At 46.4% G+C, this 71,930-nt stretch overlaps 1 protein-coding gene across 4 annotated transcripts; it reads right to left on the bottom strand.

The window, feature by feature from the left end:
• Positions 1–11,937: 11,937 nt before the first annotated feature.
• On the bottom strand, positions 11,938–67,812 carry Ston1 (stonin 1). 4 transcript variants are annotated; one of them, XM_052186586.1, is made up of 5 exons: positions 67,727–67,808; positions 33,526–33,680; positions 19,053–20,990; positions 15,288–15,490; positions 11,938–14,585 (listed from the first exon to the last, which is right to left on the bottom strand). In XM_052186586.1, exons 3-5 carry the CDS (start codon positions 20,941–20,943, stop codon positions 14,511–14,513), a joined length of 2,169 nt encoding a protein of 722 aa, XP_052042546.1. In that variant the 5' UTR covers positions 20,944–20,990; positions 33,526–33,680; positions 67,727–67,808; the 3' UTR covers positions 11,938–14,510. The 4 variants fall into 4 exon arrangements, with proteins under 4 accessions (XP_052042546.1, XP_052042544.1, XP_052042545.1 ...); XM_052186584.1 differs by lacking the exon at positions 33,526–33,680 and having other exon boundaries at positions 67,727–67,812; XM_052186585.1 differs by lacking the exon at positions 67,727–67,808 and having other exon boundaries at positions 33,526–33,881.
• Positions 67,813–71,930: the final 4,118 nt, after the last annotated feature.

Raw genomic sequence — 71,930 nt, 5'->3', positions numbered from 1 at the left:
AACCCTGACACTATTACCGATGCTATGCTGTGCTTGAAGACAGGAGCCTTAGTATGGCTTCCTCTGAGAGGCTCTACCAGCAGCTGACTGAGACAAATGTAGATACTCACAGACAAGCATTGACTGAGGTCAGGATCCCAGTGGAAGAGTGAGGGGAAGGACTGAAGGAACTCACGGGGACGGCAACCCCACAGGAAAACCAACAGTGTCAACTCACCTTGACGCCTAGGAGCTCCCTGAGACTCAGCCACCAACCAGAGCGCATCCACAGGCTGGTCCGAGGCCCCTGGCCGTGTGTGGCAGACGGCTGCCATGTCTGGCTTCAGTGGGAGAGGATTCGCCTGGTCCTTCAGAGACTTGTTGCCGCAGGGGTGGGGGTACCCGGGGGTGGGAGAGCATCCTCTCACATGTGAAAGGGAGAGGCCAGGAGGAGGGCAACGTTTGGTATTGAATAAAATAAATAATAATAATAATAGTAATGATAATAATAATAATAATAAAATAAAAGAAGGGCTGCTTATGAAACTCACACAGCTGTCTATGCTGAAGAGTATATGAACTCAGATCCACTGTTGAAAAAGGAACTAAGACACAGCACCCTATGCATGCAGACAGCATTGACCCCTCTGTGCTGGCCATGCCTTCCCTTTGCTGAACTGAACTCTGACCTAAGTCAGCCAGTGCCCTTCACTCCTCCTGGGCCCTGTCTGCTCAGAGACCTAACCCTGTAAGCACTCTCTCTCTCTCTCTCTCTCTCTCTCTTTCTCTCTCTCTCTCTGTGTGTGTGTGTGTGTGTGTGTGTCTCTTCTCCTCTCCTCTCCTTTGCCCCATCAATTCTCCTTCACCACTAAGACACTGCCAATCTGTATAAACCCACCACCCAGTGGAGTACCAAGGATGGGAGTGTGGCCATTCAGCTCTGGCTTAGACAATCATGTGATGGATGGTCTGTCGAAGGTTTAAACATGATTAAAAAACAAATCAGAGTCAGTCCACATTTGATTATTTCCACATGCAAATGACTCTAAGCAGCACCCTCCATAAAATAGTCACGACCTAATGATTGCTGAACTTACTATGGAGTTTTAATAACTCACGTTAGACTCAAATAAGCACATGTTAACTTCTTAGCACCTAGTAAAGGTTGGGTTTGCATGGACATGGACATGGAGAAACCTCAGTCACCGAGCTAGACCCTGACACTCAAGGACTCAAGGACACAGGTTCATTCAGGGAGTCTGGGATGCTCTGGAGTGGCTCACAGTCTCTTTGCTGTTTTTCTGCTTCTCTTTGACACAACATGTTCTTGGGTTTAAACCATGGGTTTCTAATGAAGAGCCATTGTAAACAGGACTCGACGGAGCCTTTCTCTGTGACTTCGCGGGGTGCTTATTTGAAGTTTTTACATTTAAAAGAGTAAAATAGATTGTGAATTGCAAGATACATTTTTTGTTCATTAAGTCTTGTTTTGTCACTTTGTACATTACTGTATTATAGTGATAATATTTTTGCATGTGTGTGACATGTGTGTGCATTCCACATATTCCACATGGAGGATGAAGGTTGGTGTCATAGTATGTTCTGAGGCTCTGGGGAGCCTTTGTTTCTGCCCCTTGTGAGCTGGGATTGCAGGTATATGCTGAGATTACAGGTGTGTGCTGAGATTGCAGGTGTGTGCTGGGATTACAGGTGTGTGCTGGGATTACAGGTGTGTGCTGGGATTACAGGTGTGTGCTGAGAGTGTAGGTGTGTGCTGGGATTGTAGGTATATGCTGGTATTACAGGTGTGTGCTGGTATTACAGGTGTGTACTGGTATTACAGTTGTGTTGGGATTACAGGTGTGTACTGGTATTACAGGTGTGTGTTGGGATTACAGGTGTGTGCTGGGATCACAGGTGTGTGCTGGGATTACAGGTGTGAGCTGGGATTATAGGTGTGAGCTGGGATTGCAGGTATATGCTGGGATTACAGGTATGTGCTGGGATTACAGGTGTGTGCTGGGATTACAGGTGTGAGCTGGGATTGCAGGTATGTGTTGGGATTACAGGTGTGTACTGGGATTACAGGTGTGTGCTGGGATTACAGGTGTGTGCTGGGATTACAGGTGTGAGCTGGTATTGCAGGTATGTGCTGGGATTACAGGTATGTGCTGAGATTGCAGGTGTATGCTGAGACTGCAGGTGTGTGCTGGGATGTGTGCTGAGATTGCAGGTATGTGCTAGGATTACAGGTATGTGCTGGGATTACAAGTGTGTGCTGGGATTGCAGGCGTCTAGCACCTGGCTTTGTGGTCTAGTGTTGCAGGTGTGTGCTATGATTTCAGGTGGGCTACCACCTGTCTTTGTGTGCTGGGATTGCAGGTATATGCTGAGATTACAGGTATATGCTGAGATTGCAGGTGTGTGCTGAGATTGCAGGTGTGTGCTGGGATTACAGGTGTGTGCTGGGATTACAGGTGTGTGCTGAGATTACAGGTGTGTGCAGAGATTGCAGGTGTGTGCTGAGATTGCAGGTGTGTGCTGGGATTACAGGTGTGTGCTGGGATTACAGGTGTGTGCTGGGACTGCAGTTAGACTGCAGATGGGCTCCTGCACTGCTTTATGCATGAGTTCTAGGGGCCCAAATTCTAGTCTTCCCACATACAGAACAAAAATTTTAACCACTGGACCAACTCTCCAGCCACAATTACAATACTTTTAAATTACCTTTTGTTTTATTTCAATGGCAAATTGTTTTGCTATATAGCTTTGAAATTATTCTAAATACCTACATGAGTGATATCACCTACATGAGTGATAAGAGCCTGCAAGTGTAATGTCACACCTTATCAGACCCTACATGTAAGATGCTGACCTCAACTACAGTTGTATGTGTACATAATGGTACCTATGGACTACCGATGTATGTACCTAAGAACTGAGATCCACCAGCCTTTCTCTGCAGATGGGCATTGGAGAGTTACACGTGCAGCAGGGCCACCCTTGGCTCACATCTGTCTAACCCTGCGTTCTGTGGCAGAGGTGTCATCACAGACACCACACCGCACCGGATACCATCTGTCCTAGCTTATTTTCTATTACAGTGACCAACATCATGACCATCTCAGAGAGGAAGGGCTTTATTTCATCTTACACTTTCATGACTTAGACAGGGCAGGGCAGGATCTGAAGGCAGGAACCTGGACGCAGGGGCTGAGGCAGAGGCCATGGAGGAATGCTGCTTTCTTGTTTTCCCTCCAAGGCTGACTCAGTCTGCTTGCTTATGCCACACAAGACAACCTTGCTGAGGGGTAGCCCTACACCCAACAGACTGGGACCTCCCACGTCAACAATTAATAATGATAATAATAGTAATAGTAATAACAATAATAATAGCCCACAGGCATGCCCACTGGCTAGTCTGAGGGATGCTTTTCCTCACTTGAGGTTCTCTCTTCCAAAATAACACAGACAAATCAAGTTGTAGCTGACCTGATGTTTTCCTGTCTATCTTTCATATTACTGGTTTGATGATGCAAGTTACTATGGAAGAAAAATTATCAGTGATATTACTCAACAATGACTCGTGCATGCTATAATGCTGACTTGACAGTCAAGCCACGATGGCTGGTATGGTAGTGGTGTGAACATTATGGGATAACCAGCTGCTTTTGGCTTTAAGGACTTAACACAGGGGGAATCCATGTCCAGCACTGCGGATCTGTTCAAAAGACCGGGAGGTCCCTAGGGAGAATGCACTGCTGTTGTCTTACTTTGGCCAGAGAAACTTAACTGTACAGTGTCCAGCAGTTAATGCAGAGACTCACAACTGGTCTGGGTGTGTCCAGGGTAAGTGACTATTGAGTGCCCAGCCCTATTTGGGACATCTGTGTCTACATCTTCCCTCCAAAGTCTGAGGGAACACTGCAAAAAAGTGGGGAGGTTGTAAGAACAAGAGGGGAAGAGTGTTGTAAAATGTTGTGAACTGGACACTCACCAACTCCCCGCAGCTGAGGCGACCTGTACAAGGCCAAACCAAGCACATCAGCCAGCATTCGGCAGGCAGCCGGGAACTGGATTCAGTGGGTTAGAGACAGGCAGGGGTAAAGGGGGTGAAGGGGGTGAAGGGGCTGAAGGGGCTGAAGGGGGTGAAGGGGTGAAATTTATACATATGTGTGAAAGAAAACTAGTCTATTAATAAAGAAAAACTAGGAGCTCTAGAGATGGCTCAGCTGTTAAAAGCACTGGCTGCTCTTGTAGAGGTCCTGAGTCCAATTCCCAGCAACCACATGGTGTCTCACAACCACCTGTAACAGGATCCAATACCCTCTTCTGGTGTGTCTGAAGACAGCTACAGTGTGGTTGCATATATAAAATAAATAAATCTTTTTTAAAAGAAAAACTATGAATTAAGTGCTGTATTTTTTTATATTCAGAAAGAAATTGTATATATTCTGAAGGCTGAAATCCTCCAGCTACTTCATCATTCCTTTGAATTTAATAACAAAATTTAAAGTTTCTTTATAACATAACATGATGTGGACCCAGCCAAGATCAATCAAGAAAAAAAATTAAAAACAAAATGGAAAGTGATTGAAGCAATGACTAAACTGATTTTGAAATTGTAATGACTGTAGCATCATGTACAGAGTCAATCAAGTTCTGAAGAAATATGAGCTGGCACACCCAAAGTACCTAAATTACAAACAGTGCAAGGTGTGGGTGATGTGGGCTGAAAAATGACACAAAACTTCTCCAACTTAGCACTGAAAACAAATGAGAAAAGAACGTTTTAGCACACATTATCACAGTAAGATAAGATACGATGATAATGAACAAGTCAGGGCTGAGGAGAGGGGTCGGTAGATAAACATACTTGCTATGTGAGCCTGGTTACCTAAGTTTAGATCCTCAGAAACCAGGCTTAAAAAAAAAAGAAAACCCAGAGGAGCAATGCAAACGTGGTGCAACCATTTGAAATCTAAGGCAGAGACAGGAAACTCTAGACAAGTGATTCTCAACTTACGGGTTGAGAGAGACCCTTGAGGTTGAACAAGCCTTTCACACGGGTCGCATATCAAATATCCTGCATGTCAGATATTTACATTGTGATTCATAACAGTAGCAAAGTTACAATTATGATATAGCAATAAAAATAATTCATGGTTGGGGTCACTACAACACGAGGGACTGTATAAAAGGGTCGCAGCATTAGGAAGGTTAGGAACCACTGATCTAGATGAAGGCCAGCTATCTTGGTGTGTACTGTGGCAAACAAGACACTCTGCCTAAAACAGGGCCAAGAGCTGAAGACCACCATGAGGACCTTGTCCTCTGATCTCTGCATCACATTATGACCTCACATTATGACCTACACATGCTAACACCTGTGAGCACACACACACAGTAAGCATCAGTCAGGCAAGAGCAAGTCCATTAGCTTCGCACTGTCGGATTTGAAGACGCTGCTTATAGCCAGAACTACCCCTCCTCCCCTGTGCCCTGCCCCGTGATGTTAAAGTTCCTCCTTGTGGGTACCATCTTTGTCACATCCCTCTACTATACAGTTACCAGAATCAAAATGTCCGTGCAAGTTTTCCTCCATGCTTGTCAGAATGCTCTTTGGTGGGCATGTGTGGTCATTGAGACATGTGTCTTAATTTCTGACATGGTGGGGAGAACCAGCCTCAAGGACGTGGAGTCACAGAGGGTGGATCTTCACAGCCAGAATCCATGGCTCCCGAGATACAGCTGTGCTGCATAGGTTACATCCCGTCTACCTCCCTAGCCTTCTGAGCCAGGCCGTACCTGGATACTTCTCTAGCAAGCCTTCTCTCCCAAATCAGCATAAAAGACAGTTCCACTCTTTAGTTTTTCAGGAGAGTCGTTTGTTTCTTTTCCATCTTTCCTATCCCACATCCAACCCATCAACAAACGTTGTTCTTTCTATAGCTCAGATGTGTTTGTCTAAGCATTTTCCATCTCTGGTCCCCACTCCTAATCACATCACTCCAATCCTCCAGCTTTGAGCCAAATGTTCCCATTGTTCTGAAATTCACACGCTGAAATCCATCTCTAAAGCTAGTGGGATTAAAAGGCAGAGATGTTCACAGGAAGTGAGACCACCGGCCTCCATCTTTAGGAATGGGATTAGCGTCCCTGGTGTCTTTTTAAAGACACTTGAGGGGGGTCTTTCCCCCACCTCCACCGTGTAATTGCAGAGTAGGAGGCACTTCTGCATAGTATAGAGGCGCTGTGGGGGCAGAAAGGAACCTTACCAGACTCGCAATGCAGGGTCCTTGACCTCAGACTTCTCAACCTCCTGAACAATGAGAAATAAACTTTTGTTCTTTATCAATTACTCTAAGATGTATTGTTATAGCCACATGAACAAATTAATCCGGGTTATTTAAATAAACTCTAAACTGCTTTTTCTGTGTGTAAGATCTCTATATCACCACTGCAGCCTTTGCACAGATTTGTCTTAACACAAAGATCGGCACCTTTGGGCATCAAACAACACCTGAAGTTCTGACGACTCCCCTTAGCATATCTACATCCCAACCCACTCGTGGCCTCTCTGATCTGCTCCTCAACCCTCCACCAGCTGACTGGGAGTCCCACCCACCCTGGAATATCTTGCACCACTTGCTCTGATAGGCTCCTGTTCTAGTATCTGTGCTCCCGCAGCGCCCTCTGCTGGACTCCCTCTACCCTGCAGGATCGGGAGAGCCCCATTTCTCTAGTCTCTTCTAGACGTCATGGCGACCATCTTATACCACTCTCTGTTACCTTAGCCTGCTTTGGTTTTCTGCATAACAATAATCGCAAATTGCTATCTGTTGGTTGTCTGCCTCCTCCAGCGTTACATACCCTTTATATTAGTTCGCTGTTTTTCCCCCTTTGGCTTATTCCCAATACTAAGAAACTGTAGACACGAGATGGTAAGGCCAACAAGATGTCTAATTGTAATGACAGCATTTTGAGGCCAGTCAAAGCGGCACAGCACCCTTTGGCCCCACAGTGTGGGCGACACCTTTAGGACTGGCTCGACTACATTTACAGGCTTGTTTACGATGTGAAGAATTTTAGAAAGAAAGCATTCAAATGTGCTTTATGAAGGAATGATTAAATCCACACAGAAAGGTTCCTGGGAGAACACTTTCTAGCTAAGAGAACAAAAGCTTGCCCCGGGTCAAGGTAGCACGGAGTATTTGGCAAGCATGCATTTGCTTTCTCCGACCCTGAGATACATGAAAAAGAATTGATGGATTATTTTACAAGTATTTTTTTAAGTAAAAGGATTTAGCATATAAGTTATTGTAAAGCTTTTGTTTGAAGATGAAGAAAAAGGACACATTTTCCTGTCCCTTTAATAGTTAGAAATGCTTAGAAATAAATAAGCACAGTATTTAAATCTTTCGGATGTGTAAAATTGTATTCAACAGCAGTTTTAGACACTGCATTAGAAATACTTTAAAGAGACTGTCTACTGAATTAATTTTAATTATGCTCCACCGGACTCACAATGCTTTGAAATGCTTATAAAGTGTCCTCAAGATCTTCTGTTAATCAAAATTCAAGCACCAAACACACAGCTTCCGACTCCAGATAGCAGCGGCTTGCCTGAGAGCGCCATCTGCTGTTCAAGGGTGCACTAAAAATCTTTTTTTTTTTTTTTTTTTTTTTTTTTTTTTTTTTTTTTGGCTTTCCTAGCTACTGCGGCTAGAACAAAGACGGATTTTTAAACCTGTCAACACACGTCGTGTCCCTTAAAAAGCGGCATTTCCTCTTGATGTCTGAAAGACCACGCTGGTGCCGAGACCTGGAGGGAAGATGGCAAACTCCAAGTGGAAGGGCGTGTCTCATTCACTTCGGCTTTAATCCTGCAAATTATGAGCAACAATGATTTTTAAGGCACACTATAGCTAACAGAGTTTATTTTGGAACTCGAGTATTTGCTTCATAACCAGCAACTACCATTTTTTAAATTAATTATGGGTTATGAATGATGAATTTGAGGCAGAGTGCTACGAAATGTGTGTAAAATCCTGGGTTCAACCCCAATATTCTGAAAATTCATTATAGATAAATTCATATTTAAATACCAGGGTTTTACTAATTTACTTATAATGAGAAAAAGAAGTCCTCATTTCCTGTAACCGAGGGAAATATTCCGGTAATCAGGTTGAATTCATGGTGTTCTTGCCACGTGACCCCACACCAGAGGCCAGGGTTAAGGTTAATAGGAGGGGGCCTTGGGAAGGAATGGCCACGCCCATGGAAAAAGGGGGGCGTAGAAAGGTTGACATAGAAATGACCTACTCTCCACAAAGCAGACAGGACAGACTTGGTGAAGGTGAAGCTGGAGAGAGCTGATTGAGTGGGGGGAAGGGCACGGAAGAATTGATCGGCAGAGATCAATAGTAACCCAGTTGATGCCACTCAGTCCTCTGCTCCTCAACAATTCAAGGGAAGCTCTGTGATTGCCAGGAGGGTCTGAGACTGCTCTACATCCTGATCCCAGAAGGGCTGGCGCAATCCTGTTGTCTTGTGGGGTTTTCACATTTGTTTTACTCACTGAACCATCTTACCATCTTTCATATGCTGTTTTGAGATATCATCTGTAACAGCTAAATAAAAGCTGAATGCATCAAACACCCACTTTCTTACAATATGAGGGCTAAAGAGGACTTTTTAAATATACATTGTTTACATATTACAGCAGTGTATGATTCCATTTTGTGAACAAAGTTTGTCCTATTGTCAAGAAAAATTGTAGGACTAGAGAGATGGCCCAGCAGGTAAAAAACCCTGCCACCATGACTGACAACTTGAGTTTAACCTCTAGGACACACATACAGAGACAGACAGACAGACAGACAAAGAGACACAGAGACACAGAGACCGAAACAGGGGCAAAGAGATAGAGAGACAGAAACAGGAACAAAGAGACAAACAGAGAGACAGACAGACAGAGGCAGGGACAGAGAGACAGAGAGATAGAAACAAAAAAAAAAGACAGAGAAAAATACCTAAGTAAAATATAATTTTTAATTCTTAGAAAAATGACAAAAGGACGTTAGAGCTCATTCAGCGAAACCATCAACGCTTTTCCTTGGTTGGTTTCCTTGCTGTGACAAAGATAAAGACCAAAGTCCACTTGAGGAGAAAGGGGTTTATTTGCTGTATTTGTCCCAATTGCAGTCGATCATCCCAGGAAGCCATGGCAGGAATTCAAGGCAGGAAGCGGAGGCAGGAGCCGGTACAGAGCGGTGGAGGGGTGAGTGCCGCTGACTGGTGTGCTCTACAGATGTGCTCAGCTTGGTTGTTTGATGTAACCCAAGGTCACCCGCCCAGGAGTGGTACCATCCCCAGTGGTCTAGGGCCTCCATGTCAGACATTAATCAAGAAAATGTCCCCAGACTTGCCTACGGCCCAATCACATGGAGGTATCTTCTCAACTGAGGTTTCCTCTTCCCAGGTGGCTCTTGCTTATGTTAGGGTGGAAGAAAAAACAAAAACAAAACACAAAACACAAAACCCTAAGCAGCACACTTTATCTCAGAATTGTTCATCGGTTCTGTAAGTTGAAGAAAAACTTACTATTTTTTTTTCTGGTATTCATGAACGTTACCCTTGCCCATAGAAAGGCAAATTAATTGTGTTAGGATAAGAGGAATTATTGACCATTGTCAGCAGAAGCTCGGAGCATCTAGACAGCAGTTCTCAACCTTCCTAACGCTGCAACCCTTCAAAATGGCTCCTCATACTGTGGTGACCCCCACCATAATATTATTTTGTTGCTACTTCATAATTATAATTTTGCTACTGTTAGGAATTGTAATGTAAAATCTGATATGAAACCCCTGTGAAAGGATCATTTGACTCCCAAAAAGGTCATGATCCCAGGTTGAGAACCACTGATCTAGTGTCTTTTTGTGACTTTGTTTCAGAAGCTTTTTCTTCCTGTGTCTCTGCTCTTTGATGCTTCTTGAACCGATTTACAACACATCTTACCAGTTCCCTCAGCAGTTAATAAGTTTAACAGAATTCATATTTTATTCATGTTCACATGCTCATTTCATATTCCTGTGTCATAATTATATCATAACTATTTTTATTTTTGAGAGTATAATTACAACATTTCTCCCTTCTTTTTTTGTCCCTCCAAGCCCTCCCATACATTCCTTCTTGCTCTTTCAAATCCATGGCTTCTTTTTTTATTAACTGTTATCCCATATATATGCATATAGACATATATATCACTAACTATAACCTCCATCAGCATAATGTTGCTGTATGTGTGTTTTTAAGGCTGCTCAGCTGGTATTTGACAGGCAATGGTGTGCATGCTCCCAATCTCAGCTTCCTCCAGTTGCCTGTGGGGCTTTGTGTAAGGCTGGGCCCTTGTGTGCTTTCTCGTTTTGGTTTCTCTCTCTGTGTCATCCTTGTTCAGCTCATGTCTGGGCAGCCATGTTGGTGAGATTTGACAGGTATAGCTTCAGTGTTCCTGGGAAACCTAATTTCAGAGCAAACTCCCTGCTGTTTTCACTCTTACATCTCTCTGGCCCCTCCTCTGCAATGTTCTCTGAGCCTGAGGTTTTGTGTTTTGCAGATATACTCATTGGGACCCGACTCAATAACTCTGTATTTTGATTGGTTGTGGTTTTCTATAGTGGTCTCCATCTGTTAGAGAGAGAAGCTTCCTTGATAAGGCTGCATTTATCTGTGGATATAAAGACTGTGGTGGTTTGAAAAAATAGGCCCCATATGCTCATATAATGAAAACTTAGAAAGTGGCACTATTGAAAGGATTTAGGGGTGTGGTCTTTTTGGAGTGGGTATGATCTTGGAATGGGTGAGGCCTTGTTGGAAAAAATGTGTCACTGTTGATGTGTTTTGAGGTCTCAGAAGCCCAAGCCAGGTTCAGAGTCCCTGTCCTTCCTGCTACCTGGGGATGCGGATGTAGACTTCCCAGCTGCCTCCTCAGCACCATGTCTGTGCCACCATGCAGATAATGGACTAAACCCCTGAAAGCATAAGAAAGTCCCATTAAATGATTTCCTTTATAAGAGTTGCTGTGGTCATGGTGTCTCCTCACAGCAACAGACCACTGACTAAGACAAATGCTTGTTCAACTATTTACTGAATTATGATGATTCAGTAACATAGTGGCTATAGATTCTTCTCCAATATCTATGACTTCAACAGCACAGAGTTTTTAGCTAGGTTTCCAGTACTGAGCATGATTTTCCTCTTGTTGAGCAGGCTTTACGTCCAATTAAAGAGCTGTTGGTTACAGCTAAGGCATACACATCACTACTAAACCTATAGGGTTACTGTGTCATGATGGTCATTGATTTGGTCTTAGGTATCGTAGCTGGATAAAACTGTTGATTCCCTCTCTCCTTTGGAAGATTGTATGGTGCCTTCTAGTACTATGAAAGCTAGTCTTCAGGGAGGAGGCACTCAAGTTAATTCCATATCCTTATGTGTCTCCTTTAGAAAAAGTCATTCTTAGGATTAGAGAGACGACCCAAAAGAGTCCACACTACTATTTCAGAGTACCTGATTCAGTTCCCAAGTACCCACACCCAGCTCGTAACTGCCAGAAATTCCAACTCCAGGAAATCCAACACATCTTCTGGCCTCAACAGGCACTGTACTCATGTGCACACACACACACACACACACACACACACACACACACAAATAAATAATAAAATAAATATTTTTTTCTTAATCATCTATTACATTACAATCAAGTAGAGTTTGTTGGTATTCATTTTCTAGGCTATGCTGAGATGTCATGTCTAGAGACTCCTTAATAGTGAGGTTGTGTAAATACACCTGACAGAGTTAATCGGTTATGGTTATTGAAATTGATTTCACACCTTAAAAAAAAAAAAAAGGCTCCAGGCCTTGCAGAAGATGTAAACCCACAGCACAGCAAGAACCATTTGAAATACATCTTTAATTTTGTAAAATCAATATGTAATCTACAAAATACTTTGTTACATGATTATCAAGTTCAGTCTGTTCTGTGTTTGTAACAATAGGTCAGGAAGTCAAATTCTGAGTAAAACATTGTAACAGCCATTGTTAAGAAAACATTGTAACAGCCATTGTTAAGGAAAACTGTCTAACTGAAGTTGTAGGAAATGGGATAGAACATAAACATAGCTCCTGAATGAAAGGCAACTGCAGTTCTCTGATACACAGACCAGACCTAAAGGCTAACTGGCAAGCTTGACTTTCATTATCTTTTGTAATTGATAAACGACCATTCCACAGACATGGAAAGTGATCTTATGCTCAGCCCTACATAACTGATCATGTAACTCTCAACCCATGTTCTCATTAGCACAGTTAAGGGTGCTGCCCAAATGACTGGACCAGGGCAGTGAAAGCAGAAAGACAGGTTTTAAACTCGTTGATGTCCTTAGTTGGCTACAGACTCCAAAGTGGTCACACAAATAAAGAAGTTACCCAAATTAAATTGTTTAAAAGAAGTGTTTCTTCTTGAATTCCCTTCTGGACTCATTTAAAAGCAGGGATTTTGAAGAACACAGCTGGCTTCTGGGAAGAGAGTCTACTTCTTACACTGTTCCAGTAAATTTTCATGCAGGGCTTGGAAGTCACATTTGACTTCCTGCCATGTCTAAAGTCAGAAGGATGAGAGGTATTTAAAAGCCTCTCGTCCCTAATGTTGACTTAACACTAAGAAATGGATATCTGAGGTCCCGACAGATGTACAAATTAACAAGTATGCAGTTGTAACCCGCTGTTAATGTTATCAACATTGCTCCAGAGACTCAGTGTGAGCTTGTGTCCATCTGCTGTTCCTCCGGCCTTAATTCTGAAGCTCAAAGCCCTCAAAGTCTGGTTGACTGTGACTTATTAAAGACCTCAGCAGTGTGAACCACACATATTAGCCAACCCTTGGGGCAGGAAGAATAATGTCTTGGACCGTACCTTCTGCTGGTTTTCTCTTGTGATATGATGAGTTCATCTACATCCACCAGAAGGTGTGATTAACCCAGCTAACTTCCCTGGGATTTCCCAGCATAACTCCCCAGCAGTGCCCATGTTTGTTCCAAGCAGACTAAAGTGAACTGTGCCTGCTTCAGAACATAAGGAATGATAGTGGGTATTTTATCAAATACACACTGACGTATATATGTGTGCTACGCATCAACAACGAGCTTCAGGCAAATGTCATGAGGGACGTATCACACAGTTAAAATAGAGCAACACAACCCATTCGTATCACTGCCTTCTGACTTCTGTGCCTGTGCTATAACATAATGAGAGCACTAAAGTCTGATTGTACAAACCATTGCGATCGTTTGTTTGACTCTATCTGAATAGATGACAATGAATGTAACAAAATATAAATGCACAAAATAAATTCTGTAGGCCAACAAGCAAGTGTGGTTTGGAACAGCTGAGTATAACTTTTTGACTCAGAACAAACCTAGTGTATAGGGAAGAAAGCCTTGTATCAAGATAAGGCTCAGCATGAATCAAATGCACATTAACACAACATGACGGACTCTTTATCAAACAAAAAAAAAATACTCAAAACACCAATTTCATAAAGTTTAGGATTCTGACTTATCCTGGTGAGTAGTAAAAGTAACAGCAGGGGGAGTTAAGGGCTGCTCAGGCTGCGAGCACCTCGCTAGACACCGCACTGGTGGCCATTTCTCTGCCTCTGCAGTTGAACTGTCTCCTTGTAGAAGCGTAGCTAGAATTATACACTTTCTTTCACTTTGCACATCTTCTGGTGAAAACACTCTCAGCGAACAGTCCTGGTAAGGGATACTATTGCTGTGATGAGACACCGTGACAAACATAAGCTGGGGAGGAGAGACTTACACCTCCACATCACTGCTCATCATCAAAGGAAGTCAGGACAGGATCTCCAACAGGGCAAGAACCTGGAGGCAGGAGCTGATGCAGAGGCATGGAGGATGCTGCTTGCTGGCTTGCTTACATGTTCAGAGGGCTAGTACTTTATCATCATGGTAGGGGTATGGGAAGAGCTTCACAGCACGCATGATACTGGAGCAGTAACTGAGAGCTACATCCTGATCTGAAGGGCGGGGGCGGGAGAGAGAGAAAGAGAGAGGGGGCTGTCTTGGGCTTCTACAACCTCAAAGCCCACCCCTAGCGACACACTTCCTCCAACAAAGTCATATCTCCTAACTCTTCTCATCCTTTTGAACCGTTCCACACAGAAAGCAAGAAGAGATGTGGAATCGCATAACTCAGATTATAAAACAAAGTCACTGAGTACCCAAGTACCCTCAGCCAAACCAGCCGGCAGGTCTCACGTCAGACAGAAACACCTCCAAGTTTCAACAAGATATAACTGGTACAAGTCATGGACACGTTCTGCGCGTCACAAACGTAGCGTGCAGGTGGCCTGCTCTGGGACTTGCCACCGGACCTCTGACCTCAGGCTGTTACTCAGTTGCACCAAAGAGCAGCAGAACTTCCTGCCCTGTGTGAAGGTTCTGTGTTTACTGAGTCACACAGCCGCCAGTTTTATCTGGGTCTTCTCCATCTACTTGAATCCACTTCTTTTCTATTTCAACCTGTTAGAAGAAAACAAAGCATTGGCAGTGTTAGCAGGCGTGGCACAGACAGCAGCCCTCTGCACTGTTTATCCTGACGAGGAGAGACCCTGACCAGCTCACCCTGTGGACACAGATGCAGGCCATGCCCTACCCCACAGCACTCCATGATGAGTACTCTGCCTTGTTTTATGGGAACCACACCCCCAGATCTGACGCTCTCTAAAGTTACAGCTCTCATCACATGTTTATTTTAAATCTGCTGTGCTCTGGGAAGCTGACATGGAAACAGTCCTGCAGATTGAGCCCAGAGAGACATTCAGTGGTCCTTAAGGGGCTGACACAAGAGCAGACAGAACATGGGCAAGGCCAATTTCTTCTAAAGTACAGTTCCTGGCTGCTAGGGGATGTGTGGCCTCCAGGGCACACAGAGGGCACAGTGTGGCAGTCACTCCTCACTATCCTTACCAGTAAGGAAGAAGTAAGTGGGTCCACACATACAGACTTCTCAACAGAAGTCAACAGTGACCTCTAAGTTTCCATGGCTGAGCTCTGAGCTTTTCCCTTGTCAGGTACCATCAGAGAGAGAAGTGAGAATGGAAAGAGACAGACAGACAGACAGACAGACTGATCGGTTCTAAAGGGGCAAACCAAGTATTTATAGCCAGGCCAGGCCCACCCCAGATCTAAAATCCCTGACTTGAACCAGGGCACTTGGGGTACCTGGATGTTGTAGTAAGCTCGCTGACGCACGTGCTTCTGCGGCTGGGTATCGCTCTCCACGCCCAGAGACCTCACCTCTGTCCTGGAGGCACAGGCTTCAGACATGGAAAACTGGACAGTAGCAAACGGATGCCAGTCTGAGGGCACCTCCTGGTCTGATCCAAGCTCTAGTTTATATGACAGACAATGGGGCTGATCAGGACCTAGAGGAAGCCAAACCGGAGAGTCAGAATGCTTCAAAGGCCGAGGAACAGTCTACAGCACGCTTCCCACCGTAGTAAGAACCCCATTAGCAAACTTCAACATGGCCTGGAAGAATCCAGTCATGCTGAGAGCGGTGGCTCTGAACACTATTATCACCGTACGCCACACAGATCAGCTCCTACACATGGCTTTGGTCACAAACATTACAAGGTTTTCTAGCCAAAGATAAGAGCAATATTTATATGAAACAGATTTGGCCACAGTGTGCTTTAGTCCCCTAGGAAAGTTTTTCTGAGTAGACTGAAGAAACCCCTATAATCCCCAGTTGTTTATTAAACCCGTATTTAACTTTAGATGATGCAAAGATAAACTTCACATTAGGTCAGAGGGTTTTAAAAGCCGGCTTGGAAGGCGGGCTCTTTTTGTTACGGTGGAACATAATACTTTTTTGTTTTGGTGGGATGCACTTTTTTCACTACCGAAATTCCCCCTCGTGGTCCTGAAAAGTTTCTCCTGACTACAGTGTAGAGGTGAGCATACTGGCCTTCAGTATTTCAGTATAACACTTATCGTCAGTGAAGTGGACTGTGTGGACGGTGATCTACCCTATGAGGAGCCAGGCTCTGTGCAAAACCCAGGGGTACTGAGTGCACTCAGAAAGTTTAAGTGGGAATTACATTGGGAGGGGTAGGAAGGGAGGGAGGGGGAAGAGAAATAGGGAGAGGGATGGGGAGGAGGAAGAAGGAGGAAGGGGCGGGGAAAACGGGAGGGGGAGAGGGGAGGGAGAGAGGGAGAGGGTAGGAGGAAGGGGAGGGAGAGAGGAGAGGGAGAGGAAGAGGGAGAGAGATTTAATGGATTAGTATTTTGGACATACCTATATTCAGCACTTAAGGGGTAGGAAAAGGAGGGTTGGGGATGTCAGGTCATCCTAGGAGAGATTGTGTGAGGCCAGCCTGAAACCTTATTTTGAAACAAACCACCAAAACAGTAAAGGTGTCTCCTTCTGTTAGCTTCACAAGGGCCCCACAGTCCTCTCACACTGTCCATAGCATCTAGTCAGATCCAGTTTAATCTATCTTTAAACAAATGTAACTTTAAAAACTCATTTCAAAGGCTAGGTTAAATTCCTGTGCTACTGAGACAGCTTAAGAAAGAACATTTTCATCACAGCATGGCCTTAGGCACAAAAGCATGAATTTAAAAGACTTTGCCTAAATTTATTTTGAAAGATAAATCACCTTTCATTCTTATAACCTGTTATGGGAAGACTGATCGAATTTTGAGGATGTAAAAGGCCTGGAGAGGGCGTCCATCAGTTACCAGCAGAGGCTCCACTCAACACAGAGGATAGGACAACAGTGGCCTCTGAGCAGCCACGAGCCATCCACAGCACTGCAGGCGAGCCTGCACGCACACACACACACACACACACACACGCACGCACACGCACACGCACACACACGCGCATGCACACACACACACACACACACGCATGCATGCGCACGCACGCATGCACGCACGCACACACACACACACACACACACGCGCACACACGCATACACTCAGGCAACCACCCACACAGAGGTGGGAGAGGCAGAGATGAGCGCTATCCCCGGTCCTACGCTCCTACGTCCTGTCTACCACCCGGCAGCAGCCAGGAGGCATTAGCTCACTTACGTTCAGCTCACAGCCACCTCAGTTTCTCCAATCCAGAGTCTTCCACAGCTGTTGTGAGGATAACCAATGAGAAGAGGCAGTGGTATGGACAGGATGAACTTACTACTTTCTTTTAAAAACTAGTATATCCAATTACCATACTCTGCACATCAAGGAACTGTGCATTCTACAGAGTTAGACTTGAAAATTACACTGACAGTTATTTAATTTGATGTATACACTGTACAGGAAAATGTCTTGAGGAAGTTCCCCAATGAAGTGGGATGGGGCGTGCATCTGAGTTGAAGACCTAATACTTTTTAAATGATAGACCCGACGCTTCTACTTCTTTCCTAAAAAGCTGGTGGTAAAAGTGCTTTTCTCTCCAGTTTTCCGGTGTCTTTCTGCAGGCTTCTGTCCACTCTATGGTATTTGCCAGCACACTCTTATTCGGGATTTGAGATGAAGACAACATGTACTGTGTGTGCCTAAAACATTCTTGTCAAACTTAGAAGTGATAGAGAAAAAGCCTGCTATCTCAGTACCAACCACGAGGGGGCACTGTCAGGCCTTAGTAATTATTCCTTCAGAGTAACTCCTCAGCTCTAGAGTGGGAACACAAATCAGTCTTTTAGGTAGGGTTAATAGCCATTCTTTCCTGACCCAAGATACTCCACGTCTGAAGCTGAACTACTAAGAGCAGAAGAAAAATAAAAAGGACATGGGGGGACCAACTCTCTGGGGAAGAACCAAGACGCTGGTAACAAAGAAAAGCGGGAATGAACCTCAGGGAAGCGAAAGCTGCAGCTGGTGTCCTGCCTGCAATCATCTTCCTAAATCACCGCTGTCTCCCTGGGCGATCCACTGCCTCCACCGTCTTTGTGCCAGGGGAGACAGTGGGAAGTCTTAGTACCATGTTCTCATAGGTCAATTTTGAAATCTACTTGTCCATTTCAAATTTCCCATGGTAGACAAAAATCGGAATCCTGGGTCTCATTCTCTCTCTCTCTCTCTCTCTCTCTCTCTCTCTCTCTCTCTCTCTCTCACACACACACACACACACACAAGGAAAGGAGAGCCTCCTGGACCCAGAGACTGGCCTGAAGGCTGAGTGTCTGACTGGAAACCTGTTTCCGTTGGTGCTGAGACAGTCACTGGGACTAAAGGGTCAGACATGGTGTCTGTGCAGAGCGGAAGTAACGATTGTACATTCCTTGTGAAAGTGATTCCGTCACAGCATGGAGTTGTCTAAGAATTTGTGATGTGAACTGACCGGATTGGCAAGAATGTGTCATGAGAGGACGCCCCTTCACTCCCTCGTCCCACTAATTTACATTGTCCCCAGGACCTTCCACCCAGCTCTGTGCTGGATCCTAGGGAGATGCAGACACCCGCACTCCTGCTCACCAGAACTGAACTGTAACCACCAGCCAGTGAGACCGACCCCGAGGGAGCCGCCCAGAGGCACCAGGTTAGAAGTGAGAAGCATCAAGCGTGGAGATGCAGAAGAATGAGATGACCCTACCTAAGAGCCACAGAAGGTCCACCCGTCCGTCTGTCCTTCCTTCCTCCCTCCTTCTCTCCCTCCTTCCCTCTTTCCTTCCCTCCTTCCCCTCTTTCTATTCCTATAAGCATTTCCTTTGTACCACCAAAAACAATCTCTAAACTAGGACGGATTTCTTTCAATAGGAAAGAAGCAGGAGACGTTGAACTTATTTGGTAGAAATAAACGCTACAGAAAACGAATAAATCATCTCTGGCTGTTCTCCCTGCAGCCTGCCTGTGCGAGCCTGCAATCTCTCAGTTCTCTAGGTACCATCTGTTTCTGCCTGCTGCGGCCCACGGATGTACGTGGAAACACGGAGACGTCTCCTACAAAAGGTCCCCTAGGTGCTGGATATTTACTTGAGTTTTTGTCCGGAAGTCGATCTATCTTCCACACCACAGCCCGGTAGGCACTCTCGTATTTTGCTGACCCCACAGTGACCTGAATGACAGGTTCAGATTCCGGCTCCTGTAAGCTCCCTAGACATGCCCGACGGTTCATTTTGGCTTTCAAGGACTTCTGCCTCTGAAGGTTCCTGGTCCAGAGGGCCTTGATCCACTGGGCTGGGACTGGAAAATGAATCATGATGTTGTTACAGCTCAAGGAAGCTGCATGGGGTGACCTCTGAGTTGCTGGGGTCATGTTGACAAAGGCCTGCAGCTCCACATAAGCTCCCTGGACAGTTACCGTGGACTTCACCGCAAACGGAAGCTCATCCCCTTCGTATGAGGTTTTGAAACGCATCAGCTCAAACCGGCAAGCATCCAGAGGTACGAACTTAATGATTCTGGACTGTTCAAATTCTTCAACTTTCACACACGTGTGGAAATGGTAGTTAAGAATATCAATCCCCCTTTTTTCCGGTTCTTTCTCAAAATAGCATTCATCCCGTTTCTGGAGCTCAAGGTCATTTAAGGCCAAGAAACATTCCGCTGGCCCGTTTAGGAAGCAGAGGCAACAGATCTGAGTTAGCACAGCACTCTCCACCAGCGTCCCCTCTTCTTTGGTTACTTTACCCCAGAAGCTGTCCAGAATGTCCAGACAGATTTCTTGTTCCTCGTAGTTTTTGTTCTTCGGTTTTGCAGTAGCTGGCAGCTTTATGAGCTCCTCTTCCACGGTAGTCAGAAACTCGAGGAAGTCACGGTGTTCCGTGGACCCCAGCTTCAGCATCTGCTCTGCTTCGGGCTCGTGAACCACCTCCGTCTTGGAATGGTATTTCCTTTTCTCTGAGTAAGTCACGTGTTCCACCTTCACAGTGTGGATTTTCCCTGCCATACTGAAGTTCTCGAGTTTGGGTTCAGAAAGTCTGCAGTGAGGATCAAGCTGGAACTCTTTGAATGGTTTTTCTAGCCCCCTTTCATAATACATCTGCAGAATCCCTCCAGGAAGAACCTTTAGGAAAATGGGTCCCCATTGTCGGGAAGACATCATGTTCTTCTTCTCGGGAATCCTCAACATGAAGGACCATCCATCTTTGGGCTGACTCCGGAAGAGGGTGTGTGGGACAAAAGAGACTGTGTCTCCAGCATACGGATTCTGCATAGACATATTTCCCAGAGGTCCTTGGGTCTCAGCTGACTGCAGGTGTTCAAGCTTCTCACAGATGTAGTGCAGTGAGCACTGGTTTAGGCTTTTCTGATCAATAGGTACCTCCTTGTCCTTTGGCGAGAACGGCTTTCTGGAGTCAAGGGGGAACCGAGAAGCGCCGCCTTCATCCTTCCAAAATGGGTTGGAAAAAGCACAGTCATCCTGAAAATACTCGAACGGCCGAGCCTCGCTTGGGGCCCGCTGAGGGCTGGCGTCTTCGGTAAGACCGAGTGTGGGAGTCAGCTGCGTGTGCGAGTGGACGCTGGGTGAGCAGGTTGGCTTAGTAAGTGATGACGGGGGACCTGCTCCTCCCGCTGTTGTCGGGGGACAGCTTGACGAACATTCTGGAATAGGGTAAAGCACGTGTGTCCCTGCTTTAGGGATGCCAGGGAACCCCGGGAAGTCTTTGGTGGGAGTAGAAAGAGGGGAGTTGCTTGGGGGCCCTGGACTGAAGTAAAAGTCCACCATGGGAGAGGACAGGGGGGTGCTGCTGGTGGAGCAGGGAGCACTGGGGGGATCCCCGAGGCCAGGAAGGTTCAGTTTCAGCCCATTTGGTCTGCAAACACCTGGAGTGTCCAGAGAAACATCCTTTCTCTTCTGAGAAGACTGAAAAGCAGCGTCATCGTCGAAGGTGACCCAGCTGCCTGGGTTTGTAGAATACATCTTCAGGATGGGCTTGTGGTCTGGTCAAATAATCAGGGACATCATCTCTGTAAAAGAGAAAGACAAAGTCAGGCGTAATAAACGCCGAAAACAAAGATACTAGAGCTCTTTCGTTTTGAGAAGAGCCTGGGTGTGCAAAGAAATGCTCACACCGCATATGGCACAGAAGTGAGCACAAACAATTAGACTCTATGTGTCCCCTACAGGTCTGCTCTAGGGAAGAACACACATCAGCTGAAAATGGAGGATAAGAGACAGAAACCAGAGAAGGGTGGGGCCGTCAGAGATCAGAGTGTGGTGTGAACTGTGCCCAGGACACACGCACTGGGGACACTGTCCTCAGTCCCTGGTGCAACTAGGACTTTAGGGTGGAGAGCCCAGTGGGAGGAAGTTGGATCAATGGAGGGTGTATCCCCTGAAAGGAGACTGTGGGGCCTCACTGCCTCCCCTTTTCTTTGACACCATGAGGAGGATGGGCCTCCTCCTTTCCGCAATCCCACTATGGTGGACCCAAAGGCCATGGACTAAAACCTTTAAAATTGTGAACCAAAACAGGGCCTTCCTTTATTTCCAAGTTCATTGCCTCCAGTATTTTATCATTGCTAACTCACACAGGAGCCACACTCTACAGATAAACTTCAAGTCAAAAAGTTACAAAGCCAGACATAGTAGCTCATGCCTATAATCCCAACGTTGGGAAACTGAGGCAGGAGGAACCTAATTTGCCAAGGACTAACCTCAGTTGTTTTGGGGTTCTCGAGAGTGGGAGGATTGGATCCACATGAAATCAGAGTCTCGGGTAATGATACAGATGCAAGCTGACAAAGTCCTCCACCCCCAATGTTTTGTTTTTTTTTTAATTTTATGTGCATTGGTGTTTTGTCTCCATGTATGCCTGTGTGAGGGCGTCAAATTCCCTGCATCTTGAGTTACAGACAGTTGCGAGCTGCCTTGTGAGTTCTGGGAATTGAACTCAGATCCACTGAAAGAGTGGCCACTACGCTTTACCCCTGAGCCGTCTCTCCAGTGCTCACCTTAATCTTAGTGGTTAACAAGGTGGTTACACACTTCCTTGTTATACAATAATACATACTCAAAAACCTTTCACTATTTTCCTCAAACCCATTATTTTTCCTGATAATCCCATGTGACTATGACACCAGAAAGCACAGCGCACACACAGTCACAGCGCAGTGTCTGCTAAAGCACACTGTACATTAACCTCTAACTCTCAGCAAAACCTCCAAATCCCATGTCATCTGGGCATAAACTTGCAGTCGCAGTATTAGCATGAAAACAAAAAAGTGCTGAACATGTCAGGTAATGTTACTATTGTAACTTGTCTGAGGTTGCAAAATCTCTTTATTAAGCTTATCCAAAGATCTATGTCTACAGTACTTCTCAAACTTTTTTCTCTATGCAATGTTAATTCCCCTTGCAGCTTCCCCCAGGGCTTCCTCACAAGCCCAAATTCTATCTCCTAGAACTTGTACCCTAGTTTCCTTAGGTAGACAATGCCAGGGAGACAAATCAGTACGTTCCAATCTTTCCAGGAAGGTCAGTTCACTAATCCACTGGCCCCCTTCCAGGGCCCAAACTCTTCTACCCACCCTCAGTCTTTTGCATCATACCTATACCTTGCAGTTTCCCCTGTAATATCTCTAGCTCCACCGTCTGTTATTGGAGCTCCCCTCTCTCGGGGCCTCTCACCATTGCTCACTGATCCAGTAGACCCATTTCTTCCTCCATCTTGTCCCTTGTATTTTCCATGGACGTCCCTGTTCTTAGTGACTCAGGCCCAGCGTTCCTTTTCCTTGGTGTCTTCAATTAACTACTAAAGATTCAGGTTTCTCAAAAACATTTCTTGCCTCAAATATTTTCTGGTACAACCTAATCATCATGAGTTGGCTAACATTTCCCAGAGAGCAATTAGGGCCGTCGGGTCCACCTCCAGAAGCCCTTCTCCTGGGTTGGGTGCTTGAATGGCCTGGTCCAGAGCAGTTTGTTCCTAGTGACATCAGAGCCATTTCCTCTCTAGTAATGCCCTCAGTCCCTTTCGAAGACAGAGGCAAAGCAGACAAGAAAGAGCAGCGCCGACTGTGTACTAGAAAGCCCGAGATGCATTATTCAGGTTGACGGTGCTCCCATGGCTAAAACTGTCATGCAGTCATGCTCACAACCATGTCACACTTGATATAATTAATTCAAGGCCAGCCTGGGCTACACAGTGAGTTCAGCCTGGCCTGAGCTACAGGGCAAGCCTCTGTCCCCCCCAAAAAAAAAACAAAAACAAGCAGGGGCTGGAGAGGACCTGATTTGGTTCCTAGCACCTGTATGGTGGTTCACGAGCATCTGTAACTGCAAGTCCGTGGGATCCAACCAATGCACTTTTCAGGCACAACACTCACACTCATTCACAGAAAGTAAAAATAAACAAAATCTTTAAAAACAAACAAGTAAATAAACAAGTTAAAAATACAAAAGGCAAATTGCATAATGATAAAGGAGTCAATGCACAAGAAAGATACAATAATTGTAAGTGTCTGGAACCCAACCTTAGCACCCCAAGACCAAAGGAGCAAAGACTGACGGGCATGAAGGGAGAGCTACACAGCTAAACATAACACTAGGGACTCACCGTCCCAGGTCTCATAGCAGAGGGATGCCCAGGTAGACTGTAATTCTTTACAGAGAAGTCTTGAACAGTCCCTTCCACCAATGAGCCTACCAGATGCACACAGCATTCTAGCACAGACTAGAGTGGACATACCTTCTCAAGCACACATCAAGGAGGAGAACATCAAGATAGAGTACAGCATGCTAGACCACATGACAAGCCTTAAACGTAGGAATACTAAGGTAACATAAGTACTTTTGTCTCATACAGGTGGGAGGGTCCCTAGAAATCAACAGCAACAGGGAAACCCTTGCTTGTTTTCCACCAATGGAGATTAACAAACAAGCACTAGATGAAGACATTGTGCAATCGTGCTTTCAAAAGGAGGGGGAAGGAAGGTTGAGCTAGAAAATACTGTGAGACAAAACCACAGCCGGATGTGGTGGTGCACGCCTTTAATCCCAGCCCTCTGGGAGACAGAGGCAAGGGGATGTTCCAGGCCAGCCTGGCCTGTAAATCAAGTCCAGGACAGCCAGAGCTACACAGAGAAACCTGTCTCAAAAAACAAAACAAAACAAAAACAAACAAAACCCAAAACCAACAACAAAAAACCAAAACAACCAAAATCCCAGATTTCTAAAATTCACAATGAAATTCATGCTAACAGGAAAGTCTACAGCCATAAATGGCTACATTAAAAATGAAGGGTAAGATCAAGGGAATTACACAGTTCTGTGCTCCAAGAAGCTAGTCAACAGACAAGCCAAAGGAAAGTTAGCACAGGCAAAATAACAACCGGAACAGAGGGACGAGATGTGTGCAGAGAGAAAACAATAGGTTGAACAGTGAGCCTTTGAGTCAATGCTGTTGAAAATTGATGAAAATGGAAAATGGGATATTCAAAATTAGAAATGAAAGACATTGCAGTGGAAGTCGCCAAAAAATAAGGATTGTAGAAGACTCTGGGCAGACTAGTCAGTGGGACCAATTAGGGGAAATGGTCAAAGTCCTAGGCACAGGCAACCTGCCATAAAACCGAGCTATTAATACAATGAGAAATCTGGGCGGGCGGAGTCGTCCTTAAGAGCACAGGACTGGGTTCAGTTCCCAGCACCCACATGGTGGTGCTTACAACCATCAGTAACTCCAATCCCAGGGAATACAACAACCTCTTCTGGCCTCCACAGGTACACACATGCAGGTAAAATACTCAAACACATAAATAAATCTAAAAGAAAGAAAGAAAATTTGAACAGACCTGTAACTAGTGAAAAAGATGGGTTTCATCGTGAAAAGCTTCCCAACAAGGAGAAGCCCAGGACTGTGTGAGTTGTGTCCCTGTCCTTTCTCACCTACCTAAGGCATTCTCTGACTGGCTTTAACAAAACTCTGATGGCCAGTAGCTGGGCAGGAAGCAGAAGGCGGGACTTCCTGGAAGAGAGAAAGGGGCGGTGGAGAAAAGAGAGAAAAGGGTAGGAGATTCACCAGACAGATGAGAAAGAAGACGTTGCCAGGACTTAATGAGAAGAGACTAACGGGCCACGTGGCAGAACTTGGATTAGGAAAAAAAGGGTTAATTAAGATATATAAGCTAGTTGGGAATGAGCTTAAGCTGTAAATTCAGAGCTATAATAATAATAATAATAATAATAATAATAATAATTGTCTCTATGTCATCATTCAGGTGCTGGCGGAACATAGACAAAACGGTGGCCACACAGGACAAAATGGCTTCCCTGCCAAATTCTACAAGCAACTCAGAGAAGTAATGTCAATCCTTTACAAAGTATTTTAAAAATAGGGATTGCTTCTAAACTTGATTTATGAAGCCAGCTTCACCCCAGTCACAAAGCTAGACAAGGACCCTTAAAAACTGAATTAATTATTTAAAAAAAGAAAAACACTACAGGCCTCTGAGACAGAAGAAAATGCAGTCTGTGTAGACAATGGACTATTTCTGGATCCTAAAAATCACTTCTCGTCCCCGCCACAGCACAACTGGACCTTGATTATCGCATATGAGATGCAATAAGCTAGCCGCAGACATCTGCACCCCAGACTCCCTTACACAAGGCATCTGAAGTCAGCTTCAGAAAGCAGAAAGTGAAGCTGTGGGTGCCAGACCCTGGAAAAGCAACAAATGGGGAGCCCCTGTGTATAGGGTACAGCACTTCAGCTGTGAAGAATGAAAGCACTGGGGGGACCTGGGGCTCAGGCAGACCACACAGTTCTGTTGAAAAAGTGTAAATCCTTGCAGCTAATTTAATGAACAATGGGAAAAGAAAATTAGAAATTAAAAGCATTCCAATGCAAGTCACAAAAATAAAAAGGATTGTACAAGATTGTGGGTAGACCAACCAATGGGAGAGCTATTCTGCACTATTCACTTAAAGTTGTATTACCAAGTACAGATTTCATGTGCCTTCCCACCCACAGTCCTCCCACAACACACACACACACATCCGCACCCACACACACCGCCTCACTGCTGGGTGGGGTGGGGAGTTAGGAGCCTATATATGAGGAGCTTCCAGAAGGTCAGGAGTATTTGACTCAAAGCTTCGTTTGTTTGCTTGCTTTTGTCTTTTGTTTTTCAACACAGGGTTTCTCTGTGTAGTCTTGGTGGTCCTGGAATCGACTCTGTAGACCAGGCTGGCTTTGAACTCAGATTTGTCAGCCTCTGCCTCCTGAGTGCTGGGATTAAAGGTGAGCACCATGCCACCTGGCAATTCCATGCTTTTGAATCGAATCACCAAGTCTTCAGTGGACTGATCACTATGTAGCCACTTTGTTAGTGAAGTGGAACATGTAGGGGAAAGCTAAAAATCCAGTAAGTTTATAACACACTTCCACCCCACCTACACCCCAAAATATGTGAAGTTTATCATTCAGAGAGTCTTGACTCATGGCTTATCAAACAACCTCTGCTGTGCAGATCTACTTTCCTGTGTACAGACTGAAGTCCCCCATCAGTAAGGGGCAACACTGCCGTATGCAGCCCCAAATCCCCCGTCAGCAAGGGACTGACTGAGATACAGTTCATAAGCCACGTTCAAAACAGCCCACCACCACCACCCCAAAAAACAGTGTGCACTTAAGTACTTTTTAGAAGAATAACAGAATTGTATGTCCACTGGCACCAATTTCAAAACATTCCTCCTGCCCCCAAAACAAACCCTAGACCAACTACAGGCACTCTCCCACCCTCCCTCCTCCTGGGCCCCAGAATCCACTAACCAACCTCTATCTATGTGCATTTCTATTGAGCAAATGCTGTCTCCTTTGGTATAGCATACATTATTTGAAATTAGTCTAAAGACACCAAAGGCGATGAGCTTTAAGGAGCACATTTCTGAGAGTCGTGAGGTCACCGGAATCCTGGGCACTGCTCTGCCACTGGCTGGTCGAGTCGCCAGTCTCTTCAAATACCAGGCTTGGTTACACTGGAACAATCTTTGCAGGTTCTTTCCAGCATTAAAACAATTCTATGCCAATTGATAGCCAATCAAATGTGTATTTTCAAAAGCAAAAATATTGTTCCCAACTCAGTTCCAGGGCCTCGGTGCCGAGACAACCCAGTGCTGTGACTTGAACTCAGGACTTTGGGTATAGTTGGCAAGTACTCTACCACTGAGCTACACCCTTCTAAACTGCCAGCAAAGGAAGCTCCAGGAGCCACACTGGACTCGAAAAACTGAGACCCTGCTGGCACAAAGCTCCTGGGCAAGGCCTCTTTCCTCCCTCTGTGCGCCCCCCTCCACCCCCCTCCACCCCCACCCCACCCCCACCCCACCCCTACCCCCACCCCCACGTGTGCACTTGTTTGATTCACTCAAGCTTGGAAAAGAGCAGACACAAAGAAATAGAAGGGGGAGCCTGGGGCTAGGCTGAAAACAAAGGTTGAGGTCATTCTGCCTCTGCGCATTCCTGGGGGCTCTAGACCCAGAGGAGGGGCGTCCGCCCTGCCGGTTGTGGTGGGCAGGGGGAGGGGAACCTCACTGTCGACTCTGCCCTGGGGGCTCTAGACCCAGAGGAGGGGCGCCCAGCCGGCCGGTCGTGGGGGACAGGGGGAGGGGAACCTCACTGTCGACTCTGCCCAGAAGCCACAGCCGAAAGCACCAGCCCCTGGGACCTAGCAGAGCTGCCAGGAGGCTCAGGGGCCGGACCCATCCTCACCCCACCCTCAGAAGGAATCCAGTCCAAACAGCCCTTCAGAGGACAAGACGTCCTGCAAATATTTACTCCAGCTGAGTTTGTTATGTTAGAGGAAAGATGAGAGACTTTGGTGCAGTCTCGCAGTTTGGGGAAATGGGTAGAGCTTAAATTTCATGTTGTGGCTCTTGTGAGACAAAGAGACTGATTTCCATACTCACAAAGAAATTAGCCCATTGCTATGTAAATGGGGGCCTTCCTCTGCCCCCCATTTTTTTAGCATGCATCATAAAACACCTATGATCTTGTTAGCATTCTGTCTAATCTCCACCCCACAGTTACCTGGCCCACTATAAAAGGAGCTGCTCGCCCCCACCAAGCTCTCTTGCCTCTCTCTTGCCCTTGCTGTCTCCTCCCCATTCCCTTCCCTTCCCCCTCTCCGTGTGCACAAGGTCATGGCCAGCCTCTACTTCCCTCCCCTCCCTTCCCTTCTCTCTCTCTCTCTCTCTCTCTCTCTCTCTCTCTCTCTCTCTCTCTCTCTCTCTCTGCCTTTCTCTACCTCTACTACTCTCTTAACTCCCCTCCCCATTCCCCAAATAAATTATTCTATACTATAGGTCATGTGGCTGGTCCCTCAGGGGGAAGGGATGCCTTGGCATGGTCCCACCAAGGCACCCCCTTCCCCCATACCTGACCACACCCCATAGAACATACCCCTATGTCTTTATCTTTTATAAACACATAATTGGTGCCGAGACTCAGATTTAGGAACTGCAGGTTTGCATCCCACCCCAGCTACAAGAGATCCCCGCTGGCTAGCCCCCACCCCCCACTGGTCAGAGTAAGCGTCCATCTGCATGGTCCTGTACAGGACGGTCCTGTACCGGACTGTGACCAATCGCAGCAGCCTGCAACCACAGCTGTGGCAAGCGGAGCTCGCAGGACCAGTGCCTAGTGGAATTTATGCCCGGCCCACTGGTTCTGCTGCTCCCACCCCTTGTGTCCTGCCAGAGACCTTGTCTGAGACTTGCTTTCCCACACTCGTGACCACCTGTACGCTCTCCTGTGGGAAGATCTTGGCTGCCCACGCACACAAGGGAGCCCCCCTCTCTCTCCATTTCTGCCCCGGAGTTACAAAGTGAGGGCTAACAGTGTTACACTCCTGAGATATGAGGAGTGCTGCCTTCTCCCCCCACCCAGTCCCCCCTCCACCACAGACTCCAGCAGCCGGAGGCACTGGGCGGAGAGCCTCGAGCACTGAGGACACTGGCTGCTGCAACACCAAGCCCACAGTGCAGTGCCCCCACTGTGCAGCTACAGACAACGGCGACCCCCCAACGCTGTGAGACTCAGAGACCTCCACCACCGTAGCTGCTGCCACCCAGCCTCTGCCAAGTGGGTTACTCAGTCACACAGGCCCAAATCAACCTCTCACTTCCACATTTCCTGCTACAGACTGGAAGCTCACAAACACATACAGGCATATTGATTGATAAGGAGTTTCTCCAGTAGGCGGGAGAAACCCTAAATGCCCAGATTGCGCATGGCCAGCATCTTTTGGGCTAAGTGGACATTTCTATGCCTGGTCCTTATGACCGGCCTCCTGGCTGACTTATGAATTAGGACATCGACCCTTGGGTGACCATACCCCTCGAAAGAGGCTCTAGAACCCATCTGGGCTCTTGCAGCTGTTTAAGAAAGCCTTAGGCCTAGGCTAAGGATGCTTTCTAATAAATCTGGGATTTACCTTGTATACCCTTTAGGCCTCTAGCCTGGCTAGAATTTTTTGGTTATTGAATTATTCTCACCAATAACTCCCCAATGGGGGCTGCGATGTCTTCAAACATGTACTTTAAGGGATCTTCACACATATTGCCAGCAGTCTGGTAAATAGAAAAACGTTCGCTTACCTGTCCATGCTCCCACACCCCTGGTCTGTTCTCACGGCCTGCGTGCTCAGTTTGTGTCACAGGCCTGAACCTGCCTGGACAAACTCATTTTCTGTCACCACGATGGTACGCCACTCCTGCCAGCATTCTTACTCTGGTCCTAGACGTATGTCTCTTCGCTCATACAAAACTGTGCTTTTCTCTACCTGCACAACCTGTCCCAGTTACTTAGAGATGATAATTCCATTAAATTCTTTTCAGTTATAGCCAATCAATGTAGCCCTCAATCCTGTCAAAAGTTTGTTAATTATTAAGTTTATGACAGAATTCCCAAAGCCCTTAACAGTTAAGCCCCACAAGGTCTCAGAAGATGTGGACACAGCTACAGGATACCGCATGGATTGTGATGTGATAATCACTTTAAAAACTAGTGGACAACACCGGATACCCTGAGCCAACAAATAACTTGGCTAAATCAAGGTAAGTCACTTCTCATGTCACACCTATCCATTCCACAGAGAAAAATATGGTATATATACCATATTTTCAGTCTGCACTTGAAAGCCAGACTGAAAATATGGTATATATAAACAATGGAGTACTATTCAGCCATTAAAAACAATGAATTCATGAAATTCTTAGACAAATGGATGGAGCTGGAGAACATCATACTAAGTGAGATAACCCAGTCTCAAAAGATCAATCATGGTATGCACTCACTGATAAGCGGATATTAGCCTGGAAAATTAGAACACCCAAGACATAATCCACATATCAAATGATGTTCAAGAAGAACGGAGGAGTGTCCCCTGGTTCTGGAAAGGCTCAGTGCAGCAGTGTAGGGCAAAACCAGAACAGGGAAGGGGTGGATGGGGGAACAGGGGGAGGGAAGAGGGCTTATGGGACTTTCGGGGAGTGGGGAGCCAGGAAAGGGGAAATCATATGAAATATAAATAAAAATATATCAAAGAAAGGAAGAAAGAAAGAAAGAAAGAAAGAAAGAAAGAAAGAAAGAAAGAAAGAAAGAAAGAAAGCCAGACTGACTGCCCAAAATCCATGCAAAGATCTCTCGATCCTGGCTCCCCCAGCCAGTGGTCAGCCTCTGCCTCCGAGGACTCTGGTTGGTCCTCTACAGTGGGAGGCTGGCCTGCTTCCCTCTGGGCTTGGTCCCCATCACCCCGCCTGCTGCACACCTCTCTTATCTCTGCTGCCCTTCCCTAGGTATGATCTCATCTTTCTCCCACAGCCCCCTCCAGTCAGCTAGCCCAAAGTCAACAACTAGGGCTAGCTTTCCTTTCTCCAACCCAGTCCCCCCCCCACCCCGCCCCCACCCCCGCCCCCGCCCCCAGCCCGGCCCCAGGCCTCTGGCGGGGTGGTAAAGCAGGGAGCTCGGCAGGATTCTACCTCCTGGGGCAGCGAGCGCAGGAAGGAAGCTCAGCTTAAAACTGCTGTCTCCCTTTACCTTCCTTAGGCTGACACCCTCCCCCACGCACCCCAACCCACCCCCCCATTCCCTCCCCGCCCCATGTTGGCAGCCACATTGGATCAGGGCAAGCTCCTGCCTCTCCTGACACCCCTTCCCCAGATGTCATTACTGGCAGCCACGCATGTGCAACATCTCATTTAAACTTCACAACAGCATTTGGGAGTCTTCCAAGGTCTGGAACCTAGTTAGCTCAGGGCCCAGGAAGTCCTGTCTCCTTCCTGTCTCTGCTGCTTTCCTCAGAGGCGAAGATTCCTGTCCGACTCAGGCTCCTTCCCCGCCAGTGAGGCCAGGCCTTTCTTTGGCCACAGCCCTTCAGAAGTTTGTGTGCAGTCCATCTGGATTATGAGCAAACTTCTAGAACACAGCTCCCATCAGGCCCAGAAATGTGGCAGGATACCAAGATTCTGTCTGGGGCACAGATAGAACATTTACTACAGCAGAGATGTCTAGAAACCCATTTTTGATATTTAAGACTCCTAAGGGAGATGTTTGTTTCTCTGTAAAACAACAGTCTCTTCACAGTAGCTAGTTTCAAAGCAGCTTTGGGATGATTCAACTTGAGAACAAGTTAAAAGTAGCTATTCACATCAGGAAAAACAGGGCTACAGAAAACCCCAACACAAGCCTTCCTCCCTTCAACAAATATATCAGGTGCATTCAGAATCTGCTGAGAGTTTAACACCCTCCAAACTAGGGGATCCCCACAACAATTATCCACACCCTGTTCTAAAGGGTGTGTGAGCAACAGAAGAGGTTACAGCAAACCTAAAAAAAAAAGATACATTATTCTTTCTGTCAGTTAAGAAATCAAACTCCTATATTACTACAGAGATAACTGTGAATTGCTCTAAGTAAATAAAAGTAGCAATACTCAGGCTCAAGGGGTAAAGTGCTCACCATGCAGTCGTAAGGTCCTGAGCTTGAATCCCCGGAACACACATAAAGCCAGGCACAGTAATCTGTGCTTGTATGTGTGCCTGTGTGTGTGCCTGTGTGTGTGTGTGTGTGTGTGTGTGTGTGTGTGTGTGTGTGTGTGTGTGCCTGTGTGTTCCTGTGTGTATGTGCCTGTGTGTTCCTGTGTGTGTGCCTGTGTGTGTGTGCCTGTGTGTGCCTGTGTGTGTGCCTGTGTGTTTCTGTGTGTGTGCTGCCTGTGTGTGCTGCCTGTGTGTGTGCCTATGTGTGTGTATGTGTGTGTGTGTCTGTGTGTTCACAGCATGCCTTTGGCCAGGTGGGATCATCCCTGGAAACCCAATAATCAGCTAACATGGCCTGGTGTATACAGAAGCAAGTGAGAGATCATACCTCAAACTGGGTAGAAGTGGAGTACCAACAGGTTATCCTCCAGCCCCCGCACACACTGGATAACCAGGTTATCCTCCAGCCCCCCCCCCCACACACACACACACCAGCACTCACATAGATTAACATGTGGGCATGCGCACATCCGCCATACACACAAGATAAAGGCAACAATACCTTACCTTCTACAATAACATTATCACCTGCCTTGCGGGTATGAAACATCTCCAAGAGTATCACAGGATAATAAACTTTCAAGTTAGAGGAAAACACTGTCTGTTCTTTCAGTCACCTTTATCAAGCAGGGGTCATGTCTCATTTGTAAAGGCATTTTCTACTTTACCTACAAAAACTTGGTAAAAATACAGAACTCCATACATTGTTGATAAAATAACCTCAAGAAGACTTTTCTCTTTTTTCTAAAGCTCTATGTAACCCACACACACACCCCACTTCAACAAGCCATTGAATTTTAGCGTGAAGAAGAAAGTGCGACTATTCTATTTGACTAACAGAACCTTTACCCGCAATGCGTGTCTAATAGCTGCACATTCGTCTCTTTAACACCCAGGGCTTCAGAGGAGTCAGAGAGGTTAAGCTACTTGCCAAAAGTCACCCAGCTAGCAAGAAGCTGAGACCAGGTCTGTTTGATGCCGAAGTCCAATACTCCCAAGATCCCCTTGACCTGCGGCAGGGTGGCAGGGTGTGCTGTCACTACCCGACCCTGCCTCAGGGAAACGGTGCCCAGCTGCAGAGGTTCTTCCCTAGAGCCAGGAACTAAAGAAGGATGAGCCTAGAAAGAGTTTGTTTCTCGCCTACCACGAGTGCTCTTGGACCCACAGGCTTGAGGAAAGGCAGAGTCTGGGACAGACATCCCTGAACCGCCCCCCCCCCCCCAACCCTGAGAATGCACAAGAACCACAGCCCAGCCACAATCAGGCTAGGCCCACTTCTGAGACTAGTTTTATTAACCCAGCCCGACATGCTTCCTGTCCCTTCTCGACTGGCCCTTCAGAGCCGGCTCGGTGCACCAATGGCCTGAATTCTGTCTTGCTCCTTACACAGTCCTTCTGTCCCCTCCACACAGCCCAGGGCTCCATCTATTCTGCTGTCCTTTGCTCTCAGCCCTTATAGCCTACCTTCCTTTTCCTTGGCTTTTCTTCAGAACCATTCAGGAAAGGCACATACAAAGTTCTACCATCTCCTGAAGGTTGTTGAAATCCAACGTGGGTCCTTTAGCTGGTAAAGCCACATTCCAGATCATTTGTGGCTTTGTCTCCACATCATTGCCGGTCTGCGGAGACGAACAGACTCATTTTACATGGTCCCTAATATCATGCCCCTCTGTGCGTGCCAGATGGTGGGGGGAGGGCTGGTGCTGAGGCTGACCCTGGCAGCTATCAGCTGGACCCCGTTGTCGTGGTCAGACAGACTCCCGCTCCAGCCTCTGGGCTTTCACCAAGGCTAAACTTGTTTGGCGTTTGCTCGCAACAATGCTGAATAATCTAAAGAGAGAATGTCTTGAGGTCAGTATCTGTGTGGTTTCATTGGCTGCTCTCCCAAATAAGGAATTCTCAGATTCCTGCATGCCAGACTCCTCCAAAGCAACTTTGTAACCAGATGGACCCTGGCTGCCTCTGTGAAGCCTGTTGTGTGTGCTCTAGAAGGGCTGGAGCCTCACTAGCTGCTGTTGCAGGGTTGGTACTAGGGAAGCCAAGGCCACGGTGAGGGCATTGTGAAGAATTCCCCCCAAAACATTTGCTGTGATGGTGTGGTGATCAGTCCCACAGAAGTCTGAAACAAAAGCAAAAGGAGTATGTGCATGCCTTGCCCCCATCTAGGTCACGCGGAGGCCAACGCAGCACGAGGCGTGGTATTAGCACATATGCTGTGGACCCCACACTATTCAATCACAAACATGTGTGGTATTTTATTCATGTGATAGGAAATACCATTTGCACAATATTAAACCACAGCATAGTCTCCCAGCGACTTCAGAAATTATAGGCTTTGGTCTGGGCTCCATTCCCCAACCGGCTCGCCCATGTAACAATTAACCTTCACTTTTCCTGACTATTTTCTAAAGCTTTCTCCTTATCTGTCCACCTCCTCAGGTTTTGGGAGTAGTGACAGATGTTTGCTCGCTGACCGGACTCTGACCAGTCCAAAGCCTGCTTCTAAAAGAGTCCCATCAACTGCCCATCGAGAGACCTGAGCAAATGTGAAGTGTTTACGTTTGCATCCTCATTTTAAGATGGCATAGCCCCCCTCCTCGTTCAGAGTGCCTGCCTGAGGGAACTCAGGGCTACCTAAAACGACTGTGTGTGTCCACCAGCTCTGGAGACAGGGCCCTGAGCGCAACAGAGAGCAGGAGCAGACTCTGATGAAGCCAGTGTGTTATCATTCAGGGCTCCTGTGGACCCTTAATGGATTATATAAAAGAAGAGAACAGAGAGGAGTATGGGAGAGTAGAAAACCAGCTTGCTGCCTGTGATGGATGAACAATCTTCATTATCAACTTAACTGGACTTGGATTTAATGGACTTAAATCGCCATGGAAACACTCCTCTTGATGGGCTATTAAGAGTATTTCTAGGGATTTGTCAGTGAAGAAGAAAGACCTGCCATAAATGTGAGTGCTTGGTGGACACCATGGAAGAAGAGCTGCAGTGGGCAAGTGTGCTCCCTGGAGAAAGCCTGTTGTCTTACTTGGCTGTGATGGGAGCACGCTGCTGAGGCGTGGTCCCAAAGACTTAGTCCCAAGATTGCTTCCTGCTACTGGTGTACGTTCTCATGTTTGTTATTACCACACTGCTCATCTATGTGGCTTGGTGTGAGGAGACACCTGGAGACCCTCGCTGCCTGTGGCCTGGTATGATTACTTCCTGCGTGATAACCCGCCCTATTGGGCGAAGATAAACTTTCATAAATTAATGCTGTTTAGATGAATTAATGACTTTATAGAATCCCTGATTTGATTCAAATAATTTTAGAAAGAAAGCTTAAGGAGATGGTTTTAGTTGTTTGGCCAGAAAGATGTAATAAAGTTAAAATCAAAAATAGAATATGCCCCCTTCCTCATGGTAAGTAAGCAAAGGCTGCATTAATAGGAATACAATGGAATTTTATAAATTGCACTAAGATGAGAAATAGGACAGATTTGTGATCAAGAAAATCATTCATTCTAGGTCAGGTCCAAGGATGAAGCCACAGGTATGCACCATGATGAAGCAAGGCCGTCATCTGTTGGTAAAACTGTTGCTTCGAACTTATAATGAGCTTATGGAATTGACCTTACTATCAGCATCCTTCCATAATTTCCTTTTTGTGTAACATTTTATCTATGAGGTAATTTTTTTTCTTATATGGAAGACTTTTTGTCTAAAAACATTATAAACAGCTGAAAGCAAAAATAAAGGTTTCGTGTAGCCCTTTTCTGCTTCACCCAGTGTGTGTTTCCAAGAGAAAAGAGCCTAAGCCCTGTCTTTGGGGGTTAATAGCCAGAAGCTATCAGATTTGGGGCCCAGAATAGCAAGAGAGAATTAAATTGGCAAAAACTCATCCGCTTTTGGCTCCAATCACCTGTGCCACACCCCGCTGCTCTCCTTGGGCACTGAGATGTCACACCCCACTGTTCTCCTTGGGTACCGAGATGCCACACCCCACTGCTCTCCTTGGGTACTGAGATGCCACACCCCACTGCTCTCCTTGGGTACTGAGATGCCACACCCCACTGCTCTCCTCGGGTACTGAGATGCCTAGTGGGTCTCTGCAGGTGCTACCATCAGTGGGCTGGGGTACCACACAAAACCAAAGGAAAAACATGAGCCAACCACCAGCAGTCACCTCTCCTACCTGACAGTGGATTCAGTGTGACCAGCCACCTCATGTTCTTGCCATCATGATGGGCTTCACCCTTAAACTGTGAGACAAAACAAGCCCTGCCTAGAATTATTTTTGTCAGGTATTTTGTCACAGTAGTGAGACAGGAACTAATTCAGTCTGTCCCCCATGAGACTACAATGAGAGTTGACAGTCTGCAGCCCTCACCAGAACCCAACCGTGGTGGCATCCTGAGCCTAGGTTTCCAGCCTCCAGACCTGAACTGAAGAAAGTCTGAAGACATTGTCTCCCAAAGTAAGAAGTCAGTAGGAGTGATTGAGAGAGAGCGAGAGAGAGCGACAGAGAGACTGACAACTCTCTTCATGGCAGCCTCTTACAACATTTGTGTTCTAATAAATTAATGTAGCCCACTCATGTTCCCAGAAAGAGAAAAACACAGCTTCCCTCAGAGCTGACATGGCAGACATAAGTCAGAACACTCTAGAATACGGACGTACAGTGAACACAGCTGGCTTTAACTCTGCTCACCTCAGCCTGCCCTGTCTATTGCTAACTTCTCTACTACAGTCTTGAGCGAGCTCTCGGCCCACAGTGGTGTCTTTGGACAAGTGGGCTCTTGGCATGGCTCTAAGGACAAACAGGAGCCACATGTCCCTTCCTTGTTACAACAGCGGCCCACATAACCAGATAGCCTCGCCTTTGCTTTCCCGGGTGAGGGTCAAAAGCTTCCACACGGAGCAAACATGCAAGGGCCTGGAGGGCAGCATCTAGCCGCTCCTATCACGGTTCTTCTGGCCACCACACTAAAGCTTCCTGCCCTGGGCCCTGGGCTTTCCTGACCAAGGAATAGAACCCGACAGGGCTGAAAGAGGCTCAGACTGTCCCACGAGGTGAGGCTCTAGAAGGGTGCTCAGTACTCAGTGTGTGCTCTGCCTGTGGCCATGAGAGCACAGCTGCCTTCTCCAAACTACACCATGTCCCGGAGCTAATCATCTTTCCTCACCACCCACTGGTCAGGTCTGAGGTCTGTCCCAGTAGAAATGTCTACCAAGAGGCTAGATACCAAAGACTCGCTTAACCAGAAAAGCCAAGGCTGGGCGTGCAATGGAAGTGTTTACTGGTCTAAGAAAAGGTTCAGTCCTGTAGTAGAGAAGGGGGAAAGCCACAGGGCACCTACAGTCGAGGCTGAGCCACTTTACTGGGACGAGAAAGGAAAGGGAGAAAGACACACCCAGGAAGGGCTAGGTCAAAGCTGGGCTGAGAGTGAGAGCAGGGACAACACAGATATGGGGATTCGTGACCGGGTCACAAGATCTGGGGGGATTAAAGTGGGAGGAGTAAGACGGAGCCGCCCTTCTAGAGCTGAGTCCATGGGCGTGTCTCTACCTAAGGCTTCCAGAGTCCGTTTTGTTCCCTGGGTTCACAAGCTCCTGACAATCCTGACAATGCCTTCTCCATGATCTCCGTGCTCTTCAGCTCACAGGAGATGCATTTAAAAAGGATCCGGGGCTGCCCACTCTCCAGAAAGTTCAACCCACCCTGGGCATCAGCAGGAGACAGACAAGCATTCTTCATTGGGGTATGCGCCTAACACAAGGCCCGCTTTCAGGGCAGCTTTCTGGCCTTTGGCTTCCGTGGGCTTGTCAGTGGAAAAGAGAAACACAGTCAGAGAGAAATCAGAAAGGGCGCCCTCCCCCCGGGGCCTGTGGTTACCAGACAACCTCAGCTCCTGGGCTTTGGTTATGAATTCTTCTGGGAAACCTCAAAAAGGCTGCTCAATAAAACTAGCTGCGGGGGTGGGGGAGCCTGGTTATGATCACACATCTCAGACATGTAAATCTTCTTCCCTGCAGCCTGTCACCCTCCAGAAAAGGAGCAAAAATCTTAGAAGCCTAAAATCTACAACTAAAGACTTAAATAGTTTTTACTTTTTCGTGTGTGTATGTGTGTGTGTGTGTATGTGTGTGTGCATGTGCACATGTGTACACCTCCATGTACCACAACAAGAGTGTGTAGGACCTAAGGGACAGTCAAGAGGAAAGCTTTAGGTTTTTATGATAGGTAGGAGAAACAAGGCTGTCTTAGTCAGGGTTTCTACTCCTGCACAAACATCATGACCAAGAAGCAAGTTGGGGAGGAAAGGGTTTATTGAGCTTACACTTCCACATTGCAGTTCATCACTAAAGGAAGTCAGGACTGGAACTCAAGCAGGCCAGGAAGCAGGAGCTGATGCAGAGGCCATGGAGGGATGTTTGTTACTGGCTTGCTTCCCCTGGCTTGCTCATCCTGCTCTCTTATAGAACCCAAGAGCACCAGCCCAAAGGTGGTACCACCCACAAGGGGTCCTCCCCACTTGATCACTAATTGAGAAAATGTCCCACAGCTGGATCTCATGGAGGCACTTCCACAACTGAAGCTCCTTTCTCTGTGATAACTCCAGCCTGTGTCAAGTTGACACACAAAACTAGCCAGTACAAAGGCCAAGATGCCTTCTGGAAGGGAAGGGGAGGGGAAGAGGAGGGGAGGGGAGGGGAGGGGAAGAGGAGGGGGAGGGGAGGGGAACAGGAGGGGAGGGGAGGGGAAGAGGAAGGGAAGGGAGGGGAAGAGGAGGGGGAGGGGAGGGGAGGGGAAGAGGAAGGGAGGGGAGGGGAGGGGAAGAGGAGGAGAGGGGAGGGGAGGGGAGGGAGGGGAAGAGGAGGAGAGGGGAGGGGAAGGGAAGCGGAGGGGAGGGGAGGGGAAGGGAAGAGGAGGGGAGGGGAGGGGAAGAGGAGGGGAGGGGAGGGGAACAGGAGGGGAGGGGAGGGGAAGAGGAGGGGAGGGGAGGGGAAGAGGAGGGGAGGGGAGGGGAAGAGGAGGGGAGGGGAGGGGGAGGGGAGGGGAGGGGAGGGGGAGGGGAGGGGAGGGGAGGGGAGGGAAGACACAGCCTTTTGACCCTGCATGAGTTCTGGGCCCTGAGGAAGGTCTCCATGGCTACAAGGCAGTATTGGGCAGATACCTGAAAATCTGAGGGTCTTAGGAACAAAACCGAGGCCATCACACTTGGCAGCAAGTGTTTTTACCCACTGAGCCTCCTTACCAGCCTCAGACTTACAAAGCCCTCTTAGTGGAAAGCTAACCAAAATCAACTCCTTTGCTATAAATATTGATATAAATAGTAAAAAATAATTTGTCTCAATTAACTTATAATTATTTTAGTGTTTTGACAAGAGGCAAAGAGTTAAATCGCCCAGAGAAAACATTTAATACTCTAAAGTGGAATTCTGTCCCCAGACACACAGCAGGCTTTGCTTGCCTGGGAGCAGCCTGGGAGCAGCCTGTAAGATTTAAGGAGCTGCAGCTGTCAGAGACAGTCATCTAGGACAGCGACCCCTGGAGGTTGGCTCTGGAGCATGGAGGCACTAGGTCTTGGTACACACTCTTGTACCACATACACCCCAGCTTCTCCCTGACTTCTGGCTTCTGAGTTATACACCCCAAAGACCACACACATGCCCAGCAATGCCTGGAGGGTGACAGGCAAAATTGGAGAGCTCAGTGTGTGAGACTGGGGTGCAGATGCAAGCCACCTCAACTCCCTGAATAATGAGACGATGTCACTGTTGGGTTTGAATACTTGTCTCCCACCACACACACACCTCTATGATGAAACTTAATCTCCACCATGACAGTACTGAGGGGTGAAGCCTATGGAGGGGTGAACGTGTCCTGGGGGTTCCTCTTTATGAGTGGTACTGGTATCCTTACACAAAGGCCCTAGAGAGCTTGTTAAACTCCAGCACGTGAGAGCACAGAACAGCGCAAGCTCTAACTGGACATCCAGCTTATTGTCACCTTGACCTAGAGCTTCACAGTCCCTGAGGCTGCAAGTAACAACTTTCTACTGAGTGTGTCTTCTCCACGCTTAAGGAGACTTTTTGTGTAGCACACGGAACAGCTGGGACAGTTAGCATCTGTGAAAAGGCTCTGAGGAAGACAACTAAGATGGCCACTGCTACAGGATCCTGCTCCTAAGGAGTTCCTAATGTGCGAGAAAAGCCAAAAGAAACGAGAAATGGAGGATAAAATGTGCTCACCCTCTGCTAACGGCCACGGCAGGCTGAGAACGGACAGCAGCCCTGGCTCCTTGACTCATGGGGAGGCTTCAAGGGGAGAGGCGGCTGAGTGGGTAGAGAGGCGTCAGTAAACTGAACGGCAGTGATTTAGGCTCTGCTCGTTCCCACCGACTTGGGTCATGCTCATGTCAATGCCCACGTGGCCTTGGTCTCCTGGGAGCAGAAGTAGTTCCCTTCCTCATCATCACAAAGGTGGGACCTGGGTAATCACGGCTGCATATATGTCCCACGATCAATGAATCTGTTTTTTTCATGAAAGAGCAAAACTGCTTGCTTTGGCCCTCGCTACCCCCACAGAATTCCACAAATTCCATGTATGTGCATGAATGTGCTTGAACCATCGCAAAATTAGAGATTTTTAAAGCATTGACTTAGGGCCTACTTATAAACCAGGCATCAGAGATCAGCCTCCAGTGATGTCTTAGTCTCAAATATAGATGTTAATAATATTCATATTTCTAAGTTTGGGGAACATTTGCAAAACACATGTGAATCCTATCCTATATCCAAAGGTACCAAAGACTTTGAAATTATTTTGCATGGAAAAATAGACTGGCTGCATGTAACCAGATACCAATGGCTACACTGCCAAGACAGGGCTCTCCCATTAGCCTCTACTTGACCTCATAGAGTTCATATTCTGATTGGGTGACTCCTGCTTGTTTGAAGCCCTTCCTGGTGCCTTTGCATAGTTCTGCTGGGCAAGACACGTAAGCTCCTAACAGATCCAGCCCTGCCAAGCAAGGGCTCAGCCAGCTCTCGGTGATGGCCACTGGCCAACCCTAACCCCAGCTCAGTGATCCTCCCACACCCATCTCTCCACCACAAATGCATTCTTCTTCTGCTCACCGCACACAGAGGGCCCTGTATAAGTTCCCCATGCTGTCGGGCCAAGACTTGATCAGCCAGTGGTGAGTAGGGGTAATAGTATTCTTAGAGCTCTGCATCTCTCCCTGGTTCTACATTTATACTAGTGCCTGATCGCAAGGGATTGCCAGCATTCCTTCAAACTCCTACGAACCGTGAGGATTCACTCTCCCACGAAGGAATCTACCAGAAGTGGGTGCCTCCCTGCCTAACTCTCAAGATCACAAGGACTCTGGAACGGAGAGCTGGTAGCTTCCCCAAGACAAAGGGCCTCAAGAACATCTCCCCTCCCACTCTTCCCAAGCCTCACATTTCCCTCCTCCATCAGAAAGGGTTGGTTGTTTCCTACCACCCTGATTCTGGGTGGCTCCTGGTTGCTCTATCAGATGCAATATGACAGAAGAGACAGTTCAGAGCATAAGCAGAATGTCACTTTGCTGCTTGGTGGAACCCTGGGACAAAGGGATGGTGGCAGAGGTTTGGGTGTCAACACCTTCAGGAATGGCCTTCTCCATCACCATATCTACAGCCATAGGGGGATCTCTGAGTAGGGACACCCAGCTGAACCCACATCATCCACAGACCAAGAAGACAGCATAGGGGCTCTACTTTTAAGCCTCTACTTTTGTGGCATATGCCTGTGTGGAGATAGATAGATAGATAGATAGATAGATAGATAGATAGATAGATAGATAGATAGATGGATGGATGGATGGATGGATGGATGGATGGATGGATGGATGGATAGATAGATAGATAGATAGATAGATAGATAGATAGATAGATAGATAGATGGATGGATGGATGGATGGATGGATGGATAGATAGATAGATAGATAGATAGATAGATAGATAGATCCCGAGAACTCAAACACAGTAGTGCAAGTGCCTTTAATCCCAACATGCTCCTGTAGGAAGATGGGAGCCTGGGACAGAAGTCTGGCTAGTAAGCCTGGCTCATGCAGCAAAGAGACCATGTATCAAACAAGATGGAAGGTAATGACCAACCTCCAAAGGTCTTACCCCCAATGTGCTGCACGAACACAGACACACACACATGCATGAACACACACACACACACACACACACTGTTAATTACTGCCACCATCCATTCCCAGAATCTTTCTTAACTGAAATCTCATACCAACAAAGCAGTAACTCCTTGCTACCCCCTCCACTCCCTGTAACCACCACTTCACTTTCCCTCTCTGTGAACTTAACTATTGTAGAGACCTGTTATGACTGGAATCTTGCACTATTCACCCTTTGAATCTGGTTATTTCTCTTAGCATTGTGTCTTCAAGATTCATTCTTACTGAAGCAAGAATCAGAATTTCCACCCCTTTCAAGGCTGGATAATACTGAGCTGTTTGGATAGACAGTTTTTGTTCCTCCATCCAACCACTGATGAAAATCTCAATGCTTTGGAGTGGGGCTCTGTAGCAATAGTCAAGTAGACCAGTGCAGTCAACGGCTAGGACAGCATCGTCCCCGGTAGATGTCAGGACCCAGTGAGACTGGCAGAAACCCAGAGCAGTCCCAGGAAAGCTCAGGGTATGTGTGTTTGGTGACTGGCCCAGAATCGGGGCTGGAGCTCCCACAAGCAATTCTTACAGAAGGCTGGGTGTGTCCTCAAGTCTGCACTCAGGCCTGGGTTCCCTGTCCTAGTGTAGGCTAAGGACCCAGAGCCCAGGAAACATTTGGTAAAAGTACCTTAGTCCAGGTAAGTTTCCACTGATCCAAGAGTATCCTGCAAGATGTCTAAGAGGAAAGAACCGTGCCCAGGATGTTACAGGGGAGCAACTGTTTATGTCTGGCAAGAAAGGAAGACCAGCAGCAGCACGGATGGCTGGGGAAATTCACCCCAGGTGGCCTGGGATCTCGAAGCACTGGCCCTGAACCAGGTAGGCAGCCAGTGCAAAGACAAGCCTCTGCCAGGTACAGGGCTGGAGGCCTTGTGAGAGAGACATGCAGGGTCCCAACTGAACCAATAGGATGGGGGGGGGGGCATATTCAGCATCCTTTCAGCTTTTTGTGCCTAACCCCCAGGGCACAGAAGCAATAGAGCCTTGTCTTCCTGTGAGAGGGTTAAGGGTTTGACCCATGGAATATTATAGGGCATGGAGGATAGTGGGAGACTTGACCCACGTTGAGTTACACACTGAGCCCTTTTATGCCTGGGCAGCAGTCTTCCTTCACTACTGAGGGACCACATCAGTTCTACTGTGTCTTTCTACCTTCAGACATCACATCAGCCACCAACTTCCACACCCAGAACCTCAGGTCTGCTCCAAGGTCCCCACTACCTTTCACACTAGACGGTAACAGCCCCATCCTTTTTGTGGTTTTCCTGAAGTGTGGCTACCAGGACAGCATATGGTAGGAGCCAGCAACTCTGCTCACACGTCCTTTGCCTACCTCAGGTTTTGAATGTAAAATGACAGGCTCTCAATGTTTAAATACTGGGGCAGAGGGAGGTGGGACAGTCACACAGCGTGAGTGTGTCCATGGAAGTCAGAAGCACTGGGAACTTCTGCTGCTGCTCCTGCTGCTGCTGCTGTTGATGCTGCTGCTGCTCCTGCTGCTGTTGCTGCTGCTGCTCCTGCTGCTCCTGCTGCTGCTCCTGCTGCTGCTCCTGCTGCTCCTGCTGCTACTACTGCTGCTACTGCTGCTCCTGCTGCTGCTCCTGCTGCTGCTCCTGCTGCTCCTGCTGCTCCCGCTGCTGCTCCTACTGCTGCTCCTGCTGCTGCTGCTGCTGCTCCTGCTGCTCCTGCTGCTGCTACTGCTGCTACTGCTGCTGCTCCTGCTGCTGCTACTGCTGCTCCTGCTGCTCCCGCTGCTGCTGCTCCTGCTGCTGCTGCTGCTCCTGCTGCTCCTGCTGCTGCTCCTGCTGCTCCTGCTGCTGCTCCTGCTGCTGCTACTGCTGCTCCTGCTGCTCCCGCTGCTGCTCCTATTGCTGCTCCTGCTGCTGCTCCTGCTGCTCCCGCTGCTACTCCTACTGCTGCTCCTGCTGCTGCTCCTGCTGCTCCTGCTGCTCCTGCTGCTACTGCTGTTGCTGTCAAGCTTGGGTGCAGGCTCAGATTCTGAGTCTCTTAGGTCTGGGATTGGTTCCCAAGCAAATTCTTCTGGTACAATGATCACACACAGAGAAAAGCTTTGCTGCAGTGTGAACACAGTGCTGTTAACAAACAGAGCGTGCTGTCCAGGCCAGGGGCTGAGCCAGGAAGTCAGGAAACTCTGTCCCGGCCCAGCTGGTCTTCCAGTAAAGTAAGCGTGCCACTTAGCCACTCTCAAGACTTCTTTCTTCATGTGCATAACGAAGCTTGTGAGCCACCCACATCCCAAGCTGTACAGGCAGTGAAGGTGAGGAAAGGAAGACAAGGACTGGATACATAGAAATGTGGTTAGTATGGAAAAGAGAAAAGGGGAAGAAGGCAAAGGAGAATAAAAAGAAAAAGGAAGAAAGGAGAGGGAGAGGAAGGGAGGGAGGGAGGGACAGAGGGAAGGAGGGAGGGACAGAGGGAAGGAGGGAAGAAAGGAGGGAGGGAGGGAAGGAAGGAGGGAGGGAGGGGGAGAAAGGAGGGAGGGAGGGAGAGGAAGGGAAGGGGAAATAGAGGGAGGAGAAGGAGGAATGCAGGCATTTGGGGTGAGGTGTGTAGCTTTAAGAAAGCCAAGAAAGATCCCGGGGCAGGGCAGCTCCTGAAACAGCCTCTCCAAGCCTGAGCAGGGTCTAGGTTAGTCACTCCTCCAGCAGAGAAAAGCAGGAGGGGGCAAGTGAGGCCCAGAGCAGGAGGCCTCACTCACTGCAGTGTAAAGTGTTGGATGTCCCCGAGGGTGTCCAAGCAGGACCTCTGCAGGACCTTTGACAGTCCATGTGGTGACACATAAAGTACAATTTGAGCCCCCAAAGGTCACAGTCACCAGGACAGCAAGTTGCTATTGTATCACACTACAAATGGCTGGTGTGCGCCTGTCATCTGTCTCACTAAAGGAAGAGGTATGCGATCTTGAGAGTTTAGGGGAAGGTCTCCTGGAACTAATTTAAAAAAGAAAAAAGAAAAGTCTTAACTTAGTCCAGTTTCATAATTCTGGAGTCTCTCCTCTCCCTCTCCTACCCGTGTGTGTGTGTGTGTGTGTGTGTGTGTGTGTGCGCGCGCAGCACGTGTGGAAGTCAGAGGGCATCTTGTGTGCACATGTGTATGGAGGTTAGAATTACTCCTCAGGTGCTGTCCACCTCTGAAGACCTGAATGAGAAACAACCCTCATTTGAACACTTGAGATGGTGCCTCAGTGTGAGGACGTGGTGCAGCCCTTCCAAGTTCCCTCTTTTCTGTTTCAAGTTAGTGGTTGACAATGTAAACACTCAGCTTTCTGCTCCTGCGGCTACATCTCTTTCCTGATGGCCATCCTCCCTCCCTCCCCGTGCCACGCCTCCCTCCTCATGCCACGCCTCCCTCCCCATGCCACGCCTCTCTCTCATGCCACGCCTCCCTCCCCATGCCACGCCTCCCTCCCCATGCCACGCCTCTCTCCATGCCACGCCTCTCTCCATGCCACGCCTCCCTCCCCATGCCACGCCTCCCTCCCCATGCCACGCCTCTCTCCCCATGCCACGCCTCACCTGCCATTAGAGACTCTAATACCTCTAAAACCATATTAAACTCAAGTAAGCTCTGCTTTCCTTACATTGCCTTTGGTTGTGAGAAGTGACTGGCAGGAAGAACCTTGTTTGTTAAAGCAGAATCTCTCACTGTAGAATCAGAGCTCACCAATTAGGCAAATCTGGTCCCAGCAGGTTCCTGTCTGACTTCTTGATGCTGGGATTAAAAGCATGAACCACCTTGCCTGGCTAGGAATATCAATATTAGGGAATTAGCCAGAAACTGCATAGACTCTTCCATGGATAGACACCTCATTATTTTGTGAGTTCATTTCATTCTCATTTAAGCAGGATTAAAGTCTTCTCTCTCAAATTAACCCTAATGTATGTAGTCTCCGGGGTCCATTTTGGTTGTTAACAGCCTTCCCTCACCAGCCTTTTGGTTAACGCAAAGCTGCTGATGACCTGCACTGGGTGTCTCCAAACTTCTCCTGCACAGGATGAGACTTCATCCCGTCGCCCAGCCCCCTCCTCCTTCCAGCAGTGGCTAGCCTTAACCACACACTGCCTGGATCCTCAACGGCACACTGCCACAAGGCACTGACTGCTGCTTCTGCTTTGCCCAGCCATCTCGTACCTCAGAGCTCTGTGCTCACTTTACAGCCATTGGCCTCTCGCTGCAATACAGTTGAAAGCTGAGAGACTGCCACCATCAAGCCAACGCTGGACAATCCCAAGTTCATTCCACATGAACAGAAGACCAGAAGCTGGTTTTGTTTACTTGTTTGTTTGTTTATTTTTTGTTTGTTTAATAAGGAAATGACTAGAATGTTCAACAGGCATTGCGTACTGTGTTTTCTCAGATTTCATTTGCCAAGTGGAATGAGAGAAATCCGGAGAGACAAAGGGTTGATCTGAGGAGGATGCGGATGAGAAGGTGAATGTGAGCTCTAACTTGGAGTTATGGAATATGCTTCCATATTCTTCCTGTAAGTGGGAATAAAGCTATGTCGTGCCTGTCTTCTGAGTAAGATTGGGGCAAATTTTCTTCTTCTTTGCATGTTCATGCATTCTGTCCATTGTTATTTAACCAATAACCAACGGAGAGACGGATATGTGTTTAGAAATAGTTTAAGTTTGAAGAAATCTTCCTCTAAGAATCTATGTCCTAGGGAATGTGATTGTGAACATGCAGTGTGACCATCCTCTGCCTCAGAGCACCATATCCAGGTGGTGCAGGGAGACTGCTAACCACCCACGAGTGTGGAGAGGACTGAGAGCACAGGTAGGACCACCCCTGCTGCTCAGAGGAACCAACCTAAAGGATGCAAGAGCCCAGTACCAGCCTGGGACAGAAGTCTTCAGATTTCTGTCTACACCCAGAGCTGATCCTGGGTCATACAGCTACATACACAAGAGAGCTGGTCTCCCAGGAGTGCTTACATACCTGTGTGCATAGGTAAAACCTCCACCTTTCTTCAAATTCCTGGCTCAAGAGGGATCTGCCCAGAGCCATCAGGGCACATGAACCAAGGATCAGCTGGGGACAGGATCCTTCTGGTTTCTGTCTGCACACCTGAGCTGACCCTGTATCACAGCTCTTCATACCTAAATCACTCCCAGAGAGAACGGGTCTTCCAGGAGAACAGATATACAGACTTGCAGAACAGATAAGTCACAGAGACAGCAAGACCAGCTAACACCAGAGATAACCAGATGGCAAAAGGCAAATACAAGAATATTACCAACAAAAAACAAGGCAACATGGCACCATCCGAACCCAGTTCTCCCACAACAGCAAGTCCTGGATACCCCAACACACCAGAAAAGCAAGATTTGGATTTAAAATCACAGCTCATGATGCTGATAGAGGGCTTCATGGAGGGCTTCAAGAAGGACATAAATAACTTCCTTAAAGAAATACAAGAGAATACAAGTAAATAGGAAGAAGCCCTTACAGAGGAAACACAAAATCCCTTAAAGAATTACAAGAAAACACAACAAAACAGGTGAAGAAATTGAACAAAGCCATCCAGGATCTAAAGTTGGAGGTAGAAACAATAAAGAAATCACAAAGAGAAACAACTCAGGACATAGAAAACCTGGCAAAAAAGTCAGGAATCATGGATCCAAGCATCAACAACTGAATACAAGAGATAGAAGAGAGAATCTCAGATGCAGAAGATACCATAGAAAGCATTGATACAACAGTCAAAAAAAAATAAAAAAAGCAAAAAGTTCCTGACCCAAAACATCCAGGAAATCCAGGACAAAATGAGAAGACTAAACCTAAGGATTATAGGTATAGAAGAGAGTGAAGATTTCCAACTTAAAGGGCCAGTAAATGTCTTCAACGAAATGATAGAAGAAAACATCCCTAAACTGAAGAAAGAGATGCCTATGAACCTACAAGAAACCTACAGAACTCCAAATAGATTTGACCAAAACAGAAATTCCTCCTGTCACATAATAATCAAAATACCAAATGCACTAAACAAAGAAAGAGTATTAAAAGCATTAAGGGAAAAAGGTCAAGTAACATATAAAGGAAGACCTATCAGAATTAGACAAGACTTCTCACCAGAGACGATAAAAGCTAGAAGATCCTGGGCAGATCTCATACAGACCCTAAGAGAACGCAAATGCAAGCTGAGACTACTATACCCAGCAAAACTCTCAATCACCATAGATGGAAAAACCAAGATATTCCATGATAAAACCAAATTTACACAATATCTTTCCATAAATCCAGCCCTACAAAGCATAATAGATGGAAAACACCAGCACAAGGAGGGAAACTACACCCTAGAAAAAGCAAGAAAGTAATCTTTGAACAAACCCAAAAGAAGATAACCACACAAACATAAAAATAACATCAAAAATAACAGGAAGCAACAACCGCTATTCCTTAATATCTCTTAACATCAATGGACCCAATTCCCCGATAAGAAGACATAAACTAACAGACTGGATATGTAAACAGGACCCAGAATCTTGCTGCATACAGGAAATGCACCCCAGTGTCAAAAACAAAAACTACCTCAGAATAAAAGGCTGGAAAACAAATTTCCAAGCAATGGTCCCAGGAAACAAGCTGGAGTAGCCATTCTAATATCAGATAAAATCGACTTTCAGCTGGGTGGTGGTGGCGCACGCCTTTAATCCCAGCACTTGGGAGGCAGAGGCAGAGGCAGAAGGATTTCTGAGTTTGAGGCCAGCCTGGTCTACAGAGTGAGTTCCAGGACAGCCAGGGCTACACAGAGAAACCCTGTCTCAAAAAACCAAACAAACAAACAAACAAAAAAAAAAAAAAAAACAAAAACAAAAAAAATTGACTTTCAACCAAAAGTCATCAAAAAAGACACAGAAGGACACTTCATACTCTTCAAAGGAAAAATCTACCAAGAACTCTCAATTCCAAACATCTATGCTCCAAATGCAAGTGTACTCACATCCATAAAAGAAACTTTACTAAGCTCAAAGCACACATTGAACCTCACACAATAATTGTGAGTGACTTCAACACCCCACTCTCATCAATGGACAGATCATAGAAACACAAACTAAACAGAGACACAGTAAAACTAACAGAAGTTATGGACCAAATGGATTTAACATCTATCTATAGAACATTTCATCCTAAATCAAAAGAATATAACCTTCTCAGCACCTCATGATACCTTCTCCAAAACTGACCAAATAACTGGCCACAAAACAGACCTCAACAGACACAAGAAGACTGAAATAATCCCATGCCTCCTATCAGATCACTAGGGATTAAGGCCGGTCTTCAATAGCAACAAAAATATCAGAAAGCATACACACACATGGAAGCTGAACAAAGCTCTACTCAAAGGAAGAAATAAGGAAAGAAATCAAAGACTTTTTAGAATTTAATGAAAATGAAGGTACAACATACGCAAATTTATGGGACACAATGAAAGCAGTGCTACGAGGAAAACTCATAGCTCTGAGTGCCTCCAAAAAGAAACTGGAGAGAGCATACACCAGCAGCTTAACAGCATATCTGAAAGCTCTAAACAGAAAGAAGCTCATATACCCAAGAGGAGTAGATGGCATCAAACTCGGGGCTGAAATCAACCAAGAGGAAACAAAAAGAACTGTACAAAGAATCAACAACCAGGAGCTGGTTCTTTGAGAAAATCAACAAATTGATTTTCTCAAAGATAAACCCTTAGCCAGGCTAACCAGAGGGTACAGAGACAGTATCCAAATTAACAAAATCAGAAATGAAAAGGGAGATATAATAACAGAATCTGAGGAAATTCAAAATATCATCAGATCCTACTACAAAAGCCTATACTCAACAAAACTGGAAAATCTGGATGAAATGGACAATTTTCTAGACAGATACCGAATACTAAAGTTAAATCAGGATCAGAGCATCTAAACAGTCTCATTCTGTTTCTTAAACAGTCTCATTCTGTTTCTTAAACAGTCTCATTCTGTTTCTTAAAGAAATAGAAGCAGTCATTGAAAGTCTCCCAACCAAAAAAAGCACAGAACCAGATGGTTTTAGTGCAGAATTCTATCACACCTTCCAAGAAGACCTAACACCAATACTCTTCAAACTACTGGAACAGAAGGAACACTACCCAACTTGTTCTATGAAGCCACAATTATGCTAATACCAAAACCACACAAAGATTCAACAAAGAAAGAGAACTTCAAACCAATTTCCCTTATGAATATCAATGCAAAAATACTCAATAAAATTCTTGCCAACTGAATCCATGAACACATCAAAACAATCATTCACCATGATCAAGTAGGCTTCACCCCAGGGATGCAGGGAATCCATCAATGTAATCCACTACATAAACAAACTCAAAGAACATGCAGTGTGTGTGTGTGTGTGTGTGTGTGTGTGTGTGCGCACATCTGGGGAATGTGATCATGAACATGTAATATGTGTGGGCATGTGTGTGCATGTGAGCATGTGTGTGCATGCAATTATCTTGTGCACAGCAATGGTTATTCAGTACTTACAAAACAACACTGAAGGAAAAGCAGTCACAGCTTACTAACTACATCAGAGAATTCTCTGTCTGGTAAGAGCAACCATCAAATGCTATCTAATGTGACAAAGCCAAATGCAGAGTTCCTTGGAAACTCAAACCCTAATCAGGAATGGCAGGAATGAGGGTGATAAATACCCCTAAATTAAATGGGCAAGGGGGCTCAGTGGGAAAGGTGCCTGCCACCAAACCTGATGACCTAAGTTCAATCCCAGCAATCTGCTGACCTCTGACCTCTTCATGTGTACCTGTGCACATAATATACACATACACAAAATAAGTAGATGTATTATTTTTTAATGTCCATAACTGAGGGAAGGGGCTATATTCTGGCCCTTGGGAATTGAAAAGTGCCTGAGGAGAAGCAGGGCATCAGTGGGAGTTTGAATGAATTTACTCCCCACAGGCTATTTATTCAAGACCACAGAGGCTCGCGTATTTGTGTGATTGATTAACAGGGAGTGGAATGTTTGGGAAGGAGTAGGATTGTGTGTTCTTGTTGGAGGTGATTGTACCACTGGAAATAGGCCAGGCCCAGTCTCTCTCTCTCTCTCTCTCTCTCTCTCTCTCTCTCTCTCTCTCTCTCTCTCTCTCTCTCTCTCTCTCTCTCCCTCCCTCTCTCTCTCCCTCCTCCTCCCCCTCCCTCCTCTTTCCTCCCTCTCCCCCCATGCCTGTTGCCTATAGATCAGGATATAAAGTTCTCAGCTACTGCTCTAGCACCATGCCTATTTCCCTCCATGATGACAGTAGGCTAACCCTATAAAACTGTAAGCAAGCCCACAGTTGACTGCTTTCCTCTTACAAGTTCCCTTGGTCATGGTGCCTCTGTACACTGTTTATAAAACAGTGACTAAGATGGTGCCTGAGCTGCACCGTGAAGGTTGGCATAACTGATATGCTGAACAGAGCAAGTCTTTGAGGTACCAGCAGGAGAGAGCCCAAACCTGCAGCTAGACAGGCACTGTTGCAGACAGAAGGGAATACCAAAAAGGCTCACAGGTTGGTGAGGACATCACAGTAACTGTACAGAGCCATATTGGGGTATCCTGCCACAAGGTAGGACAATCCCTGGCTTCAGGCAGGAATCTGACTTTAGGACAATAGGGAAGTAGGTTACAGCAGGAATTTTTTTATCCTAGGGTGGAGAAGCTCAGAGTGAAGGCTAAATTCCTCCAGGTCTACAAATTCCTGAATTAAGCAGGTGACCCACCCAGCTGCCTAAGCAGCCAAGGACTGCCCGGTGAAGCCAGCTGACTTCAGAACCCAGCCCAGAGTCTGGGGGGAGGGGCTTTGCCCAAACGGTTAAAAGGTCTGACTGACATTAAAGTTGGGGCCTCAATCGTTAAACTCGACCTGGCCTCGTTCTTTTCAACCCTTCCCCATCTATCTCTCAGCTTCTGTTCCAGCAACCCAGTTCGTAGTAGCTGCAGACAGCTACAGAATACAACAGTAACAACTTTGATTTTATCCTAAATACCATGAGGAGTCAGAGAAAACACTTAAAGAAATAATAATAATAATGATAATAGTAATACTAATAAAGACAATAGGCAGGCATGACTGTGGAGGTGCATGCCTTTAATTTCAGCACTCAGAAGGTAGAGGTAAGTGAAGCTCTGCAAGTCTGAGGCCAGCATAGTCAGGAAAGGCTACATGGGGAGACCCTGGAGAGAGCGAGGCAGGGGAAGGAGAGGAGAAGAGAGAGGTGGGGGTGTGATCAGAGTGAGAATTTGGAAAGCATGCCACACCTGAACTGAGGGCAGGAGGGAGGTGAGCAGGGTCACTTCAAACACAAGAGAGGCAGGTGGAGGCTTTAGGAGGAACGCTGGGAACAGACAGACCTCGTGGCTCTTCCCATGGGAACTGCAAGCTCCCATTTAATGTCTGAAATAAAGGAAGAGAGAGGAAATTGTTTATCATGTGCATCTCTACAGCTTGGGAACAATTTCTCCAAAACTCTGCCAAACTCCTTAGAGCTTCCACAAGGCCTCAGTCCCTTGTGGGGACTCAGTCAGAGAGTGCTGCTGACAGAAGCCCAGAGCAGCATTTAGTAAGGAGTTGCTGAGTGACTGAACCGTGTCAAACGGTGTTGGAGCAGTCCTAAGCCGAGGAAGCACTGAGGGTCCAGGAAGGACTGAGAAGTCCCAGCAACACAGCATAAAAGACAAGTAGGAAGGCCCAGGAGAGAGAGGCTAAGGAACTCGCTGGTCCGCAGGATGTGACAGGACAGCTAGTGCCAGGAGCCGGCTAGGAAAGGCTAAGGCCAGCAGGTGGCCTTCCAGAGATGGTTCACTGCGGAGCTGCGATGGATGAGCCCGTGAGGCGAGGCCTGAGGGACAAGCCTCGGGATTGATTCCTGCTATTGATAAGCCTTTCCTGTCATTATTAAATTAATCTACATTCTCTGGGTCTTAGCCTACTCTATTGGGCAGATTTTATGTAGCTCAACAAAGATGTACTGTCTCATAGTGATGCTAAGCAGACAAATAGATGATTCTTAATCCCTAATGATGATTCTATAAGAATTCCTACTTACTAGGATTTCTTACTAGGATATACTACTAATTATTAGACCATTTATAATAAAGACTGCAGTTAGAACTCTCTGTGATATGAAAGCTGCAACAGGGACTCTGCAATTCTTGATGTGTCACGAGTTAATTGAACTTGATGGAAAGCAGGCATACAGATTTACTGTTTAGAAATATAATCCTTTAGGCCGTGAGACAATTAATAAAGGTTGTGAAAGGAATGAAAGGTTTATTGTAGGTGCAAAGACAGAAGATAAAATATTGACTGGGTTTACCTACAAAACTTCAGTGCTAATTTAGACATAAGAATTATGGTAGTAGATACTCAATGAACAAGAATTATAGTTCTAGACTCTCAATGAACCGTGGAGCTAGTTAATGAATGTCTAGCTAGATAACTAATCTTGATGGAAATACATACAAATACTTCTATTCTACAGTTCTTATTCAATTTATGATTTGAACTTATGTTTAAACTTGTGGTGAACTTTGTTTTGAACTTTTGATAATTGGAATACCATGTGATTACGTGTCCTGTGAAAGTACAAAACTACGAACGATGACTTTAAGTAAGAAGAACACAGAATGCAGAAAGAGAATTGAAATTAAGGCAGAAGATCGTGGGCAGAAGAAGAACGCAGAGAAAGAGTAGACGCAAAATAGCTTTACAGAGATGAGGAACTGAGCAGATGAGAGAGACAAAGAAGAGAGCAGAATTAAGCAGTCAGGAGGGGACAAGAGACTGAGGCAGCAGGCGCTGCAGGGGGCGTGGAGGCAGCAGGCGCTTGGGGGGCATGGAGGCAGCAGGCAGGCTTTTCCTATGATGACACAGAAAAGGCAGAAGCTTTTACTTTCTCTCCTATGCAATAAAGGCCGAACCTTATTTTTCATCCAGAATGAGTGAGTTCTTTCTGCACTGGTGCTTAAGTATGTGTGTGTGTGTGTGTGTGTGTAAGTATGTAAGTTGATGCAACAGATTGCTAGGCCCAACCAATAATAAGTACGTGATAATGAATGTGTGTGTGTGTATCTATGTGTGTGAATGTGTATATCAATGTGTGAGAATGTATGAATATGTGTGAATGTATATATGAATGTGTGTGGTTCTATGTGCATATATGTGTTGTGAACATATGTGAGTTTATGCATATTTGCTTGCGTAAAGTTTTTCCTTTTGCAAACATGACTCTCTTCTCCTGGTTCAATAAGTTTATTACTCCAAACCTCCTTCCTGCCTGGCAAGGGAGACTGGGACTCTGGGCAATTAATCCTGACTTAATCCCTGCACTGTTTTTTGTTGTTGTTGTTGTTTTGTTTTGTTGGTTTGGTTTTTTGGATTTGGTTTTTTTGAGACAGGGTTTCTCTGTGTAGCCCTGGCTGTCCTGGAACTCACTCTGTAGACCAGGTTGGCCTTGAACTCAGAAATCCGCCTGCCTCTGCCTCCCAGAGTGCTGGGATTACAGGCGTGCGCCACCACTGCCCGGCAGTCCCGCACTGTTAAGCAACAGGGGTTGATCCACCCAGAGGCCTGCAGCTCTGACTTCAGAGTAACTTAGAGTCAAGACAGGTAAACCTTACAGAGCAACCTTAATCTCTCAACAGATCAAGTCTTGCCCCTGCTGATGCTCCACCCCCAACCGGCTGCTCCAGGGAGGACCCAGCCTGGAGCTCAGAAGTTTAGGAAACTCTGCAGAGAGGAGAGGCTACACATGCCTACTGTACAGAGCCTCTCTAGTGCGTCTGTGGGGGCTGGGGAGATCCCTCTAGTCAGACGGACAAGCTAACAGGGAAGCTGGAACACGAGGTGAGCGCTTGTGAGCAGTTAAGTGAAAACACCTGGCAGAAGGGAACGCACCTCAGGGAGAAGGCGGGTCCTGACAAGCAGGGCCCGGTAAGTCCGCCTAGCGCTCCATGCAGCTCACGCTCAAAGATGGCTGACGGGATGACATCAGTTCACAGACAGAGTCCCTCCTCACGGGAGGGAAGCGTCAATCTCGGCAAGTCTGTGCCTTCTTGGAGGACCAGACTCTGTCATCTGATTCTCAGCAATGCTCTGATCACTTTTCCTACGAGGTATTTTTTTCTTACTGTTAGGAGCACCTCTTATTCTGGACACCTGCCCATGACTGTACACCACCATGCGTAGCAGGGACACTGCTTCAAGCCACAAATGAACAACAGACCCGAAGCTGCACATTGCAGTGGGGCGGGGTTGAGGCTGGATGTAAAGATTTCAGATTACAGCACTGCTCTGTATTAATGCTAAAATGGGGTCAACATAAGCAAGGTTGAGCTGAGCCCTGCTGGTCCATATCTGCAATACCACCTCTGGGGAGCCCGAAGGAAGGATCAGCCTTGATGGGTAGCAAGGCCTTGTCTCAGAAAAAGGAATACGGGGTGAGAAAAATAGAAGAGAAAAGAAAAATAAAACAAGACTTGTAACTTCATTTTTCATTTTTCTAACCTTCCAAATTGACTTCGAATATGGTTTGTGGTGAAAAAAGCATCAAAGGGACAAGCCGTGACCAGTGTGCCAGCCCTGTCTCTGTATTCCTGGGTCATGACCATGTTAAATTAGATTCTCAGCACTGTTTCCACAAAGCCCTTGGCTTGCCTAGCGTCATGGTAGGTAGAAAGGCTATTTTTAATGCATGAGCCACAGATATTGAAATGGAAATGTATCTGTAATTCCAATCACATTTTGTTTTCATAACAATTTTTTCCTCTACTAAAGAACACACACAGCTATCATCTTCTCTATATCTTCTTTTAAAATTATATTTATGTATTTGTATGCTGAGGGTGGGGCAGTACATCAGCGGTCAGAGAACAACTTACAGAACTCAGTTCTCCCTTTCCACCACACGGGTCCCAAGGATTGGATTCAGTCCAAAGTCAGCTTGGTGGTTAGTAAGATTCTTGCAAAACTCAACATTCTCTGAGCCAAATATCGATGCCAGAGGACCCAAATAGTAATGATTATAATATAGGCACATTTTCAGTCTTGAGAATTTCTCAAGGAACAGCTAGCTGAGTTCCTTCTCCTCCTCCTGTGGCCATGTCTTCCTTCTTGCACGCTCTATCCCTCCTCCTCTCCCATGACTCAGCCCGTCATGGCCCTACCACAAAATAGCAGCTAGGAGACTGGTGCATTTAAAGCATTAACATGAACAACAAACAAAGTTAAGGGTTTGTTTCCTTAAAAGACAAATGCACAGACAAAGCAAAGACGTGACCCTGGCTGGAGGGACAGGAGCCTTTGTTGACCACAATCACCCTGCAGAAAAGCCCAGCAGTGAAACCCAAGAGATGCCAAATGGTCAAATCAAAATCTCAAGGAAACTCATCTAAGAACATTCTAAATTGATTACCGAGAACACGGGAGCTATTTGGAGGTGTGGCCATAGCGTCTCTGATTAGACCTCAGGAAGCACAGCAGAGGGAGCACAGCAGAGGGAGCACAGCAGAGGGGGCAGTGAGAGGCGACCGCTGGTTGTGAACTTCAACATATGCCAGTACTTACTATTTCCTGTCATGTCATTTGGATTCAGATACACTTATTGAGGTAGGCTTTCTTATTATTGTTTTTTTTATAGAGGAAGCAACGTAGCTGTAAAGATTTTAAATGACTTGCCCAATGATGCACGTCTAGTTAGTGGCAAAGCTTGCTTTGTTGTCAAGCTCTGCTTAATTCCAAAGCCTATCTGTCTTCCCTTATGACTTAGAGCCAAAGTGGAGTTGGAGAAGGCAGAGGACTGTTGCAAATCTGATTTCCTTAAGAGTAAGAAGGAGGGGGCTGGTGAGAGGGTTTGGCAGTTAAGAGCACCTACTGCTCTCCCAAAGGACTCACGTTTGTTGCCCCCATATGGTGCCTCACAACCCATGGGATCTGAAACCCTTTTCTGCTCCCCATGGGTGCCTGAATATATATATGTATCATATATTCACAAAAATATACACAGATATACATAAATAATAAACATAAACCTAGAAGTAAATGCAGCTATGGAAAAACACCTAGGACATAGTATAGGCAAAACACTTCTCAAGAGGGACCCATTATTACAGAGGAACCCCAATAGCACAAGAAACAGCCCTAAGCATTAGCAAAGAGATTCCATGAAGCTAAAATGGTCCTGCACAACAAAATATACTTTTATCAGCACAGTGAGCAGACACCCTGCAAAATAAGAGGAAATCTTTGCTACCTGTGGTTCAGGCAAGAACTTGCTACACAGAACATGCAAAGACTAATACACAGAACTCACAAAGAACACTTACTACAGTTCTATAGTCTAGCTATAGTTCTCCATACTAAGCCACTATAGAAATCAGGGCAGAGATGGCTCAAAAAACTGATAATATAACTGTCATATAGCCCAGCTATGCCAACTCCTGAGTATATTTCAAAAGGTACTTTATAGTCTACTACAGTGATATTTGAGTATCATGCTCACTGGTGCTCTGTTTCTAACAGGTAGAAACTGGATTCAGACTAGATGGCCATCAACAGGTAATGAAAATGTGGTACAAATATGCAACATAACTTTGTTCACTTGTAAAAGAAAGAAAGAAAGAAAGAAAGAGAAGAAAAGAGAAGAGAAAAGAAGAGAAGACAAGAGAAGAAAAGAAAAAAAGAAGAAAGAAAAAATACAGAGCTAAAGAAATAAAATTTGCAGAAAAGTGGGTACTGGAAAATGTCAAATGAAGTAACAGAGGCTCCAAAAGACAAATGATGTCAGTCCCTCTTATCCACTGATACACACATTGTTACATACATGTATTCAATAAAGAATGTGCATAAATGCCAGGCCTGTAACATAGGAAGGAGCCTTTACAGTGTGAGACAGAGAGAATAAGGGGGTATAGTGTAACAGTGATAGAGTAGAAGGGTATGATGTGACAGTGATAGAATAGAAGGGTATGATACAACAATGATAAAATAGGAGGGTATGATACAACAGTGATGGAGTAGAAGGGTATGATACAACAGTGATGGAGTAGAAGGGTATGATACAACAGTGATGGAGTAGAAGGGTATGATACAACAGTGATGGAGTAGAAGGGTATGATACAACAGTGATGGAGTAGAAGGGTATGATACAACAGTGATGGAGTAGAAGGGTATGATACAACAGTGATGGAGTAGAAGGGTATGATACAACAGTGATGGAGTAGAAGGGTATGATACAACAGTGATGGAGTAGAAGGGTATGATACAACAGTAATGGAGTAGAAGGGTATGATACAACAGTGATGGAGTAGAAGGTCATGATGTGACAGTGATAAAGTAGAAGTGCATGATATGACAGTGGAGGAGAGAACATGGAGAGAAAAGGTACAGCAGGGAAAGTGGGCCAGAGAGCTGAGGGCAGGCAATGTGACAGCAACCATCATGACATATGATATACCATAAAGAAGCATCTTACTCTGTGGACTAGGGTATAAAAAATTAAGTGGAGCATGATGTCACCAAACTATAATCCTAGCACTCAAGAGTCTGAGGCAGGAGGACTGCCATAAGTTCAAAGCCATCCTAGGCTATAGCAAATATCATAACAACCAAGATATGTGTTTGTGTGCTTGTGGATAGATAGATAGATAGATAGATAGATAGATAGATAGATAGATAGATAGACAGATAGATATACATTTGAAAAGGGTTAAGTAAATTGTTATTTGCAATTAAATAGTTGGCACAATTTAATATTAAGTATATGAAGAACATAAAGCTACAGTCAATATCTATAAGGCCATAAAAGAAAACTGTGAATAACTTTATGGTAATAAATCTAAGCACTGGGACCACAGGCTGCACATGGCTCAGCAGTTAGGAGAACTTGCTGCTCTGGCAGAGGTCCTGGGTCTGGCTCACTACGGTCTATATAATGCAGGGATCAGTGGGTCTGATGTCCTCTTCTGCTCTCTGAGGTCTCTCGCTTTGCTTGCAGGCAAAGCATACATACCCACAAAATAAAAATTAATTTATTTAAAAATAAAGAGTAGAGTTCAAGGCCAGCGTGGTCTGCAGAGTGAGTTCCAAGACAGCTAGGACTATACAGAGAAACCACCTCAAAAAAACAAAACCAAAAAAAATAGATCATCTTAATAATAATCAAAACTGAAATCATTCTTAATAATTAATTACCAGATCAGAACATGGTAATTCGTATCCATAATCCCCCACCCCCACCCAAGAGATGCAGGTATGAGGGTTAGGAGCTCGAAGACAATAATGGGTTCAAGGCCACTGTAGAAAACATGAGACCTGGAACCAGGAAAGAGGGAGGAGGGGGAAGAGGGGCAGAAAGGGGGGAGGGGGGCAGACAGACAGAACATGAAGGTGTCAAATCAATTTGATAGATATGCTCTGTATAGGTGATCTAAGTGGTTTTATCTTTTTTTTTTTTGGCGTGGGAGCTTGATCTGGTTTCGGTTTTGTACCGTGGAGTTTCTCTGTGTAAGCCTTGGCTGTCCAGGAACTTGCTCTATAGACCAAACTCATAGAGATCCACCTGCCTCTGCTTCCCAAGTGCTGGAATTAAAGGTGTGCACCATTGCCACATAGCAAGTTTTACCAATTTTTTAAAAGGATATACAATCTTTATATCTTATAAATTATTCAAGAAAAACTAAGCATATATGTATGTATGTTTATTATATATAAATGAGAAAAGCTATCCTACTTATTTAAGAAAACCAATTTAAACTGGATATAAAACAATAAGAATAAATAAAAAATAAGAATAAGAGAGCAAAGGATTTTTTTTTCTTTTTTTTTTTTGAGACAAGGTCTCAATACATGACCTTGGCTGTCTATGTGGCCTTGGATGTTCTGTAACTTACTTTGTAGACCAGACTGGCCCCAAACTTAAATATCCTTCAGCCTCTGCCTCTAACGTGCTGGGAGTAAAGGTGTCCATGCCCAGCCAAAAGAAATTTTAAAACAATTTTATTAATGAACACTTGGAAAAAACCCTAAAGAAAATATCAGCAAATGATAGACTACAGAATCAAATATTAAATATCTATGGATGTGTACTGTGTTGATACATTTAAATATACTAACTCATATTATTTATTATATTACATCAAAAAAGAAATGTGCTCATCTCAAATAATCTGCATAGAAAGCATTAAAAACATATGAAGTAAGTCATTTTTATACAACTTGCAAGAAAACATTAAGAATGTAAGGAAGTCTTTGGTTTAATAGAGACAATCTAGTAAACCATTAACCCAGCTTTGTACTCACTGGATCTTTAAAAGAACACACTGAAGCAGGGCGTGGTGGTGCACACCTGTAATCCCAGCACTCGGGAGGCAGAGTTCCAGGACAGCCAGGGCTACACAGAGGGACCCTGTCTCAAAAAACCAAAAACAACAACAACCGAAAGAAAGAAAGAAAGAAAGAAAGAAAGAAAGAAAGAAAGAAAGAAAGAAAGAAAGAAAGAAAGAAAGAAAGAAAGAGAGAGAGAGAAGGAGGGAGGGAGGGAGGGAGGGAGGGAGGGAGGGAGGGAGGAGCCACTACGGAATGCTATACTTGTGCCTCTGCTAAGGTAATAAGACAAGGAAGAAACACAGACATCTCAAGGGATACAAGAGGCAAATTATTGTTGGTTTTTGATTACATAGAAATTCACAGAAATACCCAGATTGATAAAGAGGTCAGGTAGGATGATGAATAAGAGAATAAAAATCCCAAACTAGTAATATTTCTATTATCCAGAAAATAGAAAATTAGAAAATACAATGACAAATAGGATGTTATTGAAAATATAGACAAAATATAAAGGAAGTAATGATTATGAAAGTTATATAAGACATCTGTAATAGAAATTGCTGTTGGAGATTGGTTTTAATGCTTTGATTCAATCGGGAATTTATATGTCCAACCGCTGACAAAGGTCCTTGTCCTCATTTGGTTTTTGATCGATCGGATGCCAGTGGTCAATGGCTGGACAAAGGGAGATGGGCGGGGCCCTTAGAGCTGCGAGGGCTAGGACTCAAGCGGGAGGAGATGGAGGCTAACCATGGTGTGGTGGGAGCCGACCAGATTTAGAGCTGCAGGAGAGAGAGCCAATGAGCCACGTGAGATTTCGGGTAAGTGGCCACACCCACTTCCCCAGTGGGGCTGATGTAGCAGGGGAAGGTTTTAGGAGTGCCCAGCCTTTGATAACTCCTGGGCAACTGCGCTTGTGTGATCCACCAGGAGCCAAAGCGGTGTAGCCCAACCTCACCGCTACAAATTGCTCGTTATCATCCACTTAAATAAAAAGAGACAGGAAAGATCGGGAGAGACAGACGAGGCTCAGCTGGAATAAGAGCTTAGACTGACAGCCTGACCTCGATGTCTGGAACCCTGCAAAGGGAGAAAGACCCAACTCGACAAGTTACCTTCCAACTTGCACATTCATGTTATGACACACAACTCCCAATGCATGCTCGGGGACACACACACACACAATGGTGATAAAGATGATGAAGATGGTGGTGGTGGTGGTGGTGGTGGTGGTGGTGGTGGTGGTGATAAATCTTTTTTAAGGATATGGGAAGATGTAAGATCTAATCTTGTGAAGATGTCAGTACAAACAGGGTCTGGGGTGCAAGCCTATAATCCCAGCCACCAAGCAGATTTTAAGGCAGGAAGATTACAAATTCCAGGCCTGCATGGGATACATCCAGAGTAAGTTTAAGGCTAAGCTGGGAACCTTAGTAAGACCTGGTTTCAAAATAAACAAAAAGGCTACTGACATAACTCAGCTGAAGCTTGTGTGATGCCTGGCTTCAAGTCCCAGAGTTGCGAAAAATTCATCCATATAAATTAAATGTAATTTTAGTAAAAATCTCAGTAGAAATTACTATGTCTGTGTGCATGCAAGTAGACAAAAATTGATTTATATAAGCTAGCAAAACCCAAAGTGGACAATAAATCCTTTTAAACTATGAGAGTAACAGTAATAGCAATTGTTTTGTACTTTCTGATATGTCAGGTCTGTTCTCTTCTTACTGTGCATTACTCCTCAAAAATACTTTGGGTGGAGCTGTTATTTTTATTTTAAGTATGGGAGACAGGGGGAAAAAACTAAGGTTACTCAACAAAGAAAACAGAAATACCAGCAGGTTAGCTGGATACAATTTACAGAAGCCATACCTAGACGTGCTCACTCATAAATGAGGAAAAAGGCCGAGGGGCTGTCAGAGAGAAGACAGACAGCGGGGAGTGGCGAGGAGCGTTCGCCATGGATTCCTAAGCAGCAGAGATAGGTTTGTGGAGATGAAACATCGCACCTCCCACGTGCTAAGAGGATTTGGGCGTGGAGTTCTCCATTTGTCAATGATAGCAACTAAAGATACTTTCAGGAACATAAGAATTTTAAAACTTACCAAGGAGCCTGTTTAAGAGACCTTCAAGTAATCCCAGAACAAAGAATTAAAGCAGGGATGTGAGTCTGAGGTCAGCCTGAAGACAAAGCTAGCTCAAGGCCAGCCTGGGGTATTTAGGAAAACCTTAGAGGAAGGCAAGGAGAGCAAAAAGAAACAAAGATTCTAAGGTTACACTGATGGGGAAACCGAACTCTGCCGGGAGATGGCAGTGTGCACCTTTAGTCCCAGCACTTGGGAGGCAGAGGCAGAGGCAGGCTGTGAGTTCAAGGTCAGCCTAGTCTACAGAGTGAGTTCCAGGACAGCTAGGGCTACACAGAGAAACTCTGTCTCAAAAAAAAAAAAAAAAAAAAAAAAAAAACCTTAAACAAACCCAAATGAAAAGTGTGGAGAATTTGAAGCCACCCCTCCCCAGGTGGCTGGAGAAGAGACCGCAGAGCTGTTCTTGGCAGAAACTGCACTCAGCTTTGAGCTCCCTCAGCAGAAGGATAAAAGATAGAACACCAATAACTGTGGGGTCACAGCTCCCCTCAGAGAGCCCAGGCAAACTGCTCAAAGGGACACACTCCCACCACTGAGACCAGAAAGAAATCTTTGATTTCTTAAATATAATCAAGATCTCAAATATCAGTCTAATTGGAATAATTCAGGAAGGGGTCCTTGACCATATTGATTTTCTTTTCATTTTTTGAGATTTATCTATTTAGTGTTTTATATTGTATGTGTGTGAATGTGGGTGTGAGCACGGGTACCCGAGGAGGCCTGAGGAAGGTGTCAGATCCCTTGGAGCCGGAGGTGCACGTGGGATGTTTCTGAGGACATTTATCCATAAAGGGGAAGGATAAAGTGACCTCCAGTTCCTGGCTCCCTGTGACAGTGGGCAGTGCTATGGATTTGAGCTTCAGATTCATGCCAGATATCCCCAGCCCCATTAAATTAGCGAGCCTTGCCAAAGCAGGAGATCGTACGGAGCCAGGCGTGCGTCCCAGCGATGAAGAGCAACAGACACCCAGGCGGACAGCTCCAGAGACAGAAACCGCCTGGCCCACTTCAAAAAGCCCAGCCCTCTGCGCCGGGTACTCCACAGTCCCATGGGATCCTGGAACTCCAGTCTGGCTGGCCAGCTCCTAGAGATTTCTGGGTACATTTTATGTGGTAGAGTCATTTCACAATTGTGTTGCAAGTCAGGAACAATTCTCAACAACTTCCAAAGAAAAGGGTCAGTGGGGAAAAATGAGTTTGGAAGGTAGAGGCATTTTATAAGCAATCAAAATATTTGACTCTATTAAAACAAGAAATATTTTCCTTTCCTTTTCTATTTTTTCTAAAATAATATTGGTAATTTATGTTCAGGAATAGTAGAGATCCAGGTGTAGATTCTCACTGCTGACCTAAGTTTGAGATTTGCTTCCCACACTTAGCACCTGTGGGCCTTGGGCAAGTTCCCCTCTAATCCTGGTTTCTGAATCTCCACAATGAAAAGAATAATACTTCTTACCTCAAAGAGTTTTAAAATAAAATATTCCATGTGAGTGTCTAACATGTGGTGAACGTTAGCTATCATTACTGTCAAAAGCTGAGGAACCTTAGCCAACAGGAAGAAAAGCAAGAGCTACGATCATCCCCTACTCCGTTTCAAAGCGTAGCATTTCAATTGCCGTGGGTATACTTTCAGGGTGAAAGAATAGTGCTTTCTAATTCATACCTTGCTATTTAAATTCACCCTGCTCTCTCAGCATCTCCTGTGTAACTCAGCATTCTGTACGGCAGAGTACTTAAAGGCCACATACCATTCCTCTGGATGAGTATACCTTTGACAACCCTTACCTGCTAGCCTTTTGATGGAGGTCGAGGACCTTCTGTATTTCTAACCCATTTGATGTGGCCAGCTGGTGGTTGACTTTGTCCTGGCCGTGTGGAGATGTGACTCCACTTCACCATCCGGCCTGTTCCTCCTGGGGTCAGGGCCCTTCTGCGGTCTGCGGACACCCCCAGCTTCCTGTGTAGCCCATGCTGAGCCCGCTGTTGCTGCTGGATGCATGGCAGACTGCTGTTTAGCTAGATTCGTTCTGCGATGGCTGCAGAAGGGAACCTTGCCCGATGGGCAGCGTTCTCCAAACAGTATAACAACTGGCTTCCAGGGCATTAAGCTCACCTTTAGAAATTCTCGGGAACAGGAAGAGACTAAAGATTCTTATCAGGGTGCATTGTTTGTTTAGGGAACAAGGGCACACAAGTTCAACACTTGAGGACTTGCATTTAAATGAAGGATATCCCAACACTTTATGATGTTACAAGACCACTGACAAAACCAAAACCTTACTGACTGATACAAACGTGGGACTGTCAAACTGGGCAGAAGTTTAAAACAAGTCCCCCACCCCAATTTCAATGAATTCAGTTTTTAAAATCCTTTTTTGTTGTATTTAGTCTTTCACAATGGCTGTATATGCTCTTTGATGATCCCCTCCATGTTCTCTTAGCCCTTCTCCTCCCTCTGCCCTTCTTCCCAAGTGCACCTCTGTGTGTGTGTGTGTGTGTGGTGTGTATGTGGGGTGTGTATGTGTGTGTGTGTGTGTGTGTGTGTGTGTGGTGTATGTAGGGTATGTATGTGTGTGTGTGTGTGGTGTGTGTGTCTGTGTGTGTGTGGTATATGTGGGGTATGTGTGTGTGTGTATGTATGTGTATGTGTGATGTGTGTGATGTGTGTGTATGTGGTATGTGTTCCATTACACTTTATCACAATTGCTTGTTTTAGCATGGGTAGGGGGTGCCCTTACTCAACTTACCAATGACTGACTGCTCCACGGAGGAATATCCCCTAGAGATCACTGGTTATCCAAAGCTTGTCAGGGAGGACAGAGCCTTAGGAGCCTCTCCCTGACCCTGGGGGGGGGGAGGGGCAGCTGTGTGCGGGCAGCCTTACTGCTCATGTAAGTGTTCTGAGCACACCTTCCACCCTTCAGTTCTTTGTTTCTATCTGCTCTGTCTTCTGCTGTGTCCCTAGATGTGTCATGGACAGTCTGTTGGGGTTTTCACTTATTCTCAGTGTACTAAAAGCAGTTATGAGTCTCTGAAGGTTAAATCTTTATCTATTCCCTGACCTGCCTTATGATCCCATTGTGGTTAGTACAGAGGCTAGCTCTATCTCCTCAGATCCTGTCTTCCTTAGGGGCTAACTGAAGGCCCTGGATACAGATCCCCGGCGCCCACAGACAACATCAGCTTGGCAAGAACTGGGCATGCCTGGGCAAAGGCAGGATGCTTGCTGGGGTTTGCCAGTCTTTTGGGAAAACAGAGCTCCAGGCTCAGTGAGAGACCTGTCTCAAGGGAATAAAGCAGGGGGGACTGAGCAGGACCCACGCCGTCCTCCTCACCCTCATAGCTGTGTGCACACACACAGACACCACACACGCACAAACACCCTCTAGAAGCAAAGGAAGCGTGCATTCCACACACAGTGAGGTGCCGTGCTCCCTGCAGTTCCCCTCACACACAGCCCCTCACACACAGTGAGGCCCCGGATGCCTCCAGCGGCTCTGAGTCCTAGTGAGAGACAGCAGAGACAACCAACCTCACTCAGTCCCCAAAACACAGGCAGAAGGACAACAGAAACTACTCCAGACTCCATCTGTGTAGTTTCATGAGAAAATCAGCAGGCTGTCTGGAAGAGCCCAGAGAGCCAAGCCTGTCATGGAAACATTGATTCAGCCATAATAAGACCCGACATAAAAACCACACAAATGAACTGAACAGCCCTTCCTTCAGGCCAGTCAGAGCTCCGTGGAAGCCACAGCCGCAGGGCTAGACGCGCTCTGCCCCTCGCGGCTGGGCCCTTGGCGCCTGCGGCCCTGCTCCAGCCTCCTCCATCACTCTCTCACTTGTCTGCACCTTCTGTTTAAGGGAGAGAAAGTGCAAAATGGCAACAGGGGGCCCTTCAGAAGGGCAGGCAACAACAGCCTTCCTGTCCAAGCATGTCAGGCAAACTAAAGCCTCCAGCCTGGAAGAGGCTAAAATAACGGGGTTAGAGGAGTCTACACAACCAAAAGCAAACTAACACCGTTGGTTGAGTGGGATTGAAATCTTTACTTTCCAAAGAGCAGCCTCTGCACGGCGGACTTTTTTATTTATTCTTGGTTGCTTTTGTTTTGTGTTTGCCCCTTTAAGTGTCGGCAGTGGAGTAGGGACAGAGCACGGCGGGTGGAATGTGGAGCACAGTCAGGAGTGGGTTTTCTCCTTGCACCGTTTAGATCCCCAGCGACTGAACTCGAGTCATCAAGGCTTGGCAGCCATCACCCGTCCATGCAGTTGGGAAGAAAGCAGACAGGCCACAGACAACTAGATATCTAGGATAGGTGCTACCAAACCATAGAAATAAGCCAGTCCTGTAAAGGAATATAGTCTCAACTCCTTCTGCATCCACAAAGTCCGCAAGCCAAATCCTAGCGCGTGCCATTCCTGCGAGTATAGCATGCTGACGCCTGCGTGACCCCTTGGCCTGACTGGCTCGGCCTGGTCACCCCTGAGGGCAAGGGGGGGGATGGTGGTGAACCCAGGAGTGGGAGGAGACAGGACCACCGAGCCAGGAGGACTGCAGGAGTCTGGGTGGGGGTCGTAGGCGTGAGGATCCGGAGTTCTGAGGGAACTCTGCCCTGATTGACAGCGGCTGGTGCCCAGGTCTGGGTGGCGGTGACCACGCGTGGGTTCCTACACTCCCCGCCCCGTCCTGCCCACGAACTTGACTGTCCCGTGCAGTTGTACTTTTCTTTCTTTACAGTCAGGCCCAGGGCAGAGAGAAGCCGGCGGGGCCCATCCCCTCGCCTCCCGCGCTGAACGCCAGCCCGGAGTAGAGAAAAGAGAAGTCTTCTAACCCCGCCCTCAAACTCCCGAGAATCGGAGCGACCCCACCCTGGAGCGGAGCTCCACCAAGCCTTCTTGGCCTGTCCCTGGGGCTGATCACTCACGGGCAGCGCGGCTGGGGCTCCGACTCTGGCCACGGCCATCCAACCCATCCAACACCGGGAAGAGGAGAGGGGAGGAAAGGGAGGGAAGAGGGGAGGGAGGGAGGGAGAAGAGGGAGGAGGGCCCGTGCGATGGGGGGGAGGGAGGTGCACCGCGCGGGCTCTCCTCCAGTCCCCTCCCCTCTCTCCCCCCCCCCCCCCGCGGGATCCTCCCTTCCTGCTGCTTTCTCCAGCCTAGGTCCCCCAAAGTTTTTTTCTGGTGTGAGATTGGACATTCGCGTTCCCTCAGGAATCAGCTGTCCCGGGCCAGTCTGTAGTCCCTAAAAAGGAAGTTGGGAAGAAGTCACCAAATTATTTTGGAAGCCTCTATCTACGAGGGGCCTCCATTTTCTTTGCAGTCAGGCCCAGGGCAGAGAGATGCGTCCACAGGTAAGGATGGTTGGTGATGAAATCCACACTTATCTAGCGCACAGATGACCACGTGAATGAGTGAAGGGCCGAGCTGTGTGCTAAGACAGGAACAGCTCCGTGCCTCTGACATGCATCTTGGAGAGTGCAGGAGGGATGTGGAAGTGGAGGTCTCTTCCCTAATTGGTTTCCAGTGCACAACCTCCCCCCTCCCCAACACACAACACTCTGTCCCCTGCGAACAGGTGGCTGGCTCTCAGCGCAGCTTGTCCACTTTTTCAAGAGAGACTGAACCAGTCAGGCAGGGAAAGCTGGAGTTCTGGTGGAGGTCTCCCTGAACTCACACAGCAATGCTTCCCCAGCGCAGTCTTTGTGGCCTTGGAAAGCCTGGTGAAATGGAAAAGAAATTCAAATAGTTTGTCCAACCACCAAGATTCAGGGAGGAAATGGAGTTCCAGCGAGGGCACGCGTGTGCCTCACACCACACAGTTGGGCACATTTGGGCTAATGTTGTTCTCTGGTGAGATTTCTAACTGACTTTATGCTTAGAGTAGAACACTAACAGAACTAAACAAACAAACAAGAGAAGGAGGGCCCCTCGCCTCCTGACAGGTAGGTCTGCATAGGCCTGGCTGGGTGGTGCTAGCCTACACACAAAGCCTAGTGTTTGGTGGACAGCACCCTGTTTTGTGTATCTGTATGTGGGCCCTCCATGGGAGGGTATGTGGGTGTGGCATGAGTGTGTTCAGAGGCCAGAAAAGGGCATCAGATCCCCTAGAGATCGAGTTGCAAGCAGTTGTGAGCTTCCCAACATGGGTCCTGAGAACCAAATTCCAATCCTGTCAGAGTCACCTCTCTAGCCCAGAGCACCAGATTTAAATAAAAACAAACAAGTAAAACCAAAAAGCATCAGAGGCTGAGTTTTGCTGTGTCCCTTGTGTCTGCCACCAGCTTCTGGGGGATGGGAGGGGACAGGCCCCTCTCAGAAATGCCATAGCTAACTACAAGGCACACAGAAAACAACGCATTTGGAAATGTTACCCGCCACTACAACTGCTATCTGAGTGCAGCTTATAAATTATGTCATCTTTGAAATAAGCAGTGTGGCCTTAATTAGTAGGGCAGCTGAGCTGGTGAAAGAAATCTCAGGGAAATTTTGACACTTTCTAGGGAGCAGACAGACATGAAATTGTCTGAAGACTGCTCCAGTTAACGGAAAACTGCTTCCTCTTTTACCTTGTAGTATCCCTTCCCTCCTGTGACCCTGCATCACTCTGGAGATTGCCACGTTTGCAGCTCTTTTCTTCTTTCTGGACTGTTTGAACACACTGCACACTTATCTCCACAGGATTCTCTCTGGAAAAGTCCCTTTGTATTAAAATCTAGTGGTAACTGCGCAGCCTCTCCTCACCTAAGCCACCACTGCCACGCCCCAGCTGGGACCCCGCTGGATTCCAGCGACTTCCACAGACCCTCGGAGGACACCCTCCTCCTTTTTACTCAGAGCTTCCCCCCCTCCCACAACAGCCTTTTTGTGGAAATCACTGAGAACTTCCAAGGAGGTCCCTGAATTCACACAGCAGTGGGATTCTGTTTTAAACACCTTCTCTGGTATTGTCTTTGTAACCTTGGAAAACCTGGTAAATGGAAAAGGAGCCCTGTCCAATCACCAGGATTCAAAGAATTCAGGATTCAGTATCAGGGAGATCCCCAAGTTTCCGCGGGTAGAACCGACCTGGTAGATACCTCAGGATTAGTCAGCTAAAGCTATCAGCATAGCTTCAAGAGGGGGCAAGGCTTGGTCTCAAATGGTTAATGAGGGCATTGTTCCTCTCTCAAACCTTACAGCAATAGTCTCTAGTAAGATGACAAGAACCATTCAAATCAACGTGATGGCTTTGAGGAAAACTATTTTTAAAAAATGTACCCAGAACACAGACATTTCACATGCATGAAGCATTCTGAGATGAGCTAAGTAGCTTTTCTAAGTCCCTTTCTGAGGAAATTCAAATACACTTCAGATGGGAATTTCCCAAGCTAAAAAGTCCACATTTTCACTCAGAATGCCAACCAAAAACAACCGTATCAATTCCAACCAGCCATCGACTGACACTCTTTTATCATGAAGGTGACACTCCTAACATGCCTTGAGCTACACTGGCTGGTGGCGACAGCGGATGCCTAGGAAGTATCTGATGAACATTTATTGACTGCTCTAGGACTCTGAGTCTAGGACTGCTCCCTGCCTCCAGCACCTACTGCTGTTGAGGTAGATCACACACATTAAAACACAATGGGAAAATAGTCCAATCAGCCCAACTGAGGAGGTGACACAGAGGAATATAGGAAAGGCTGAAATGATGTATTCCTATATACTCAGGAGGCTGAAGAAGGAAGACGTTGAACCCAGGGCCTTTTGAGGAGGAGGAGAGGGTCGGGGAGCAGGAGGGAGGGAGGCAGGCAGGCCAAGGGAGATGATTTTTTAGTAGTTGAACAGAATGTTACTGACATTGTGCTGTTGACTAGATTACGCTGTTTCTATTCTTGGGCCTCAAGGATCTCCCACCTGGGCCATTCCACTGTACCCCGGTGTTTCAGAAAGGACTGGGGTGGAGTTCAGGAAGTATTAAAGCCCCAACAAAATAAACAGTGAGGTTCTGATTGGGGAGTTGCCTTTCAAGGCCCCTCCACTGACGGGCTTTACCGTGTTTCTTCTGCTGAGTTTTAAGTCTTTTCATGGGAAAGTTGTTCAAAAGTTCTCTTGCCTTTCCTCCAAAAGATTTAGAAGAACAGAACTGTAATTGCCAGCTAGCCTCCAAATTTGGAACTAATTACTAAACTGCTCAGAAATGTAAGGCGAGGAGTCTGCTTGCTGAAGCGTCCCCATTCATCACCATGGTAGCTGAGGACGTGCAGGCTTGCAGACGTCCTACAGACTGGACAACCCTCACTGGAGTGGCCCTTGGATGTTTTCTCAGCACCATCTCCATCTATGGTCTCTTCAGGTTACAGTTAGCGAGCAGCTTGAGGCTTTTAAGAGTGGGGAGGGCTGCAGAGATCGCAGCCGAGCTAAGAGCAGTTGTTACTCTTGCAGAGGATGGTGGTTCAGTTCCCAGCACTGACAAGGTTACTCACAAGCATCCATAACTCCAGGCCCAGGGAGTTAGCTCTGTTCTGACCTCCATGGCACCACGCAAGCCCACAGTGCACATATATAAATGCAGGCTAACCCTCATGTGCATAAAATCAAATAAATAAATCTAGAGAATACTATTTTTAAAGACCAGAGGCAACTAGAAGGGAGAATGCTGCGTACAATCGAACTAACTATAAACCCCACCCCTTACCCTGCTTGAGGACCTTTAGAGCAGATGAGATGTCAGTCAACTGAAGGAAGCTTTTGGTTGCTCGCATTTGCCTCTTCAAGCTCGATGTTTCTGGTTGTTTTGGCGTGGCTTGCAGACTTTATGGTCCAGGGTTTTTGGTTTGTTCATTTTTTTTTTGTTGTTGTTGTTGGTTTGTTTTTAATGCAAATGCTAGTTACCTCTGTTCTGTATCGGTTAAAAACTTGGCAGAAAACACTCCTGGGAGGAAAGCTTTGTTTTGACTGATGGTTTTGGAGAGTCCATCCTGGAAGGGAAGGGCTGGCGGCAGAGTATGTGCCAGGGTTGTCCACTTCGCTGTGATCTAGGAAGCAGACAGAGCAGGCTGGACTGTGGGCAATATAACCCAGTGACCTACTTCCACCAGGTAGGTAGGTCTTACACCTAAAGATTCTATAGTCTTCAAAATGGTCCAC

This window comes from Apodemus sylvaticus, chromosome 6 (genome assembly GCF_947179515.1).
Source record: "Apodemus sylvaticus chromosome 6, mApoSyl1.1, whole genome shotgun sequence".
Classification (NCBI taxonomy): Eukaryota; Metazoa; Chordata; class Mammalia; order Rodentia; family Muridae; genus Apodemus; species Apodemus sylvaticus.
The sequence above is the reverse complement of the archived record's forward strand: the minus strand, read 5'-3'. Positions and strand labels throughout refer to the sequence as shown.

Bases quoted from the DNA above. Each gene is read 5' to 3' on its own strand.
- Ston1 (XM_052186584.1), bottom strand. From the start codon at position 20,943: ATGTATTCTACAAACCCAGGCAGCTGGGTCACCTTCGACGATGACGCT. The intron at 15,491-19,052 runs GTAAATATCCAG...GGCTTCCTCTAG, and splicing joins ACTTCCGGACAAAAACTCAA to GTCCTGATCAGCCCCATTGT. The intron at 14,586-15,287 runs GTACCCCAAGTG...TTCTTCTAACAG, and splicing joins GAGCTTACTACAACATCCAG to GTTGAAATAGAAAAGAAGTG.